Source organism: Rattus rattus, chromosome 2 (assembly GCF_011064425.1).
Source record: "Rattus rattus isolate New Zealand chromosome 2, Rrattus_CSIRO_v1, whole genome shotgun sequence".
In the NCBI taxonomy this organism is placed as follows: Eukaryota; Metazoa; Chordata; class Mammalia; order Rodentia; family Muridae; genus Rattus; species Rattus rattus.
This window is the reverse complement of record NC_046155.1, coordinates 140,042,228-140,114,316: the sequence shown is the minus strand read 5'-3', so window position 1 is coordinate 140,114,316 and position 72,089 is coordinate 140,042,228. Positions and strand designations below refer to the sequence as shown.

The 72,089-nt window shown below is 36.7% G+C and overlaps 1 long non-coding RNA gene and 2 other non-coding genes across 3 annotated transcripts; all 3 read right to left on the bottom strand.

Moving 5' to 3' along the window:
* Window positions 1-45,618: 45,618 nt before the first annotated feature.
* Window positions 45,619-52,728, bottom strand: LOC116892033. Its single transcript, XR_004386905.1, has 3 exons — window positions 52,369-52,728; window positions 50,195-50,311; window positions 45,619-47,278 (listed from the first exon to the last, which is right to left on the bottom strand). It is a non-coding gene; the product is annotated as an uncharacterized LOC116892033 (long non-coding RNA).
* Window positions 52,729-55,143: 2,415 nt separating this feature from the next.
* LOC116894941 lies at window positions 55,144-55,237 on the bottom strand. Its single transcript, XR_004387139.1, has one exon. It is a non-coding gene; the product is annotated as a small nucleolar RNA SNORD116 (small nucleolar RNA).
* A 2,474-nt stretch (window positions 55,238-57,711) lies between these two features.
* On the bottom strand, window positions 57,712-57,805 carry LOC116894943. The gene has a single exon (XR_004387140.1). It is a non-coding gene; the product is annotated as a small nucleolar RNA SNORD116 (small nucleolar RNA).
* Window positions 57,806-72,089: the final 14,284 nt, after the last annotated feature.

Below are 72,089 nucleotides of genomic sequence, written 5' to 3'. Positions count from 1 at the left end.
TCTGTTCAGGAAATTTTCCCCTGTGCCTATGTGTTCAAGACTCTTCCTTGCTTTCTCTTCTATTCGTTTCAGCATATCTGGTTTTATGTGGAGGTCTTTGATCCACTTGGACCTGTCCTTTTTACAAGGAAATATGAATGGCTCAGTTTGCACTCTTATACATGCTGGCCAGCACCACTTTTTGAAAATACCCTCATTTTTCCATTGGATAGCTTTAGCTCCTTTGTCAAAGATTAAGTGGATATGTGTGTGGGTTCATTTCTATGTCTTCAATGCTATTCCACTGATCTTCCTGCCTGTCTTTGTCCTATGCAGCTTTTGTCACAATTGCTCCATAATATAGCTTGAGGATAGGAATTGTGATTCCCTCAGAAGTTCTTTTATTTTTGAAAATAGTTTTCTCTATCCTGGGTTTTTTGTTATTGCACATGATTCTGAAAATTACTCCTTCTAACTCCATGAAGATTTGCTTTGGAATTTTGATGGGGATTGCATTGAGTTTGTAGATTGCTTTTCCCAAGATGACCATTTTTATAATATTAATCTTGCTAATAAATTATCATGGGAGATCTTTCCATCTTATGAGGTCTTGTTTAATTTCTTTCTTCAAAAACTTGAAGTTCTTTTTATACAGATCATTACTTGCATTGTTAGAGTCACACCAAGATATTTTATATTATTTGTGGCTATTTGGAAGCGTCATTTTCTAATTTGTTTCTCATCCTGTTTATTCTTTGTATAGAGGAAGGCTGATTTGTTTGAGTTAATTTTTTATCCAGCCACTTTGCTGAAGTCGTTTATCAAGTTAAGTGTTTTGGGGGTCACTTAAGTATATGATCATATCATCTGCAAATAGTGGTATTTTGACTTCTTCCTTTCCAATTTGTATCCCTTTAACCTCTATTTATTGTGTAATTGCTCTGGCTAGGACTTCTAGTATTATATTGAATATGTAGAGAGAGAGTAGGCAGCCTATCTAGTCCCTTGTTTTAGTGGGATTACTTCAAGTTTCTCTCCATTTTGTTTTATGTTGGCTACTAGTTTGCAGTATATTGCTTTTACTGTGCTTCAGTATGTGCCTTTAATTCCTGATCTTTTCAAGACTTCTGTCATGAAAGTGCGTTGTAGCTGAGTAGTATTCCATTTTGTAAGTGAATCACACCTTCTGTTTCTATTCTTCTATGGTGGGCCATTTGCATTATTTCCAACTTCTGGCTAATACAAATACTGCTGTTGCTATGAACATAGTGGAGAACAAGTCCTTGTGGCCTGGTCACACATCCTTTTGTGTATATGCCCTGGACTGGTATAACTGAGTTTTTAGGTAGATCTATTTCCAATTTTTGGAGTAAACATCCGATTGATGTCCAAAGTGTTTGTACCAGCTTGCAGTCATAACGGAGGTAGAAGACTATTTCTCTTTCTCCACATCTTCAGTGTCATCTCTTGAGTTTTTGTCTTAGCCACTATGATTGGTACAAGGTGGAATCTCTGGGTCATTTTGATTTGCATTTCGCAGATGACTGAGGATGACAAACATTTTTTTTTTTACAAGTTGCTCGGCCATTAAATATTCCTTTTTAGAGGATTCTGTTTTGTACTATACTACATTTGATAATTGGGTTATATACTTTTGTGCAGTATAACTTCTGTGTTTTTATGTCTTTTGGTTATAAACCTTCTATCAGATGTAGGATTAGTAAAAATCTTTTCCAAATCTGTAGGTTGCCATTTTGAGCTATTGACAGCATCTTTTGCTGTTCACTTTCATGGAGTCCCATTTGTCAATTGTTGATCTTAATAACTTAGCCATTAATGTTCTGTTCAGGAAATCTTCCCCAATGCCTATGCGTTTGATGCTATTTTCATTCTATTAAATTCAACGTGTCTGGTTTTATATTAAAGTCCTTGATCCACTTGGAGTAGAACTTTTGCAAGGTAATAAGTACAGATCAATTTTCATTCTTCTACAAGCAGATCACCAGTTAGACCACCACCATTTGTTGAAGATGTTTTCTTCTATCCACTCTATAGTTACGGCTACTTCAACAAAGATGAAGTGTCCATAGGTGTGTGGCTTTATTTCTTTGTCTTCAATTCTATTACATTGTTCAGCCTGTTTGTTTCTGTACCAGTAACATGGCAAATTTTTATCAGCATTGCTCTGTAGTCACTTGAGGTCAGAAATGGTGCTTTTACCAGATGATTTGTTTTTATTGTTGAGAATTGTTTTTGTTATCCTTGGATTTGTTTTTCCATTTGAAATTGGAAATTACTTTTTCTATGTCTGTGAGTAATTGTGTTGGAATATTGATGGGGTTTACACTGAATCTGTAGAATGCTTTTGGTAGGATGGCCATTATTACTATGTTTATCCTAGTTATCACAAATATGGGAAATGTTTTGAACTTCTGATGTCTTTATTGATTTCTTTCTGCAGGGATATAAAGATGTTTTCATATAGATTTTTCTCTTTCATGGTTAAAGTTTCACAAAGATATATTATTGTGGCTATTGTAAAGGGTATTGTTTCCCTAATTTCTTTCTCTGTTTATTATTTGAATAAAGGAAGGCTACTGACTCTTTGAGTTAATTTTATATCCAGCTACTTTAGTTAGGGCACAGAGACAGTATACAAAGTAAGAAAAGTGAAAATAAAAAAATTAAAACAAAAGAAACTGAAGAGATTTAAAAAATCATCACATTTTCTTACAAAAGTCTATTCTCAAAAAAAAAAACATGAAAAGTCTAAATGAAATGTATGATTTTGGAGACAGAGACCTAGTACCAAATTTAAATAAATATCAGATAAACTTTCTAAAAACCTTCATAAACCCTAAGGAAATAGAAGCAGTATTTTAAACACAACCAAACAAACAGATAGACAAACAAAAAACAAAACCCAGAAACAGATGGTTTTAATGCAGAGTAATACTACAACTTCAATGAACAACTAATATCAATACTCTTCAAATCATTCCATCAAATAGAGTCAAAAGTAACCCTACCTAATTCATTCTATGAAGCCACAGTTACTATGATATCAAAATAACACACACAAAGGTCCAACAAAGAAAGAGAACTTCAGTCCCACTTCTCTTATGAATATCACTGCAAAACTAGTCAATAAATTTCTCATAAAACAAATCCAAAACTACATAAAAAACATCATTCACCAAGATGATGATCAATTAGGGCTTGTCATAAGGCTACAGAAATATTCAATATATGAAAATCCATGAACATAATCTACTGTATAAACAAACTCAAAGAAAAAAAACTACAGGATCATCTCATTAGACTGTTAAATGATTATTCTTCATTTTGAAATGAAGAACAAGTTGATTTGTTTGGCCTCAGGTTTACATTTAATATTCCAATTATATTACTTTTATCTTTTTTATATCAGACTGATACTTTCATATAAGGATAGTCCCTTATCTATATTTTTATCATTTAGAATTTTTTCTGAGCTAATTTTTCAGGATATACTTCATGATTATGATATTTATTAGCTTTCTACAACATATTTTTATCCCAACAACTACTCCTGTGCCTTGTATATTAAACATGAAAGATGCAGCCATAAACTTTCAAAAATATGACTGCTTAAATGGCCTGTACGATGGCAACACAATTTGGCATGACAATGTGTATGGAGATGATCTCACAGACTTCATCTATAGCTTAAAATCTAGATGCAATTAATGTTAAGTAGAGAAGAATCAATCTTTTTCAGAGATTATTCCATGAGTGGCTACCCAATCCTTACCAAAATTATTGGTAACTGCACGTTCAATTTTATCAGTTCTTCTGTATCTCTTTTTTACAAAGCTGAACACTCAGCATACAGTGACAAGAAGAGTTGAAAATGTATTACTCAAAACCAGATTCGTTATATGACCAAATATCCTGAATATTCTGAGAATTTAAATAATGAAATTCTCTTTAGATATATCTAGTTCTAGATAATTTTAACCAGTGTTGAAATATTCAAGACCTTATGCTAATGTTTATCATAGATTGGACAGATTTAGTACTGCTACTTTAAATAATGGTCACATATCTCTCTTACGTCAACCCTAGTGTTTTATTTATTTGTAATATTTATTTAAGAATATGCAGAATTTGGAGAGTATTTTAAAGAGAACACTGCATTTCATGGATGACATCTTTAAAATATGAGTTAAATATCAGGTTTCTAATCACATTTATGGACAAAGAAGTTTATGGATATCACTCTTGTGAGTACAAGCACCAGTAGACACTTAATCAGTAACCATCAGTTACACACATCATAACATCTTGCAAATTTGAAGTATTATTACAGTATTGAAATTGGCTACATGTATGTATATTTGTATTGTATATACATACGATTATGCATTAGATATTTTTCTGAACCTTAGGTCATATACAACTCAGGTTAAAGTAGACTATTTTGGCTGGTGAGATGCGTCAGTTACGCAAGGCACTTGCTACCAAGCCTCACAAACTGGGTTGTATAGCAAAGAACCACACGGTAAAATAATACATTGAGCTACGGAAAATTATCCTGAGACCTCCATAAGCAATCCCCCTTGACTTACATACACACACAAACTTATACAATTGTATAACAAAAACTAAAATGAAAATCTACTAAAAGGATATATATTGTTGGTATTAATGCTTAGTGATATTCATATTTTCAAAAAGGATGAATTCAAATATATCAAAATTAAATCTTCACTGAAAAGAAAATGCAATTTAAATCTTCCAGTTACCAGCCTCACAATTTATTCATGCAGTAGTCCACATCAACAAGCATTATACACTACAGCCCTCCAAGGTTACTAGAAAGAATTGAGGAATATTTTAGGAAATTATGAGAATGCATCATCAAATGTGTCTTGCAAGGGTAGAATTAAACCAAAAAATATACTACAGGAGGTTTATGAGCTTAAGTTCATAAGTGGTTTATGTTATAAAGTGAAACTCATGTGTGAATTTACATTATGCCATACCATAAAACAATGTCAGTTAATCACATGTGTCCTAAGTTTTAATGAAACCAAGCTCAGAAATAAAACTATATTTATTAGGGCATAGTAATTGGTGCTTTTAGTCCTACTCAAAGTAGGTTCATATACAGCGATGATTTGAGGTCAGGAAACTATAATCATTCAAAATCAATAATGGGCTCAAATAATAAAAATAACTAAAATAAAATGAACTCTGCTTTCTGTATATATTACTCACAAAGGATAACTATCTCTAATAATATTGATGTTTTTGAATGGATGCCTATATCTTAGGATTTACTTTACTCTTAACTCCCTATGTTCCTTAATTTTCCAAATTTTGATGTAAGAAATTATGCCAGTATGAATATTTATTTGGCAACAAAAATATAGATCTGTGCATAAGAATGTAATGTATCTATTCAATTTTAGCAACTAGTAGGAATATCTGCCTATTTAGCTAAAAATTGGATTTTAACTTTAGGTTTCCTTTGCTTCGCTGTTTCCAGTGAAACTTTCTCTGCAGTAAGTGGCCATTTCATATGCTGACTGGTCATTTTAATATCTTCCTTTGTGGCATAGGTGTTGGAATGTTTTATTTTTCACTCCACCCTATATAGTTTATTGTCTCTCTTATAGAATGTACTTCTTCTGAGAAGCATCTTATAAAATGTTATAATTTTGCTGCAAATTACTTCATCAATGATTACTTTCTTGGCAAGTGCTATTGGTACTTAACTATAACTTCTCAACTTCCCTATAAAAGTTGTGATTCCACTTTTATATTTAAGATGATTTTGTTTGTTAATTTGTTTGTTTGTTTACAGATGAGCATTCCAAGTCCTTCTGAGAAAGGAGAACAAATACTCACGGGGGAAATACTATGACAAAATGTAGAGCAGTGACCAAAGGAAAGGCCATTTGGAAACTTTTCCTCCTGGGTTTCCATCCCATATATAGTCACCAAACCCAGACAATATTATGGTTTCAAAATGTGCATACTGACACGAACCTGATACAGCTGTCTCCTGAGAGGCTTTGCCAGAGCCTGACAAATGAGGTGGGTACTTTCAGCCAACCATTGGACTGAGAAAAAGGATACCTAATGAAGAAGGTAGAGAAAAGACTGAACGAACTGAAGTGGTTTGCAACCTCATAGGAAAAACAACTATATCAACCAATAAGACCCCCATCCTAGAGTTTTCGGAGTCTAAACTATCAAGCAAAGAATACATATGGAGTGACCCATGGCTCCAGCTGCATATGTAGCAGAGAATGGTATTGTTAGGCATCAATGGGAGGATAGGCTGTGGTCCTGTGAAGGTCCAATGCTCCAGTGTAAGGCGAATGTCAGAGCATGGAGGCGGGAGGGAGTGTGTGTGTGTGTGTGTGGGGGGGGTACCCTCATAGAAGCAGGGAGAAGGAGGATAGGATAGCGGGCTTCATGAGGGGAAACTGGAAGAGGGGATTACATTTGAAACAAAGATAATATCCAATATAATAAAGTAAATAACTAACACAAAACAAATCAAAGCAAAATAGAAAGCAAGTGAAATAATATATATATGCATAATATTTTTATATGTACATTTATTTAGAATACATAAAAGACAAACAATTCAAGACGGGGATATCTAATTTCTTTACAAATTTATAGGATTCAAACTTGTGATGAGAATATAATTAATTCAAAATCACAATTCACGATCCATACACACAGGAAAAGTTGTAATAAATCAATATTAGAAGGATTTTAAGTAATTCATTAATTATAATTTCATTAATATTTTAGACAATACTTTTAAATTAAACCACCAACAAATAATTAAACATTTCATGAATACTTACTCTTTTATTTTTTAAAAAGAAATGACTTCTGTGTATGTCTGGCAAATACTAAGATTTTTCACCATGAAGTCCAATAGACCTGGCAGGAACTTCTAAATTGATAAGGCTTTATTAACTGCCACAAAGTGATAATTGTGTAGTAAGTCCCATAATCTTTTTTTTTCTATTTTTTTCGGAGCTGGGGATCGAACCCAGGGCCTTGTGCTTGCTAGGCAAGCGCTCTACCACTGAGCCAAATCCCCAACCCCAAGTCCCATAATCTTAACAGTGTTTCATCTGTACTGGAATTTACATTGTGAAGTTAAGTACATAACTTCATTTGTCATTTGTCAGTACAATGTAATTTTGGTTGTTTCAGATGATGATGACAAAGGGTTAAGCAGTGTAGAGTAAAATAGACTTGAACCTGCAATCCTCCTACCTCTTTACCCTGACTGTTAGAAATATGCTTCATCCCAGGGATGCAGGTTTGGTTCAATATATGGAAGTCCATCAACATAATCCACTATATAAATAAACTCGAAGGAAAAAGGGCACATGATCATCTCATTAGATGCTGAGAAAGCATTTGACAAAATCTAATACCCACTCATGTTAAAAGACTTGGAAAGATCGGGAATTCAAGGCCCATACCTAAATATAATATAAGCAATATACCAGCAAACCAGTAGCTAACATCAAACTAAGTGGAGAGAAACTTGAAGCAATCCCACTAAAATCAGGGAGTAGACAAGGCTACCCATTCTCTCCCTACTTATTCAATATAGTTCTCAAAGGCCTAGCCAGAGCTATCATACAAGAAAAGGAGGTCAAATGGATACCAATTGGAAAGGAAGAGGTCAAAATATCACTATTTGCAGATGATATAATAGTATATTTAAGTGATCCCCATATGTTCCACCAGAGAACTACTAAGCCTGATTTAAAAAAAAACTTCAGCAAAATGGCTGGATATAAAATTAACTCAAACAAATCATTTCCCTTCCTCCACCCAAAGTATAAACAGGTTGAGAAAGAAATTAGGAGAATGACACCTTTCACAATAGTCAAAAGTAACAGAAAATACCTCAGTGTGTCTCTAAACAAGTAAGTGAAAGAACGTATAACAAGAACTTCAAGTCTCTGAACAAAATAATTGAAGAACATCTCAGAAGATGGAAGGATGCCCCATGCTCATGTATTGGCATCTTGCCAAAAGCCATCTACAGATTTAATTCTGTGCAATCACCATTAAATATCCAACTCAATTTTTCATAAAATTAAAAGAATAATTTGCAAATCAATTTTGGAATAGCAAAAATCCCAGGATAGCAAAACCTATCCTCAACCATAAAAGAACATCTGGGTGAATTGCCATCCCTGACCTCAAGCTGTATTACAATTGTGATTAAAAACTGTATGATATTGGTACAGAGACAGGCATGTATATCAAAGGAATAGAATTGAAGACCCAGAAATGAATCCACACACCTATGGTCACTTGAACTTTGACCGAGGAGCTAAAACCATACCGTGCAAAAAGGGTAGCATTTTCAACAAATGGTGGTGATTCAACTGGATGTCAGCATGTAGATGAATGCAAACAGATCCATTGTTAGTGCCTGTACAAAGCTCAAGTCCAAGTGGATCAAGGACCACTACCTTAAACATATACACTTGAACAAATAGAAGAAAAAGTGGGGAGGTGCTTCAGGCATATGGGCACTTGGGAAATTTTTCTGAACAGAACACCACTGGCTTTGATCTAAGTTTAAAAATGTACAAATAGGACTTCATATAATTGTATATAAAAAATTTTAAAACTTCTGTAAGGCAAAGACACTGTCATTAGGACAAAACCATGACCAACAGATCGGGAAACAATTTTAACCAATCCTCCATCCAATAGAGGGCTAATATCCAATACTTATTTAAGATTTTAGATTCCAGAGAATTAAATATCCCTATTGAAAATAGGGTACAGATCTAAACAAAGAATTGTCAGCTTAGGAATATTTAATAGCTGAGAAGTACCTAGAGAAATTTTCAACAACCCTAGTCACCAGGAGCTGGAAAGTACCCAGATGCCCTTCAACAGAGGAATGAATAGAGTAAATATGGTACATCTACACATTGGAGTACTACTCAGCTATTAAAAATGATGACTTCATGAAATTCATAGGCAAATGAATGGAACTAGAAAATATCTTCCTGAGTGAGGTAAACCAATCACAAAATAAACCATACATGGTATGAATTGACTCATAACTGGATATTAGTCCCAGACTTCAGATTACCCAAAATACAATCCACAGATTACATGAAGCTCAAGAAGAAGAATGAAAATGTGTGCATACTTCAGTCCTTCTTAAAAGGGGGAACAAAAATATTCGTAGGAGGAGATTTGGAGACAAAATTTGAAGAGGCTTAAGGCATGCCATTTCAGAGACTTCCCCACCTAGGGATCTAGCCCATATACATACAGCCACCAAATCCAGACAATATAGCTGATGCCAAGAAGTACATCCTAACAAGAGCCTGATATATCTGTCTTCTGAGAGACTCTGCCAGACCATGACAAATACAGAGGCATACGCTCACAGCCAACCATTGAACTGAAAATGGGGTCCCCATTGGTGCAGTTAGAGAAAGGATTGAAGTAGCTGAAAGGGTTTTCAACCACATTAGAACAACAATGCCAACCAACCAGAGCTCCCATGGTTTAAACAATCCAAAGACTGCACATGAACAGACCCATGGCTCTGACTGCATATGTAGCAAAGGTTAGCCTTGTTGATCATCAATGGGAGGAGAAATCCTTGGTCCTCCCTAGGCTGGACTCCCCCAGTGTAGGTAAACGTCAAACCAGGGAGGCAAGAAGGGTTTGCTGGTTGGGTGGCGGAATACCCTCACTGAATAAGGGTGTGGGATAGGGGGTTTATGTTTGGGAAACCAGGAAAGGGGTCACATTTGAAATATATATTAAACACATCAAATAAAAAGGAACTATATTGGTGCACCATTATAAATGCAATTTTATTCCATAATTTTAAAGTAAAACAGTAGAATTAGTCATACAACTCTTGTAATCCCTGTCCTCTGATTCAAGAAATGCTCACTTATTTTGTATTTTCTTTCTCTTTTCCCTTTGCTTTCTTTCTTCTATCTTTTCTGTGATGATGCATGATACCAGAGTGTATTAGAAATCCATACTATCACTGAGATAGCCAAAATCCTCCTGCCATTTTTATCTATATACCGTATAAGCTCTTGAAATAAGATAGATAGCTTTGAAAATAAAATTGAGTCAGATTTTCATTTGCAACACTCTTCAACTGAATACTTAAGTGAACTTAAGGGACACCAAATATATATGCATAAGTAAATCTCAAAATTTGAATATAATATTACATTTGGGAGATACTATTCCTATCCTTTCTCTACTGCTTGGTAATACTTCTGTGAAGATCTTTTCCTGGAATTGACATTATGATTCTCCTAATAATGATATCATTTGATATCTTTCTATAACATTATATATTTGTTTCACAAAGAAAGATACAATTTTAGTATCCAGTATTGTTTAGCCAAAAAATTTATCTTAAATTTATTATTACTGCTCATGATCAAACCACTTTTTTGTGAATAATAATATTTACGTACTTTAGTTGTTATTTCTCATTATATAACCTATTGATCTCATTGCCAGTCTCTCAGTATATAGTGATTAATAAAAGTCATATCAAAACCACATTCGTGTTACTGAAGAAATTATTTCTGTCTTTATTATTAGTATTTTATACCTTAAATAAATAATTGCATTTATGTTTCAACTCTAATAAAAGGCAAACAAAAATCAATTTGTATTATTTTTAATTTTCATGTATCTATTAGATTTTATTGCAGCACTTTTATGACATTGTTTCTCTGTGCATCCCTGACTATCTTAATATTCAGGGTATAGGCTAGGCTGGCCTCATGTGTACCATGTCCTGGCTCACTGTGACATTGCTGATTCTTCTTCCCACTTTTTAATTGGATATTTTAAAATATACATTTCAAATGATATTCTCCTTCCCAGCTTTCTGTCAATAAGTCACCTATTCCCTCCCCCTCCCGTTCTTCTATAAAGGTGTTCTCCTCGCCATCTAATCCCTTCTGCCTCCCTCCTGACATTTCTCTACACAGGGGGTTGAACCTTGGAAGGACCAAGGGCTTCTCCTTTCTTTGTTGCCCAACAAGTCCATCCTCTGCTATATATGTAGCTGGAGCCATGTATAGTCTTTTTGTAGTAGTTTAGTCCCTGGGAGCTCTGGTTGGTTGGCATTGTTGTTCTTATGGGGCTAGAAGCCCCTTCAGCTCTTTAAATTCTTTCTCGAATTCATCCAATGAGGACCCCATTCCCAGTTCAATGGTTTGCTGCTAACATTTGCCTCTGTATTTGACATGCTGCTCTGGCTGTATCTCTCAGGAGTCATCTATATCTAGTTCGTATCAGCATGTACTTCTTAGCTTCATCAATCTTATCTAGTTTGGTGGCTGTATATATATGGGCCACATGTGGGGCAGGTTCTGAATGGCCATTCCTTCAGTCTCTGCTCCACACTTTGCCTTCATATTCCCTCCTATGAATATTTTGTTCCCCCTTCTTCCTTTCCCTAGTCTTCCCTATCTATCTCAGCAGAATTTCTTAAGTTTTTATGTCACAAGTGTCACAGATATTATTACCTTGTAACCTAGTCAGGAAAAAACACACAGTATGTTCTCAGTGATAAGTGGATATTAGGCCAAAAGCTTGGAATAACTAAGGAAACATTCACAGATCTTATGAAATTCAACAAGAATGAGGATGAAAATTTGGATGTTTCATTCCTTCTTAGAAAGAAGAACAAAATACTCATAGGAGGAAATACAGGGACAATGAATTGAGCAGAGACTGAGGAAAAGGTACACCAGAGACTGCTCCACCTTGGGTTCCATCCTATATGCAGCAACCAAACCCAGTAACTATTGTTGATACCAAAAAGTGCTTGCTGACAGGAGCCAGATATGAGTGCCCTGTGAGATCCTCTGCCAGAGCCCTACTGAGGCAGATAAGGATGCTTGCAGTTAACCATTGGACTGAAGAAGGGGACTTCAATGGAGGAGTTAGAGAAAAGACTGAATGAGCAGAAGGGGTTTGCTATGCCATAGGAAGAACCACAGTATCAACTAACCAGTGCTCCCAGGGTCTAAAACACCTACCAATGAGGAGAAACCCATGTCTCCAGACTCATATGCAGCAGAGGATGGCATTGTCCAGCAGCAATAGAAGGAAAAGCCCTTGCTCCTTTGGAGGCTTGTTTCCACAATGTAGGGAATTGCCAGGTCATTTAGTTGGGAGTGGTTTGGTTGGAGTGGGAATGTCCTCATAGAAGCCAGGGCAGCAGGACAGCATATGGGAGAAGGGGGGAAGGTGATGGCATTTGAAATGTAAATACATAAAATATCAAAGAAAAAATAAAATTCAAAAGAGAAATTGTTTTGTATTTTACTCAAATTGGAGATGGGCACTATTGTGATTTTTTCCATGTTCTGCATTTGAACTACATTGAATGATTTTCTTTGTTTTATAATATATTATATTTACTTCAAAATGTAAAGATCTTAGAATCCATACATGTTTAAATTAATTTTTTCTGATATTAGTCTATAATTATGATACATTTGTCAATTGGTTAATACTTTTAAATCATTAGAATGTATGTTTCTTTGAGATCTTTATAATCTTAACAAAATGCCTTCTTTCTGCTCTGTTATATCATATACATTTATTTCTATATTTCTAATTTCCTGGGATGTGATACTTTTTCAAATATTTCATTTTGATCACTTTGATAATTTTGAGGCAAAGTATTCAGATATTTTGAAAAGTGTCTCCCAGAAGATGATTCTCTGATAAATATTGAATGATGTTTCAGGTCCTTATGCTTAGGAAAGAATATTATGAGACAAGTGTAGTCTCCATCATGTCATATCAAAGATATATTTCCAATATTTTCATCACTGTTGATAATGCTTCTGGTCACCATGCTGAGATAGTGTTTTTGAAACTTTCACACTGCTGTGGTTATTTTAATATTTTCTGCATATTCCCATAAGGAGTGGTACTATTAGAAGGTGTGACTTTTTTGAGTAAAGGTAGTCTTGTCACTGGGTGTGAGCTGTAAAGGTTCAGAAGCTCAAGATAAGACAATTATCACTCACCTTTCCTGTCCACTCCTGATCTGGGTGTTGAACTATCATCTATTTCTTGATCACCAAGTGTGCCTGCATGTATTCATATTTCCCACCATAATAATAATTGAAGAAACCTGTGAACTGTAAGTAAGCCCCAGTTAAATTTGTCTTATATAGAGGTGCCATGATTATGTTTTCTCTTCAAATGACAGAAACCCTAACCATAGCAACCACTGAAAGAGTGCCCTTCATCGGATTCACAATTTTATATTTCTTATTTTGGAAATAGATCACTATGCATAGTCTCCACCAGAGAAATTAGCCTCTTTCTCATACCTCTCTAAAGATTAAAAAATCAACAAAAATTAGGATTCTCATACGTAAAAATATCTTTCTTTTCCATAATTTTGGTTTTTATCATTCACTTACCTATTTTAATGTAGGGTCACAAATGTTCCTTTAAAATTAGGAGTTATTACTCAGTATATTTTAATGTTACTTTGATTTTGTGTAGCTTTGTGAGCATACAGGTATTCAAGGTATTTTCTAAGTTCTGCTAATTCAATTCCATGCATATATTCCACTATGTACATTTCTTATCCATTTGTATACTGAGCCATTAAACTTGTGCGGTCAATTTGATTTCCTAAAGTATGGTATTGAGTACAAACATTTATTTTTGCTGTTGTTATATTAGTCACTAGTGTATTCCATGATTTCACAGTTGACAGAGTAATAAGACTGTGTGTGTAATGTATATATACACATCTTATATACACATCTATACTCAGTTGTTACTTCTTTATTTATAATGATTTCCCAACACCAATACATTACAATGTGTAGTAAAAATATTAGAAAATTGTTGTGTGGGGATTATTCCTGACTTAGATCATTTATGTTTTTTTAATGAAAAAACACACAGAGGTCTTCAGGTTTGCACCTGTGCCTGGAGCAGAGCAACTGTGATGGATCAAATCCCACCCCCCTACACATACACCACACTCTACACCACAAACCCAATACCCCACACCTCAGTCGCAGTTCTGCTCTCCAGATATTCTAACACATCCAGGATCAGAGGTGAGACAACAAACCCAGCCTGAATACCCAATGAAACTAGGACTCCTGGGACACCAGGACATAGATACCCTACCCAGCCAGAGACAAGCATACCTTCCAATTTGCACCTGTGCCTGAAGCAGAGACTCTACTCTGGATCTCAGCCCACTTATCCCACAACCCAGCTGCACCCAACCTCCTAGGAGTTAAGACACATCCAGGATCACAGTATCACTGCTTCACAGGTTCAGATGAGGGCCAGGCTGTAGTCAGAGACAGCAAGACCAACTAACACCATAGAAAAGCAGATGGCAAGCACAGCAACCTAATCAACAGAAAAAAAAACACTACTATGCAGCATCAAATCTCAGTTCTCCCACCACAGCAAGCCCTGGTTACCCCTACACACATATAAAGAAGGATTCAGATCTAAGTCTCATTTCATAAAGATGATAAAGGACTTTAAGGATATATGTAACTCCTTGAAAGAAATACAGGAGAACACAAGTAGACATGTAGAAGCTCTTAAAAAGAAAACACATAGATCTCTTAAAGAAATACATGGGAACTCAATTAAACAGGTGAAGGAATTGAACAAAACTGTCCAGGATCTAAAAATAAAAATAGTAACATTCAAAATAAAAAAAGCAAAACAAAAACAAAACACAAAGCGAGACAGCATTTAAGATGAAAAATCTTGAAAAGAGAGCAGGAATGACAGATGCAAACATCACCAACATAATTCCAGAAATAGAAAAGAGAATCTCAGATGTAGAAGATAACATAGAAGACATTGACACAACAGTCAAGGGAAATAGAAAAAGCAAAATGTTTCTAACTCAAAGCATTCAGGAAACCAAGGACACAATGAAAAGGCTGAACCTAAGAATAATAGGTGTAGAAGAGAGTGAAGATTTCCAACTCAAATGACCAGCAAATTTCTCCAATAAAATTGTAGAAGAAAACTAACCTAACCTAAACAAAGAGATGCCCATGAACATATAAGAAACCTACAGAATACCAAACAGATGAGGCCAGAAAAGAAATTCCTTCCAGCACATACTAATTAAAATACTAAATATACAGTAAAAAAGAAAGATTATTGAAAATGGTAAGAGAAAAAGGTCAATAATATAAAATCATACCTATCATAATTACACACAACTTCTCAACAGAGATTTTAAAAGCCAGAAGATCTTGGGCAAATGTTACAGAAACACACAAAGAGAACAAAAATATCAAACCAGGGTAATATCCACAGAATAACTCTCAATTACTCTAGATGGAGAAACCAAAATATTTAAAGACAAAACCAAATTTCCAACAATATCTTTCCACCAATCCAGCACTACAGATTATAATAGAAGGAAAAGTCCAACACAAGGAGAGAAGCTACAAGGAAAGCAAGAAATTAACCTTTTCACAACAAACACAAAAGAAGAGAAACATACAAATATAATTCCACCTCTAAGAACAAAAACAGGAGGAAGCAGAAATCATTGGTCCCTAATATTTCTCAACATCAATGGACTCAATTCCCCAATTAAAAATAAACATAGGCTAATAGACTGGATACATAAACAGCACCCAGTATTCTGCTGCATACAGGAAAAACATCTCAGGGACAAATACAGATACTATCTAAGAGTAAAAGATAGAAAAATATTTCCAAGCAAATGGTCAACCTGATGTAGACACTCTACTATCCAATAAAATAGGCTTTCAAACAAAAGTTATCAACAAAGTGGGTAAGAATACTGCATACTCAGCAAAAGAAAATTCCACCAAAATGAACTCTCAATTCTGAACATTGTAATGTGGTACAAGACAAGGTTGACCCTCCCCTCTACCTCTTCAATATAATATTCAACGTTCTAGCCAGAGCAATTAGATAACAAAATATGATCTAAGGCATATGTATAAAAAGGAGGATTTCAAGGTATCACTATTTGTAGATAAGATAGTACACATGAACAACTCCAAAAATTCTACTAGAGAGGTCCTACAGCTGATAATCATCTTCAGCAAACTGGCTGAATATAAAATTAACTCTAACAAATCACTAACCTCCATCTACTCAAAGGACAAATGGTCTGAGAAAGAAATGGGCTGAGAAAGAAAATAGGGAAACAACACCCTGCACAATATTCACAGATATTATAAAACACCTTGGTGTGACTCTAACCAAACAAGTGAAAGAACTGTATGACGAGAACCTCAAATCCTTGAAGAAAGTAATCGAAGAAGACTGAGAAGATGGAAAGATCCCCCATGTTCATGGATTGGCTGGGAAAAGGGGGCATTTTACCAAAAGCAATCTAGAGATTCAGTGCAATCCCCATCAAAATTACAATTCAATTCTTCATAAAGCTAGAAAGAGTAATTTTTAAGTTCATTTGGTATAACAAAAAACCCAGGATTGCAAAAAAAAATTCTGAACAATAAAAGAACTTCTGGAGGAATTACCAACCCTGACCACAAGCTGTATTACAGAGCAATAGTGATAAAAAGTCAGGTATTGATAAATAGAAACAAGCAGATAGATCAATGGAGTAGAAGTAAAGCCACATAAATGAATACACACCCCCACCTATGGTCACTTGATCTTTAACAAGGGTGCTAAAACAGCTCAATGGAAAAGACAGTTCTTCAACAAATTGTACTGGTTCAATTGGCCTTCTGAATGTAGAAGAATGCAAATCAATCCATTCTTATTTCCTTGTACAAAGCTGAAGTCCAAGAGATTCAAGGACAAAAAACCAGATATGCTGAATTTAACAGAAGGGAAAGTGTTAAAAAGGCTCGAAGACCGTAGCAAAGAGGTAATCTTCCTGAACAGAACCCCAATGGATTATGATTTAATATGAATGATCAACAAATAGGACCCCATAAAATTGAACAGCTTCTATAGGCAAAGGACACTGTCAATAGGACAAAATGGCAACCCACAAATTGGGAAATATCTTTATCAACTATATATCCAATAGATGACTATTATCCAAAATCTACAAAGAACCCAAGAAGATAGACTCCAGAGAACCAACTAGCCCTAATAAAAATTGGAATACAATTCTCTACAACTTTATGTTGCTGTTCCTCAGAATGTCCTTCCATCAACTGAGCAATGCAAATGTGGAGCCAACCATCAGCCTGAGCTCATGAACTCTAGTGGTGGAGATGGCAAAAGGACTGGAGGAGTGGAGGGGGATTGCAACCTTATAGGAAGAACAACAGTGGCTGGCCAGACCACACAGTGCTCCCAGAGACTAGACTACCAAATAAGAAGTATACAGGGAGAGTTCTATGGCTCGACATACATATGTAGCAGAGGATTGCCTTGCCTGACAGCAATGGGAGGGGAGACCTTTGGTCCTGGGGAAGTTTGATGTTGCAATGTAGAGTGATGCTATATCCATGGGGCAGGAGTGAGCTGGAGAGTGGGAGAGCACCCTCATAGAGGCAAATGGGAGGGGTAATAGGGCAAATGTGGTGTTGGGGGCTTGTGAAGTAACCTGGAAATGGCATATCAGTTGAGATGTAAATTAATGAATGATCAATCAATCAATAAACAAAATAAAATGAAAATAAAACTTAATGCTACCAAATGGGAAAAAAACACATACTAAGTCATTATTTTTTAAATATGCCTTACCCAGCACAGTAGCTGGCCAACTGTGTATTGTAATGTTATATCTGGACCTCCAGACACCAGGAGTCTGAATTTATCTCCTGGGATATTGCCCCCAAGTAAATTCTGATTGCACAATAAGAATGCCAATAGTCAATAGCTGGTAAGAAGAGACAGAGGTGGGGTTTAGTTTCTTGGGTTTGAGACAATATGGAGAGGAGAGAGTGGAGAAAGTGCCATGAGATAGAAGAAGAATGTGAAGGAGAGGAGAAAGGAGAACCAGCATAGGTTAGGTGAACCACAAAATCCTGGCAATGTGGGCTGGCCAATTGGGCCAAGGTGAAGCACATTAATAACATGTATTATGTATAGGAAGGTAGATGTTAACAGCATGGAGGGTATATAGTTGCTCATTTGTGCTGCTTAGTCATATTTAAAAATATAAAGTTGTGTGTTTCTCTCATCTAGGGACATAAATAGTTTAAGGCAGGAAAAATAAACTTATACTGGAAAATATTAATATTTTTTACTACAACAATGTAGTGCATTCTAGTATTTTCTTTGCTTTTCCAAAACATCTTTAATTCTGTTTTACATTGGATACATTTATTTACATTTCATATGTTATCCCCTTTCCTGGTTTCCCATCCACAGACCTCCTATGCCACTCCTCCTTCCCCTTCTTCTATGATGGCATTCCACCTTCCAAATACCCACCACTTCCACTTTCCCACATTCCTGCCTCCCTGTGCTGACATTCCTCTATACTGAGGAGTTCAACCTTGGCAGGACCAAGGGCTTCTCCTCCCACTTGTGCCCAACAAGGCCATCCACTGATAAATATGCAGCTGGAACCATGGGTCTGTCCATGTGTACCCAATGGATGGTGATTTAGTCCCTGGAAGCTCTAGTTGGTTGATATTGTTGTACTTATTGGGTTGCAAACCCCTTCATCTCCTTCAATACTTTCTCTAAACTCCTCCAATAGGGACCCCATTCTGAGACCTATGGTTGACTGTGAGCCTTCACCTCTGTATTTGTCATGCTCTGAGAGAGCCTCTCTGGAGACAGCTATATCAGTTTCCCGTCAGTATGCACTTCTTGAAATCATCAGCATTGTCTGGGTTTTGTGGCTGTATGTATATGGGTTGAATCCCCATGTGGGGAAGTCTCTGAATGGCCAACCCTTTAGTCTGTGCTCCAAACTTTGTCTCTATATCTCCTCCTATGAATACTTTTGTTTTACTCTAACAAAAAAGGTGTGACTGTGAAACTCCCTGATAATAGAAAATGTTGGGTATTTTTACATATGATAGTCATTAGTATTAATTTGGCAAGGTGTCTGCTCAATTCCAGGCTGTTTTTTATTGTAAATGTGACTACTTATTGCTGAGTTGAAGTAGATATTTATTGATTTAGAATGGTAGAAAAATTTTGAGAAGATACTATCTCCTGGTCTATGACTTGACATTTCATTAATTTATTAATGGTTTTGGCTGCAGGCCTCAGGACACCAAAAACCAGGAGCAGTCTACGACAAGGCCCTGAAGGTTTCCTCCTGTGCCTGGAGCTGTACTTGTCTCACAGCTCTCTGTACCCAGAACAGAGAAAGAAAGAAAACAGTTCTACAGGAGTGTTGACACACAGGCTTACAGAAGGATAAAGCCACTGTCAGAGATAGCAAGACAAGCTTGCACCAGAGGCAACCTGATGGCAAGAGGCAAACACAGGAACCTAAGCAACAGAAACCAAGACTACTTGGCAACATCAGATTCCCAGTCTCCCATCAAAGCAAATATTGGTTATCAGAACACACTGGAAAGGCAAGATTCGGATTTAAAAATCACATCTCATGATGATGATAGGAGACTTTAAGTAGGAAATAAATAACTCCCTTAAAGAAATACAGGGCAACACAAGTAAACAAGTAGACACTCTTAAAGAGAAAACACAAAAATCCCTTAAAGAATTACAGAAAAACACAACAAAATAAGAGAAAGAATTGAACATCCAGGATTTAAAAATGGAAATAGAAACAATAAAGAAATCACAAAGGTAAACAACTCTGGACATAGAAAACATAGAAAAGAGATCAGGATACATAAATTCAAGCATCACAAGAAGAATATAAGAAATTGAAGAGAGAATCTCAGGAGCAGGAAATACCATAGAAAACATGGACATAACCATCAAAGAACATGAAAAACACATAAGGCTCTTAACCCAAATTGTCCAGGAAATCCAGGACACAGTGAGGTCAAATCTAAACTATAGAAGGGTGAGAAGACTACCAACCTAAAGGGCCAGTTCAACAAAATTATAGAAGAAAACTTCCCACATTTAAAGAAAGAAATGCCCGTAGTCATACAAGAAGTGTACAGTACTCCAAATAGTTTGGACCAGAAAAGAAATTCCTCCCATCACATAATAGTCAAAACACAAAACACAGAAAACAAAGAAAGAATAATAAAATAAGTAAGGGAAAAACATCAAGTAACATATAAAGGCAGAACTATCAGAATTACACTAGATTCCTCAGCAGAGACTCTGATAGCCAGAAGAATCTGGGCATGTGTCATACAGACGCTAGGAGAACACAAATGCCAGCCCAGGCTACTATATCCAGCAAAACTCTCAATTAACATAGATGGAGAAACCAAGATATTTCATGACTCCACAAAATTTACACAATATCTTCCCACAAATCCAGCCCTATTAAGAACTATAGATGAAAAACTCCAACACAAGGAAGAAATTACACCCTAGAAAAAGCAAGAAAATAATATTCTTGCAACAAATTCAAAAGCAGATAGCCACACAAATTTAATTCCATCTCTAACAACAAAAATAACAGGAAAAATAATCACTATTACTTAATATCTCTTAACATCAACGGACTCAATTCCCCCATAAAGAGACATAGACTTACAGACTGGATATGTAAAGAGGACTCATCAATTTTCTGCATACAGATAAGAAACCTCAGTGAGAAAGACAGATACTACCTAATAGTAAAAATCTAGAAAACAGTTTTACAAGCAAATGGTCCCAAGAAACATGCAGGATTAGCCTTTCTAATATAGACTTTCAACTAAAAGTTATCAAAAAAGTTAAGGAAAGACACTTCCTATTCATCAATGGAAAAATCCACCAAGATTAACACTCAATCCTGAATAAATATGCTCCAGATGAAAGGGCACCTACATTCATTAAAAAAAAAAAAAAGAACACTTACGAAAGCTCAAAGCACACATTGCGCCTCACAAATAATAGAGGGAGATTTCAACACCCCACTCCAAACAATGGACAGATCATGGAAACAGAAACTAAACCAAATGGATTTAACCATTATCTGTAGAACATTTTATCCTAAAACAAAATAATATACTTTCTCCTCATCACCTCATAGTACCTTTTCCAAAATTTACCACATAATTGGTCACAAAAGAGGCTGTAAAGAATGCAAATTAAGAAATTATCCCATGCATCCTATCAGATCACCACGGAATAAGGACAGTCTTCAATAACAACAAAAAAGACAGATTGTACATACAAATGGAAGTTGAATAACACTCTACACAGTGATAACTTGGAAAAGGAAGAAATAAATAAAGAAATAAAGGACTGTTTACAATTTAATGACAATGAAGACACAATATACCAAACCTATGTGACACAATGAAATCAGCACTAAGAAGTTAATTCATAGCTCTCAGTGCCTCCAAAAAGAAACTGGAGATAGCATACATTAGCAGCTTGACAGTACACCTAAGAGTTCTAGAACAAAAAGAAGATAATACACCCAAGAGGAGAAGATGGCAGGAAATAATCAAACTCAGAGTTGAAATCAACCGGGTAGAAACAAAAGGAACTATACAAAGAATTAACAAAACCATGTTCCGGTTCTTTGAGAAAATCAAACCAGGGGGCACAGAGTATGTATACAAATTAACAAAACCTGAAATGAAATCAAAGTCATAACAATAGAATCTTAGGAAATTTTAAAAAAATCATCAGATCCTACTGCAACAGCCTCTATTCAACAAAAGCAGAAAATCTGGGAGAAATGGACAATTTTCCAGGCTGGTACCGGGTACCAAAGTTAAATCAACATCAGATAAACTATCTAAAAACAGTCCCAGAACCCCTAAAAAATAAAAGCAGTTATTAAAATCTTCCAACAAAAAAGCCCAGGACCAGATGGGTATTGCAGAATTCTATCAGACCTTCATAGAAGACATAATACCAATACTGTCCAAACTATTCCACAAAATAGAAACAGAAAGAACCCTACCCAATTCCTTCTATGAAGCTACAATTATGTTTATATATAAACCATAAAAAGACTGAAAAAAGAAAGTAAACCTCATATCCCTCATACCATTGAATATCAATGCAAAAATACTAAATAAAATTCTCACAAACCAAATCCAAGAACACATCAAAACAACCTCAATTATGATCAAGAAGGCTTCATCTCAGGGATACAGGAATGGTTAAATTTATGGAAATTCATAAACATAATCCCCTATGTAACCAAACAGAAAGAAGAAAAGCCAAATGATCATCTCATTAGATGCTGAGAAAGCATTTGATAAAATTCAACACCTCTCCATGTTAAAAGTCTTGGAAAGATCAGGAATTCAAGACCCATAACTAATTATATTAAAAGCAATATACAGCAAACCAGTAGTCAACATTCAACTAAATAGAGAGAAACTTTAAGCAATCCCATTAAAATCATGAACTGGACAAGGCTCCCCCCTTTCTCCGTACTTATTCAATATAGTATTCGAAGTCCTAGCCAGAGCATTCAGAAAACAGAGGTCAAAGGGATACAAATTGTAAAGGAAGAATATCACTATTTGCAGATGATATTAGAGTATACTTAAGTAACCCCAAAAGATCTACCAGAGAACTGCTATGGTTGATAATCTACTTTAGCAAAGTTGCTGGATATGAAATTAACTCAAACAGATCAGTAGCCTTCCTCTACTCAAAGAATGAACACACTGAGAAAGAAATTAGAGAAATGACAACCTTGACAAGTAAGTGAAAGATGCCTAGGACAAGAATTTCAAGTCTCTGAAGAAAGAAATTGAAGAAAAACTCAGAAGATGGAAGATCTTCCATACTCATGAATATTCAGGATTAATATAGTAAAATGGCCATTTTAACAAAAGCAATCTACAGATTCAGTACAATCCCCATCAAAATTCTAACTAAATTCTTCTTAGAGATAGAAAGAACAATATATATATATATATATATATATATATATATATATATTAAACCTAGACAAAAATGATGAAGCCAAGAAGTGCACGCTCATGTGAGCCTGAATTACCTGTCTCCTGAGAAGTTCAGCCAGGTTGTGACAAATACAGTGGCGAATGCTAGCAGCAAACCATTGAACTGAGAAAGGGGTCCTCATTTGAGGAATTATAGAAAGGTTTGAAGGAGCTGAAGTGGCTTGTAACCCCATAAGTTCACCAATACCAACCACTAGATCCCCCAGGTACTAGACCACTACCCAAAGTGTATACTCATGGACAGACCCATGGCTCCACTTGCATATGTAGCAGAGGATGGCCTTGTTTGGCACCAGTGGGATAAGAAGTCCTTGGTCCTGTCAAGGCTTGATTTCCCAGTGTAGAGGAATGTCAGGGAGGGAAATGGGGGTTGGTTGGCTAGTGGGAACACCTTCATAGAAGAAGGGAAAGGGGATGGGATACAGGGCTTATGGACAGGAAACCAGTAATGGGGATACTATTTTAAATGTAAATAAAATATCCAGTTAAAAAAGGAAAAATATGTTTGAATGATTTGCTATAAAGTGTCCAAGTTTTCTTTTTTTCTTTATTAGTTCTTTTTAAGCTCAAGAAGAAGGAAGACCAAAATTCAAATACTTCATTCCTTCTTAGGTGGGAGAGCAAAATACTCACTGGAGGAAATAAAGAAACAAAGAATGAAGCAAGAACTGAAGAAAAGGTCATCAAGAGACTGCCCCACCTGGGGATCTATCCCATATGCTGCCACCAAACCCAGTCACTATTGATGATGCCAAGAAGAGCTTGATGGCAGGATCCAGGTAAGGGTGTCTCCCAAGAGGCTTTGCCAGAGCCCTAGTGATACATATGAAGATGCTTGTAGCTAACCCTTGGACTAGACAAGAGAACTCCAATGGTAGTGTTAGAGAAAAAACTGAAGGTGCTGAAGAGGTTTGCAACACCATAGGAAGAACCTCAGTATCAAGCAACCAAACCGCAGCAGAGTTCCCAGGGTCTAAACCACCAACCAATGAGTACACACAGAGGGACCCATGACTCTAGCCATATTTGTCACAGATGATAGCATTGTCTAGCATCAATAGGAGGAAATCCCTTGGTCCTGTGAAGGCTTGTTTCCCCAGTGTAGGGTAATTTCAGTGTCTTGAAGTTGGACTAGTTGGTGGAAATGGGAGCATCCTCACAGAATCAGTGGAAGGAGGGAGGGAGCATGGAAGAGGGGGGAAAGGGAATAACATTTAAAATGTCAATACATAAAATATCCAAGAAATATAAAATTATTAAAAAAGAAAAAATTATGGACTCCAAAATTACATCAGTTTTTGAGGTGCAGAATATTTTGATTTCATACTCAGTTCTTCAATAAACTTAGTACACTCATCATATATGAAGTTTGAATCTAGGATCACTTGTTTTCATATGTACACCACTGTGCTCTAGAAACTTTTTAATATTAAGTATTTTCTCAGGTATATTCTTATATATCCCAGGCTAGTCTTAGACTTTTTATGTGACCAAGTATAACGTCGGGCTGCTCATCTTTCTACATTTTCCTCTTAAGTTACTGAATAACATTTGCATTACCATGCCAGACTATATCACAATCTCCTGAAAACATATTATTTAGGCACTGGATATGCACTTTCTACTTCTGGGCCCTTGTATTCTGGATTATACTTTATTATTTTCCAGTGAGAAATTACTTTGATTTCTATATTCTTCCATTAAAGGTTAAAATAAACTCTTATAAATCATTTACTCACTTTCAATCTATTTCAGCACTTTTTTGACTATGGTAGATCTCTTTTCTTTTCCTATAAACTTTAGAATTCATCCGTTAATCTTGGAATTTTGTTTTAAATAGCGTTGCATTGAGTCTGTAGATGAAGTAAAGAAGATTATATTGAGACTTTAAATCTACAACTACTGACCTATCTAATTAGCCCTTTGATCCCTTAAACAAAAGTATTATATTTTTTATGTATAGAGAAAAATGGATCCTGTACCTCAGTACTTATATTTTATTGTAAAGTTTTTTTTCTAGTTTAAATATTTTCCATTTTACTTGTCTATAACATGTATGCAAGGAGCCAGCTGGTATATGTATTTTAATCTTATTTTAACATTTGAGTCTGAGATACTCTTGAATTTTTCAATTTAGTTTCCTGTTTGGCAGATAAAAGACTTTTGACAAGTGAATAAATCTTGGGAACTATTTAATCAATGAAATATCTCCTAAATAACATATCAATAATTATATGATAGTATTATTAGGAGGTGAGACTAGTCTGAAAAGTTTGGTTCTGGTTCTGGGAACATGACCTGGTCGCTTCTTGTCTTTCTCTATTTTCTAGCCAGCATGAAACAAGATTGTATAATCTACCAGACCCTTTATAGTATGTTGTTTTACCTCCCAGCACATACACAGCAAGAGATGGTTAAATACTGGCTGAAGTCTTAAAGACAAGAAAAAATATTTTACAATTTAAATTTATTTTCTTTTTGATCCAATAAAATGGCTCAGCAGGTAAAGACACTTTGCCAAGCCTCATGGCATTAGTTTGATCTTCAGATTCCACATGTTACAAGGGAAAATGCACTTAAAGTCTTCCTCTGCATCTCTGTTGTGGCAGAAACACCACACACCCATGAATATTTACACACAAACACATGTTACAAAAAGAAAATAATTACATTGTTTCTTTCAGTGTTGTCACAGTAATGCTCATATACTTAATTCTTGATCCAGGTACTAGCTATACATGTTTTTTCTTTTATAAATTCATTTCAGGTCTTTAATTAAAGGCTGTCATACCACCCATTGAAAGGCAATTTTATTTCTTTCATTATAATCTGTAATCCCTAGTTCCTTTTCTCAACTTCATGAACTACATGAGACTTCCAAAGACATGTTGTAAAGGAATACTGTCAGAAATACTAATCTGGCCTTATTTGTTAAATTACTGCAGTGTGTTAAGCTTTATGTTTGAAGTGAGCTGAGTGTTGTCTTTGTAGATATTTTATCAGTGGACAACATTGCCTTGAAATATTCGTTTGCTAAAGTTTATATTTCTAATAAATATTTGATTTCACTACATAGCGTTTTTAATTGTTAAATAAGGTTTATTGTTATCTTTATTGCCTATAATCTAGACGATGTCATTTTCTTGTGCATAATATTTTTAACCTCACAATATTATTGTTTATTTTCCCCACCATGGGTTTTTGTAATATAAATGGTGATGAGGATTTGTATATCTAATATATGATACAGTTTTCAGTTAGGTATTTTGTACATATTAGTGAATTCATTTTGGTAAAATTTTGTTAATTTTTTTCTAAACTTCAGAATTTATTAAATAACAATAAAAACTCAGAGATCACTAATTATAGTGATGGAAATTTGTTATATAAATATATTGAACTTGTTTACTTTTCAATAGCAAATGTTTTTTCTTTTAGTCTAATATTTTATGATTTTTGTCTTTTCTATATCTGACTGTTTCATACACACATATAATTATATTTGAACATATCCACACCCAGTTCTACTCTTTTAAGTTGTACTTCCAATTTTTTCCAATCTCCACATGTTCTTTTATTTCCAATGTACTCTGTCTACTTAGTGCTGCTGATAAATTCACAGAGTTAGAAACCACTCCTACATGGGTAGCCTTTCAGGACTACATCTCTGAAAAGAAGGAACTCTCTCTCTCTCTCTTCCAGCATCTATATTTGTCAATTTATGTTTAAGTATGGGTGATACTCTGTATATGTTCATGCTGGGATTTGGGTACCTTAATTTTTGAGAAAAAAATATAGGTATTTATTGTCTACATAGATGTGTCAGCTCGATTTGCTATCTAATGACAGAATTTTGTTTGCATTACTGAGGGAAAAATTAGTAAATAATTTTACACAGCTGTGAACCCCGAGAGCTAAAATAGTTACTGACCCAGTATGATATTCCTACTGGTGCAATAGTAGCAAAAATGTTAAGGACATAACTATTCTACTGTTATTCCATTCTTAACTACTAATATTAACTCTCATATGAAAAAGCACACATTAAATATATCAATATGAAGACATATGGATCCTATCATTCTTAAACATTTAATGCTGACAATCAGGACATACATATCTATTGTTTCCATTTATGGTTGTTTGTTCCATTTATGGTTGCTTTTTCCTTTTATGGTTGCAGTGATAAGATTTCCTCTAATGTGCAGAAAGAGGAACACTCCTCCATTGTTGGTGGGATTGCAGACTGGTATAACCACTCTGGAAATCAGTCTGGAGGTTCCTCAGAACATTGGACACTCCACTACCTGAGGACCCAGCTATACCTCTCCTGGGCATATACCCAAAAGATACTCCAACATACAACAAAGACACATATCCCACTATGTTCATAGCAGCCTTTTTTATAATAGCCAGAAGCTGGAAAGAACTCAGATGCCCTTCAACAGAGGAATAGATTCAAAATATGTGGTACATCTACACAATAGATTACTATTCAGCTATCAAAAACAATGACTTCCTGAAATTCATAGGCGAATGGAATGAACTAGAAAATATCATCCTGAGTGAGGTAACCCAATCACAGAAAGACACACTTGGCATGCATTCATTAATAAGTGGATATTAGCCCAAGAGCTTGAATTAACCAAAATGAAATCCATAGACCACAGGAAGCTCAAGAAGAAGTAAAACCTAATGCAGATGCTTCTAATCCTTCTTAAAAGGGAGAACAAAAACATTTATAGGAGATGATATGGAGGCAAAGTTTAGAGCAGACACTGAAGGAACAGCCATTCAGAGCCTGCCCCACATGTGACATATATATATATATATATATATATATATATATATATATATATATATATGTGTGTGTGTGTGTGTGTGTGTGTGTGTGTGTGTGTGTGTGTGTGTGTGTGTGTGTGTGAAGCCTGCAAGTTGGACCACCCAGTCCAGGGAAATGTCAGGGGGACAGTAAGGGGGTGTAGATGGGGGGCACCCTTATGGGGAAGGGGGAGTGGAGAGGGTGCTAATGGACAGAAAACCAGGGAAGGAATAACATTTGAAATGTAAATTAAGAAATATGTTTGTTTAAAAAAGTTTCCTCTACACACACATTCTAGAAATAAATTATGATTAGGACTTTTGTTTGAACTTATCCAAAATAAATTCAATTTTCTCTAATGCCTAGTTTAAGTAGCTATTTTGAAGAGTTGTAATATTTAATTTCCTGATAATGATTACTAAGCTATCTTTTTATTCATTTTAAATTATTTTTTGAGAACTGCTGCATTTTATACTCTTTTTGCATCTAATAATGTGTATTTAATGACACATAACATGAGCAATATATACAATGAATATTTCATGTTTGGATTAGGATAATTTGTTGTATCTTCTTGTTGGATGTGTACACTATCTCTCTTAGACAGCTCACTGTTTAGTGCTAGTTCAGTGATCTCTATCATTATAATGATATGGATACTTTATTGATGGTTACAAAAAGGATGTTGACACTTCTAAATTAAATTTGGCTATTTTTGTGTTTCTTCTTTTTAGTGCTATTAAAAATTACCCGAAGTAATTTGCCATTTTTGCTCCTATATATAAACTGTTAATAACTATTGTCTCTTGCTGAATGATGTGTTATCATTATGTAATATCACCTTCATGCCTCATTTCTTTCTGGATTTGAAAACATTTTCTGAAATCAATATATTTACTTTTTTCTTGTGAACTTTTCTTATGTCTTTATTTTTGTTCTGCTTAAATTCTTAAAGTAGTTTTTTTTTTTATAAATACTAGGAGATCATAGAGTCAATTCATTCTCACAATCTCTGTATTTTAAATTACCTATCATTTAAAAATTGATCATTTAAACATTAAAATGTTTTTTATACAATTGTACGGTATATTGTATGTGTTTTCTAGTCATGACATCACTATTTCATTTTCTTATCTAATTTTACATTATCTACATCTACTTAATTACTTTATATGACTATATTCCATTCCTTTTAGAATATCAATTATTTATACTGATCTTGTTACAATTTATAATAGTGGCATATGCATCTTACAGTAACTTGATCCAATATTAAAAGTATCTTATCCAATTTCACCATAGTACAGAAACATTACAGTAGAATATATTTTTCAGCTTATTATATTATTCTTAAAAATTCTTTCTAAGCATATTCCTAAGCAATAATTACCACATCATTGTTGTATTTCTTTAATGAAGCTTTTAAATTATTTAAGAACAATGGGCCAAGGGCAGATAACAAAAAACAAAATCAAAAACAAAAAACCATTCATTGGCATCTTTGTAAAAATTCTATCATATTAATGTTTGGCATTGTTTTGTCTTTTTGTTCTTTTGCTTGTATCATTTGGTTTCATATTAAATTTCTATATGTATGTCTGTGTGTATGTATGCATGTCTCCATATGTGTTTACTTCTACTCATACATGTCTGCACAACTCTTGTTTTTAAAGAAAGAGAAACAAAAGAATTGGAATTCGGTGGGTAAGCAGGTGAGAAAAAAGCAAAATGACATGGAGAGAGGAAGAATTTGATTGTATAATGTTTTCAATAACTTTAAAAAAAGAACAATAGAAATAATAGCATTTATTTTGCTTCATTTAATTCTTCTAAGGTAGACTTGTTTATTGCTGTAACCTTTTGGATTAGAAGCATTTTTCTTGGCAGGACCAAGGGCTTCCCCTTCCACTGGTGCTCTTACTAGGCTATTCGTTGTTACCTATGAGGTTGGAGCCAAGGGTCAGTCCAGCCAAGACTGAACCCCCAGTGAACGTGACTGTTGGGGGGGAGGGTGGTAATGGGGGGAGGATGGGGAGGGGAACACGCATACAGAAGTGGAGGGGGAGGGGTTAGGGGGATGTTGGCCCGGAAATCTGGAAATCGAAATGTAAATAAGAAATACTCAAGTTAATTAAGATGGAAAAAAATGAAAAAAAAAATAAATAAAAAAGAAGTATATTTCTGGCCTGCAGCAGCTCTCTGCTCCCAGAACCCGTGGGAGAGAGACCTCACCGCCTGGTCAGGTGGACACTCCTGAGGCTGCAGAGCAGAAGAGACCACCAACACTACCCACCCCTGCCCACATCCCTGGCCCAAGAGGAAACTGTATAAGGCTTCTGGGCTCCCGTGGGAGAGGACCCCTGCCTGAGACACCGCCGGAACCTGAAGGAAACAGACCGGATAAACAGTTCTCTGCACCCAAATCCCGTGGGAGGGAGAGCTAAACCTTCAGAGAGGCAGACACGCCTGCGAAACCAGAAGAGACTGCTCTCTGCACACATTACAGATTCCAGAGGAAAACACCAAAATACATCTGGAACCCTGGTGCACGGAGGCTCCTGGAAGGGGCGGCGAGATCTTCCTGGTTGCTGCCACTGCAGAGAGCCCAGGCAGCACCTCATGAGCCGAACTTGAGCCTCGGGACCACAGGTAAGACCAACTTTTCTCTGCAAGTGACCTGCCTGGTGAACCCAAGACACAGGCCCACAGGAACAGCTGAAGACCTGTAGAGGGGAAAAACTACACGCACGAAAGCAGAACACTCTGTCCCCATAACTGGCTGAAAGAAAACAGTAAAACAGGTCTACAGCACTCCTGACACACAGGCTTATAGGACAGTCTAGCCACTGTCAGAAATAGCAGAACAAAGTAACACTAGAGATAATCTGATGGCGAGAGGCAAGCGCAGGAACCCAAGCAACAGAAACCAAGACTACATGACATCATCGGAGCCCAATTCTCCCACCAAAACAAACATGGAATATCCAAACACACCAGAAAACCAAGATCTAGTTTCAAAATCATATTTGATCATGATGCTGGAGGACTTCAAGAAAGACGTGAAGAACTCCCTTAGAGAAACACAGGAAAACATTAATAAACAAGTAGAAGCCTACAGAGAGGAATTGCAAAAATCCCTGAAAGAATTCCAGGAAAACATAAATAAACAAGTGGAAGCCCATAGAGAGGAGACACAAAATCCCTGAAAGAATTCCAGGAAAACACAATCAAACAGTTGAAGGAATTAAAAATGGAAATAGAAGCAATCAAGAAAGAACACATGGAAACAACCTGATATAGAAACCAAAAGAAGAGACAAGGAGCTGTAGATACAAGCTTCACCAACAGAATACAAGAGATGGAAGAGAGAATCTCAGGAGCAGAAGATTCCATAGAAATCATTGACTCAACTGTCAAAGATAATGTAAAGCGGAAAAAGCTACTGGTCCAAAACATACAGGAAATCCAGGACTCAATGAGAAGATCAAATCTAAGGATAATAGGTATAGAAGAGACTGAAGACTCCCAGCTCAAAGGACCAGTAAATATCTTCAACAAAATCATAGAAGAAAACTTCCCTAACCTAAAAAAAGAGATACCCATAGGCATACAAGAAGCCTACAGAACTCCAAATAGATTGGACCAGAAAAGAAACACCTCCTGTCACATAATAGTCAAAACACCAAACGCACAAAATAAAGAAAGAATATTAAAAGCAGTAAGGGGAAAAGGTCAAGTAACATATAAAGGCAGACCTATCAGAATCACACCAGACTTTTTCGCCAGAAACTATGAAGGCCAGAAGATCCTGGACTGATGTCATACAGACCTAAGAGAACACAAATGCCAGCCCAGGCTACTGTATCCTGCAAAACTCTCAATTAACATAGATGGAGAAACCAAGATATTCCATGAGAAACCAAATTTACACAATATCTTTCTACAAATCCAGCACTACAAAGGATAATAAATGGTAAAGCCCAAAATAAGGAGGCAAGCTATACCCTAGAAGAGGCAAGAAACTAATCGTCTTGGCAACAAAACAAAGAGAAGAAAAGCACACAAACATAACCTCACATCCAAATATGAATATAACAGGAAGCAATAATCACTATTCCTTAATATCTCTCAACATCAATGGCCTCAACTCACCAATAAAAAGACATAGATTAACAAACTGGATACGCAATGAGGACCCTGCATTCTGCTGCCTACAGGAAACACACCACAGAGACAAAGACAGACACTACCTCGGAGTGAAAGGCTGGGAAACAACTTTCCAAACAAATGGTCAGAAGAAGCAAGCTGGAGTAGCCATTCTAATATCAAATAAAATCAATTTTCAACTAAAAGTCATCAAAAAAGATAAGGAAGGACACTTTATATTCATCAAAGGAAAAATCCACCAAGATGAACTCTCAATCCTAAATATTTATGCCCCAAATACAAGGGCACCTACATACGTAAAGGTTTCACACAATAATAGTAGGAGATTTCAACACCCCACTCTCATCAATGGACAGATCATGGAAACAGAAATTAAACAGAGATGTAGACAGACTAAGAGAAGTCATGAGCCAAATGGACTTAACGGATATTTATAGAACGTTCTACCCTAAAGCAAAAGGATATACCTTCTTCTCAGCTCCTCATGGTACTTTCTCCAAAATTGACCATATAATTGGTCAAAAAACGGGCCTCAACAGGTATAGAAAGATAGAAATAATCCCATGCATGCTATCGGACCACCATGGCCTAAAGCTGGTCTTCAATAACAATAAGGGAAGAATGCCCACATATACGTGGAAATTGAACAATGCTCTACTCAATGATAACCTGGTCAAGGAAGAAATAAAGAAAGAAATTAAAAACTTTTTAGAATTTAATGAAAATGAAGGTACAACATACCCAAACTTATGGGACACAATGAAAGCTGTGCTAAGAGGAAAACTCATAGTGCTGAGTGCCTGCAGAAAGAAACAGGAAAGAGCATATGTCAGCAGCTTGACAGCACACCTAAAAGCTCTAGAACAAAAAGAAGCAAATACACCCAGGAGGAGTAGAAGACAGGAAATAATCAAACTCAGAGCCGAAATCAACCAAGTAGAAACAAAAAGGACCATAGAAAGAATCAACAGAACCAAAAGTTGGTTCTTTGAGAAAATCAACAAGATAGATAAACCCTTAGCCAGATTAACGAGAGGACACAGAGAGTGTGTCCAAATTAACAAAATCAGAAATGAAAAGGGAGACATAACTACAGATTCAGAGGAAATTCAAAAATCATCAGACCTTACTATAAAAGCCTACATTCAACAAAACTTGAAAATCTGCAGGAAATGGACAATTTCCTAAACAGATACCAGGTACCGAAGTTAGATCAGGAACAGATAAACCAGTTAAACAACCCCATAACTCATAAGGAAATAGAAGCAGTCATTAAAGGTCTCCCAACCAAAAAGAGCCCAGGTCCAGACGGGTTTAGTGCAGAATTCTATCAGACCTTCATAGAAGACCTCGTACCAATATTATCCAAACTATTCCACAAAATTGAAACAGATGGAGCACTACCGAATTCCTTCTATGAAGCCACAATTACTCTTATACCTAAACCACACAAAGACCCAACAAAGAAAAGAGAACTTCAGACCGATTTCCCTTATGAACATGGACACAAAAATACTCAATAAAATTCTGGCAAACCGAATCCAAGAGCACATCAAAACAATCATCCACCATGATCAAGTAGGCTTCATCCCAGGCATGCAGGGATGGTTTAATATACGGAAAACCATCAACCTGATCCATTATATAAACAAACTGAAAGAACAAAACCACATGATCATTTAATTAGATGCTGAGAAAGCATTTGACAAAATTCAACACCCCTTCATGATAAAAGTCCTGGAAAGAATAGGAATTCAAGGCCCATACCTAAACATAGTAAAAGCCATATACAGCTAACCAGTGGCTAACATTAAACTAAATGGAGAGAAACATGAAGCAATCCCACTAAAATCAGGGACTAGACAAGTCTGCCCACTCTCTCCCTACTTATTCAATATAGTTCCTGAAGTTCTAGCCAGAGCAATCAGACAAGAAAAGGAGGTCAAGGGGATACAGATCAGAAAAGAAGAAGTCAAAATATCACTATTTGCAGATGATATGATAGCATATTTAAGTGATCCCAAAAGTTCCACCAGAGAACTACTAAAGCTGATAAACAACTTCAGCAAAGTGGCTGGGTATAATATTAACTCAAATAAATCAGTATCCTTCCTCTACACAAAAGAGAAAAAAGCCGAGAAAGAAATTAGGGAAACGACACCCATCATAATAGACCCAAATAATATAAAGTACTTAGGTGTGACTTTAACCAAGCAAGTAAAAGATCTGTACAATAAGAACTTCAAGACACTGAAGAAAGAAATTGAAGAAGACCTCAGAAGGTGTAAAGATCTCCCAAGCTCATGGATTGGCAGGAATAATATAGTAAAAATGGCCATTTTACCAAAATCTATCTACAGATTCAATGCAATCCGCATCAAAATACCAATCCAATTCTTCAAAGAGTTAGACAGAAAAATTTGCAAATTCATCTGGAATAACAAAAAACCCAGGATAGCTAAAACTATCCTCAACAATAAAAGGACTTCAGGGGGAATCACTATCGCTGAACTCAAGCAGTATTACAGAGTAATAGTGATAAAAACTGCATGATATTGGTACAGAGACAGACAGATAGACCAATGGAACAGAATTGAGGACCCAGAAATGAACCCACACACCTATGGTCACTTGATTTTTGACAAAGGAGCCAAATCCATCCAATGGAAAAAGATAGCATTTTCAGCAAATGGTGCTGGTTCAACTGGAGGTCAACATGTAGAAGAATGCAGATCGATCCATGCTTATCACCCTGTACAAAGCTTAAGTCCAAGTGGATCAAGGACCTCCACATCAAACCAGACACACTCAAACTAATAGAAGAAAAACTAGGGAAGCATCTGGAACACATGGGCACTGGAAAAATTTCCTGAACAAAACACCAATGGCTTATGCTCTAAGATCAAGAATCGACAAATGGGATCTCATAAAAACTGCAAAGCTTCTGTAAGGCAAAGGACACTGTGGTTAGGACAAAACGGCAAACAACAGATTTGTAAAAGATTTTTACCAATCCTACAACAGATAGAGGCCTTATATCCAAAATATACAAATAACTCAAAAAGCTAGACCGCAGGGAGACAAATAACCCTATTAAAAAATGGGGTTCAGAGCTAAACAAAGAATTCACAGCTGAGGAATGCCGAATGGGTGAGAAACACGTAAAGAAATGTTCAACATCTTTAGTCATCAGGGAAATTTATAGGTCCTAGAGGAAAATCTACTGTTGCTTTAATAAATGGCTTGGTAATAAAACTGCCACTTAAATATTTAGTCTTTATCCATGGAGTTTTGTTAATTTATGTTATAAAACTCTTAACAGTAGGTAATGCTTAATGAAAAAAATACATAATTCATCAAAGTATCAAAGTATCTGCAAGTGTTCACAAATAGATACATCCTCTATATAAGCTTTCCCATCACACAAAAGCTTTATAAGAAAGATTTGAAATGCTGTCAAAAGTTAAATGCTGATATGGTAACCCAATCACAAAAGAACACACATGACATGTACTCACTGATAAGTAGATATTAACCCAAAAGCTTGCGATATTCATGATAAAAAACACGGATCATATGATGCTTAACAAGAAGAAAGACAAAAGTATGCATACTATAGTCTTACTTAAAAGGGGGAAAATAATCATGGGAGTATATAGAGAGAGGGATCTGGGAAAGAGAGGATAAAGAGAGTAAACAGGGGGCAGGGAGGGGCAGGATCATATATTAGAAGACACAGAAATTCAGAAGGTCAGAAAAATGAATATAAATACGTAGCAGTTACAGAAGTGGGGAACTGGGAGAGATACTAAAAAGTCTCAAATGCCAGAGATGCAAGAGGTTCCCAGAATCCAACAGGGAAGACTTTATCCTAAATACCCAACAAAGTGGATATTTTTAAAATTTTTATCCCATAATTGTTTCTGTACAAAGGAAATGTAGGGACAAACAATGGAACAGACTGAAGGAAAAGCTCTGCAAAGACCTACCCATTTAGGGATCTATCCCATCTGCAGGTAACAAACCCATAAACTATTGCTGATGCCAAGAAGTACTTGATGACATGAGCCTGGTACAGCTATGCCTTAAGAGGCTTTGCCAGCACCTGAATAATACAGATGCAGATACTCACAGCCAACCATCAGACTGAGACCAGAGACTTCAAAGGAACAGTTAGGGAAAGTAAGGAAGGAACTGAGGGGAATTGCAACCCCGTAGGAAGAAAAATAATGTCAACTAACTGAACTCCTTAGAGAACCAGGGGCTAAACCACCAACCAAAGGGTATACATAGAAGAATGTATGACTCCAGTTACATACCCTCCAGCAGAGGATTACCTTATTAGGCATCAATGGAATGAGAGGCTTGAGGACCCAGTGGATGCTAGAGTGGTAAGGGAAGAATGGATGGGTAGGTGCAGGAATACCCTCACAGAGACAAAGGGGAAGGATATGGGATGGGAGGTTGCAGAGAAGAGACCCAGAAGAGGGATATCATAAGAAATATAAATAAATAAAATGACCAACAAATAGTTTCATATAGCATTGATGGTGGAGAACAATTTTAGGAGATTATTTGGCAATATCTTATAAGGTTAAGCCAAATTCTATCTTATAATGAAGAAATTACACTTTTAAATAATTATTTAATTACAATAATAATTATTAATGTAATTAAATAATTACATTACAAAATAATCCTGAGTAACCAAAACTACAAAATGTATAATTTCAGATGAAAAGTAGAACCAAGAAGTGTAGTGGAGCGAAGTCATACAGCCAAGGCTTATGAGACTTTAATCAAGCCTCCAATTAAATACAAAGAATTGACTTGGTCATGATGTCTCTTATTATGGCAATAGAAAAGAAAGAAATAGATGAAAAATTTTAGGAAAATAAAAGAGTTGAGAATTAAGTCCTGCTACATGTGATGGAACCCAATGCTGACATTGTTCCAGTATTCAAGTACCTAGGATTTAAGGGGACAGAGCCATAGTAGAACATGCTAATGGAGTATAGAAATAAGAAGCCTCCAATCAATAAATTGCAATATTCACAAATCAGTATCTTGCCCAGAAGCTTTTCTAGTCAGAGGGAAATTAATAGAGACTGTCATTAGGTTCTGTGCAGAGAAGAGGAGCCTTGGAATACTCTGTCCTAAAGGGGATTTTTTCTCATCAATAGGCAAAGACCCTTTCTTCTCCAGCAGAAGAATAAGCAGGGAGATTCTAAGAGACAGAGAAGTATTGGAGCACCAAAGAAAACAAGACCATTTAGAGATATTAAGACTGAGACACATACAGCATCAGAGAGACTTGTCAGCATACATAAGGTCTAGGACTGATGGTACACACAAACCCATACCCTAATCTGGAAGCTATCTCCAACTGATAACCATTCACAAATAAAAACTTAATTTTCTCTAATGAAGACTTACTGTGTATATAAACTACTATCAATGGCAAGCACCATGAACAGTAGCAGACAGCCAACATATCTACACATACACGCATGCACACACACATACACACACACACACACACACACACACACACACAAAACACACACACACATATACCAAATCATTGATATTTTTGGAGATCTTTTTGTCTCTTAATGGTTTGTCTGGTTTCTTTGTTTGTTTTTTTTTGTCTGTTTGTTTTTCATTAACTTACCTTACAATTATATGCTCATATAGTATCATTGTATAATTAGTGGTTGAGAGAAACTTTTGTGAATGGATATTTTTGTTCCCTGTACTTTTCTTTGTATTTTTGTTTTCTGCTAATTTTTTTGGTGATTCAGATTTGTTTGTATTTATTTTACATCCTTTTCTACTTTTTCTTTTTCCTTATGTCTTATGGATCCCCTTTAGTTTCTAATTGGAAAGAAGAATGAGAAAGGAGGTGGATTTGGAAGGATTTCGATTTGCATAGGTGTAGAGGATATGGGAGGAGTTGGGGAGGGAGGATATTAATCAGCATGTACTGTGTGAAAAAAGACTACATTCAATGGAAAAATACCAAATGATAACAAGAAGTCAGTAGATACTACTATTTTATTCATATTAATTTTAAAACCCACAAAACTATCTAAACTCACAGAAACAACAATATTACTCCCCACAGGTATTAGATTCCCTGGAATGAGACACTTGGACATCTTCTAAAGCATATATATATATATATATATATATATATATATATATATATATGTATATTCTTCCATAGTACAGAATAGTTATTTTTAAGAAAATAAAAACAGACAATCCCAGTCACTGAGAGCCATCAGCAATCACCAGGTGAGACCCCTTATTTCAATTCCCTGCCTGCTGGACTCTATAGGCAAACCCTTCAGTGTCAAGCTCCATCCTCTGCACTCTGTACTCCACTTCTCTGTCCACGGTTCTGCCTGAATCCCTGGAGGTCTGTTGCTTCACAGGACAAAATTACTGAATCCATTAAGTGCTACCAGTTTTATCTGTATTCCTGGATACCTGCCACAACACATAACAAGCAGCAGCATTAAGCCGTAGCTCTACACGCATCTTTCAAAGCTTGTTGCTACCAGGGACAATCAGCTGTACCTGCAACCTTAGATGCCTGCAGACATCATGGACTACCATATATAACTGGAACCCCAGAGACCTGCCCTTATCGGGGATTATCAGTCGTGACAATACTAGGGATGAACAGATGTATAAAGTCCAGTGTATGAACATAATCCTGAAGGTTCTAAGGAGTTATATTCATTTTTGTTTGGGTGTAATGATGTATAGATTTCTGTTAGGTCCGTTCTTATCCATAAAATCTGTTACTCTCATTGTTTATCTGTTCAGAATGTATCTGTATCAATAAATTGAGGAGAGAGGGATGGATGGTTCAATGTCCCATTTAAGCTTAAGCCATGTTTCATGTAAAAATGTATGTGCCCTTGTTGAATTGAGATATCTTAGTAGTAGAGTATTCATTTGATAAGTATGAAATGTCCTTCCCTGCCTTATGTATAAAAGAAAGTTACATATCAGAAGAAATATATTTATGAATATTTACATACATATACCTTGGAAAATTGAGAGTGTCTGGGAGAATAGGAGAGAAAGAGACAAAGAGGATGATGATGCAGGACCCCCAAATTACCCTAAAATGGGCTCCAGTTATAATCCTACATAGTACCACTAGTTGTCTGTGGAAAAGAAAGAACTGCATGCATGGCCAGAGATGCTATAATTAAGAATTATATTCGGGGTTGGGGATTTAGCTCAGTGGTAGAGCGCTTGCCTAGGAAGCACAAGGCCTTGGGTTCGGTCCCCAGCTCCGGAAAAAAAAAAAGAATTATATTCATTTGAAATCATTTTGTAAACTATGATTTTATAATACACAGTCACTTAAAATGCATTTAAAAATAGTCAACAATATCCTCAGCAAGCCTCACGACTTGCAATCAATCCCTAGAACCTTAATACTAGATGAAGTAAATAAAGGATGTCCTCTGATCAGTTCATGTGCACTATGGCAAGTATGTGTGCTCCCTCCAACATTAATGAAAAAAATGGATGATTACTGAAGATATTTGATAATATCTGTGGTAGAAACTGTTAAGCTAAACCTCACTAATTTAAAAAAAAATATTTTGTGTGTGCATGTTTGAATTCCTAGGCATATGCTAAGGTGCGTAGTAGTGTTTTGTGGCAGCGAATAGGGCTGGGATGAAGCCAAAACAACAACTGTAGGTGTTATTCTTAAGCATAATTTGCTTTACCATGTTTATAGTTGTTGTTTGTTTGCTTTTAAGGCAGAATTTCTCATGTTTCTGGAGGTCACTGATTAAGATTGGCTGGCTGACAGTGAACTAGAGCAATCAACCTGTCTCTGATTACTTGAAACTGGAGTATAAACGTGTATAATAATGTAACAACACATTCAATTTTTTAGTTATTGCCTCTAGGATGTGAACACAAGTCATCCAAACCTAAAGCACTTCAACAACTACTCATTTAAAATAGTTTTTCAGGAGATAGGTGGACCCTCAGAAGTGCAGACACTCCAGGGAATGCAGAGAAAGCAACTATTTTTTGCCGACATTCCCGATCCAAGGGGAAATCACCTAGTGATTCCTATCCTCCCTGGGCACAGGGACCTAGGGGAAATCTGGGGCAGGACCTGATGGGTTTCCACCTGCCCATAGAGCTGAAAGCCATTCGCCAGGAGTACCTATACACTTGAGAGCAGAGGTAAGACCAACATTTTCGCTTCAAGCGACCTGCCTAGTAGATTCAGGACACACCAAGGCAGAAGTCCTCTGGAACAGGACACTTCTGGTTTCTGGCTATGCTCTGAACTGAACTAAACAAGTCCCACAGCTGCCTGCAATCAAAACCCATTGGAGAGAGACAGAGCTCAACTCCAAGAAAAGCAAACAATCCTGAGACTGCAGGACAGACCACCATGCATGCCCATTTCTGCCCACATCCCTGACCCAAGAGGAAACTGCATAGTGCCTCTGGAAACAGCAATATAGGAGCACTCAAAGGCAGGAACCTGCTGGATTCTGCCTGCTCCCGGATCTGAACTGAACCGGTCACACAGCTTCCTGTACCCAAATCCAGTGGGGGAGAGATCTATAACCTGAGAAGCAGGGACACTACTGAGAATTCAGAAGAGACATCTAATTTCTGCCCACATTACGGACCAAAAAGGAAATCACCTAGTGTCATCTCTGTCCCCTGGGCAACGAACCTAGGAGAAGTTAGGAGCAGGAACATTGGGGTTTTTGCCGTGCAGAGCTAAAAGCCAGTTGTCAGGAGTGCTTACAAACATGAGAGCAGAGCTTTCTGTTCCAAGATTTGGTTGAAAGAAAACAGGTCAATAGGAGTGCTGACACACAGGCCTACAGAAGGGTCAAGTCACTGTCAGAGACAGCAAGGCAAGGTAATACCAGAGATAACCTGATTGTAAGAGGCAAGCTCAGCACCTAAGCAACAGATACCAAAAATACTTGGTATCATCAGAGCTTAGTTCTCCCACCAAAGCAAATACTGGATATCCAAACACACTGGAATTAAAATCACATATTATGATGATGATGGAGGACTTTAAGAAGGACATAAATAACTCCCTTAAAAATACAGGACAACACAAGTGAACAAGTAAAAGTCCTTAAAGAGGAAACACAAAAATGCCTTAAAGAACTATAGAAAAACAAAACCAAACAGATGAAGGAATTGAACAAAACCACTCAGGATTTAAAAATGGAAATAGAAACAATAAAAATTGCACAAAAGGAGAAAAAACTTAGAGATAGAAAACCTAGGGAAGATCAGGAGTCATAGATGCAAGCATCACCAACAGACTACAAGAGATAGAAGAGAGAATCTCTGGGGCAGAGAATACCATAGAAAACATTGACACAACCATCATAGATAATGTAGAACTAAAAAACTCCCAGCCCAAAAGACATAGTAAATCCTAGACACAATGAGAAGATCAAACTGGAAAAGAAATTCCTCCTGTCATGTAATAGTCAAAACACCAAATGCACAAAACAAAGAAAGAATATTAAAAGAAGTAAGGGAAAAAGGTCAAGTAACATATAAAGACAGACCTATAAGAATGACCCAAGACTTTTCAGCAGAGTCTATGAAACCCAAAAGATCCTGGGAAGATGTCATATAGATGCTAAGAGAACACAATGCTAGCCAAGGCTACTATATCCAGCACAATTTAATTAACATAGATGGAAAAACCAAGATAGTCCATGGCAAAACCAAAGTTACACAACATCTTTCTACAATTCCAGCCCTCAAAAGATGTCAAACTCCAACAGAAGGAGGTAAACTATACATTAGAAAAAACAAGAAAGTAATCTCCTTTTGACAAAACTGAAAGAAAAGACACAGAAACATAATTCCACCTCTAATGACAAAAATGACAGGAAGCAACAATCACTATTTCTTAATATCTCCTAACATCAATGGATTTAATTCCACAATAAAAAGACAGGGACTAACAGAATGGAAACATAAAGAGGACCCAGCATTTTGCCGCATATAGGAAACACACCTCAGAGACAAAAATAGACACTACCTCAGACTGAAAGGCTGGAAAACAACTTTCCAAGCAAATGGTTAGCAGAAGCAAGCTGGAGTAGCCATTCTAATATCAAATAAAATCAATTTCCAACCAAAAGTCATCAAAAAAGATAAGGAAGGACACTTCATATTTATCAAAGGAAAAATCCACCAAGATGAACTCTCAAACGTAAATATCTATGCTACAAATGCAAGGGTATCTATATTCATAAAAGTAACCTTACTAAAGCTCAAATACCATATTGCATCTCACACAATAATAGGATATTTCAACACACCACTCTCATCAATGAACAGATCATGGAAATAGAAATTAAACAGAGATATAAAGAAACTAACAGAAGTTATGAAACAAATGGATTTAACAGATATTTATAGAACATTCCATCCTAAAACAAAAGGATATACCTTTTTCTCATCACCTCATGGTACCTTCTCCAAAACTGACTGTATATTCGGTCACAAAATAGGCCTCAACCAATAAAGAAGACAGAAATGATCCCATGCATCCTATCAGATCACCAAGGACCAAAGCTGGTTTTCAATAACAACAAAACAACAGGAAGTCCACATATTAATGGAAGGTGAACAACGCTCTACTCAATGTTATCTTGCTGAAGGAAGGAAGAAGAAAGAAATTAAAGACTTTTTAGAATTTAATGGCAATGAAGGCAGAATATCCACAGACTTGTGGGACACAATGAAAGCAGTGCTAAGAGGAAACCTCATAGCTCTGAGTGCCTCCAAAAATACAACAGGGAGAACATGCATTAGCAGTTTGATAACAGCAAAAGCACTAGAACAAAAAGAAACAAATACAAAAGAGGAGTAGAAGGCATGAAATAATCAAAGTCAGGGCTGAAATCAACCAAGAAAAAGCAAAAAGGACTATACCAAGAATCAACTAAGGCAAAGGCTGATTCCTTGAGAAAATCAACAAGATAGAAAAACCCTTAACCAGACTAAGCAGAGGGCACAAAGACAGTATCCAAATTAAAAGAATCAAAAAATAAGAGAAAGACATAACAACAAATTCTGAGGAAATTCAAACATTCATCACATCATACCACGAAAGACCAAACTGGAAATTCTGGAAGAAATGGACAATTTTTCAGGCCAAATACCAAGTGCCAATGATTTCATGAAATTCATAGGCAAATGTATTGAACTAGAAAATATGCCCCTGGGTTAGATAACACAATCACAGTAAATACATATGGTATGCACTCACTGATAAGTGGATATTAGCCTAAATGCCCAAGTTATCCAAGATACAATCTACAGACAACATGAAGCTCAAGAAGAAGGATAAGCAAAGTGTGGAAAGCTTCACTCCTTTTAAGCGGGGGAAACAAAATAGTCACAGGATGTGATATGGATGAAAAGTTTGGAGCAGAGACTGAAGGAACAGCCATTAAGATCCTGTATATATATATATATATATATATATATATATATATATATATATATATATATGTGTGTGTGTATGTGTGTGTGTCTATATCTATATCTATATCTATATCTATATCTATCTATATACATATATATGTATATGTATATATATATATATATATATATATATCCACCAAAACTAGATAAGATTGATGAAGCAAAGAAGTACATGCTGACAGGCAGCAAATATAGATTATCTCCTGAGAGACACAGCCAGAACATGTCAAATACAGAGGCGAATGCTAGCAGCAAATCATTTAACTGAGAATGGGACCCAGGTTGGAAGAATTCGAGAAAGGATTGAAAGAGCTGAAGGGGCTTGCAACTCCTTAAGAGCAACCATCCCAACCAACCAGAGCTCCCAGGGACTAAATCACTACCCAAAGACTATACATGGGCTAGCCCATGGCTCCAGATGCATATGTAGCAGAGGATGGCCTTGGTGGGTACCAATGGAAGGAGAAGCCCTTGGCCCTGCCAAGGTTGGATCCCCAGTATAGGGAAATGTTGGGGAGGGGAGGAGGTTGGAGAATGGTGAGGGGTTAAACCCTTATAGAAGAAGGGGAGGGGATTAAAAGGGGGGCTTATGTCCAGAAAACTGGGAAAGGGAATAACATTTGAAATGTAAATAAAAATATCTAATGAAAATATCCAATAAAGGAAATGATTTTTAAAAATAAATATAATATTCCATTAAAAAATGCAGTGTATAAATAGTGTGATTAGATAAATCTTTGTGCATTGTAATCCTCTGTACAAAAAAGAATAAACTCAGTGCATCCAATATGAAACGAACAATAGTAATATGAACAAGCTCAGAGAATCTATTAACCACCAATATCCTAAAGATATCAGTGATGTACTCAAGTAACCCATTGGTGAGAACACAGAAAAGAAATCTGCTATATAACTTAAACATAACTAGAAATTCTAACACCAAAGCATAAGAGAAATAGGTAAAAATATTAATGGAAAGGTAATTTTTAATCATATAATCTCAAAAAATTACAAATCAAATTTAAATGCCTATAGCTCTGCAGTTAATAAAAAGAGTTAAAAAAGTAGCATATGCCTAAGTATGAATAAAAGGTTACTAATGACTAAAATTAAATATTTTGCAGCAGTAAACAACTAAACATAAAGTACAAGTAGTTGAGTAAAGCATAGCAATTACATTTTCTATCTGGTTTTCATTTTTTTAATAAATATGAAAATGGAAGACCTTGCTAACATAATATATCAAATATCTCAAAGATAAAGTTATGATATTACATTTACACTTACAACCAGTCATATGAAAAATATAACTTACCTTTTGGGAATAAGACCTGTTAATACACATACTACAGTCCTGCTCAGCAAGACAAAACTATTAATTGATAAATGCTATTTCCACGCATAGGCAGATATCTCTTCTTCTCTTCTGTCACTAATATTTTACTGAGGCCAACAACTCTCTTAGATAATCATTTAATTATCAATAAGCACGTTAGAAATGCATTGTACCACATCCATCTTAAAGTATTGCATGCTGAGTTCTGCCATTTCACTGTTCTGTGTGTGTGTGCCTTAAGCCACAGAAACCCAGGTAGAATGGCCATTATTTTGCTTTTCAACCCATACTAAACCCTTTTTTGGTGGTGTTTTCCCTTGCTGCAGTAAGTATAGTTAACTCAACTTTGCTTGATCATCGCTCTTTAAGGTGGTCTTTTTGGAAACAGACAAGTAGCGATGTGCTACTCATACTCACAAAGCATTTTTGGTGAATGCCACTTAAATCAAGGATGAATAATGCTTCCACAATAGCTAATGTGTGCTGAGAAGACCAGTTTTTGGATTTTTATCAACATAACCAAAGACATTATCAATTGGATGAGGAGAAAAATCAGTATTTGTAAAATTGTACATTCCGTAATCAATGAAAAGAAATAAGATAGCCACTTAACCCATATCCCAAAACAAAATCTAAAAAAAAAAAAAACAATCCCGTCAAATGCAAAAATAAAAAAGAAGCAAAAAAGAGAGAGAAGACCAAGGTTATAGTGAAAATATCAATAATAATTAAATATTTAATAAAAGAGACATACTTTGGCCAGATTTACAAAGACAATATCATTTAAAACAAGTTTTTCCCAGATTGATTTATTAAGGTTGATGAAATTACAGTCTAAACTGTAATTTCTTCCAACAATAAGACACATGAGACATAAGGCAGAAGAGACACACATATCCACACAACAAAAATGGAGCCATTCATGGATGAGAATACAGCACATATGCATGATGGCATTACAGATAAATGGGCAATTACTAGCAAATAATTATAAATAATGTCAAATAACTTGGCAATTCTAAGATTTCAAAATAAAATTCTTTTCATGATGCAAGAATTTCAATTTAAAAAACAAAAAAAATAATTACGATTAACATAGGTGAAAGGATTTATGGGCTCAGTATATTTTTTTCAAAAAAAATGACATGAAACTTAGGAGTCATAAAAGCAAACATGGTTATACTTAGACATGTAACAGTAATATACATTCTGATAACAAAACAAAGTTTAAAAGTGTGACAAACATGTAATGTTTGACAATCCAAAATCTTATCTTTTGTCAACAGTAAAAGAACTTTAGACTAAATCTTCACCATACTCCCAGGCTTTGACATAAATAAGAAATTAAAATAATACAGATGGCTTATAAACATGAAAATGATCAAACTCAAAAATAAAATAAATACAATTCATAACAACAATTCGGGCTAACACACTGGAAAGGACCTGAATCACTCGTAAAATCCACCATAATGGTATTTTGAAGAATTTGGCAATATAACTCATTGGCTCTAAGGGGAAATCTCTTCAAGTACATTGTGAAAGAAATAATAATTTTAAAACTTGAAGCATTAATATACTTAATTTCAATAATTTAAGTTCTAGGTAAATTTACTCTGATAGAGGAGACAAATGCAGAAATGTTATGTATGGAAGTGTATTGCACAGAGAATTGGTACCTATATAACTGCCAATGTATAAGCAATGTTTAAAATATTTCATTCTATTTCATGTAAAAACAGTCATATAGTCACTCAACAAATGACATAGATATGAATATGAATACTGAAATAGCAAAACCTCATAAAAAGACTCAAACAAAACTAGAATTTGCATAACAATATGGCCTTACTACTAGATGTCCCCCACCAGACAGTATGTGTCTGTCGTGTATATTTTTTGCTTAAAAGCATGTATACCTTCCCTTAACAGAGAGAAACCATGGGGATAATTTTCAAAAGAGAAGGTACATGATTTATGTATTAATCATATAAGTATGCATTCAGGTTTTTTTAGTCAGGCATTTTCTTTTTAATATATCATATTTTAAATCATTAATCTATATTTATAGGAGCACTAATTACTTCCACATTTTGAGCTCCTTGTACAATACTATTTCATCTATTAAGCTTCTGGGATTGAGTCAAGTGGCAGCAAGGGAAACAGTCACCATGCCCAAATTATAGTTTCACCGATGATATCCCAAAATGAGCATTTCTCACTTAAGCATTTCTTATCTGAAGGTGGTGTCTGCTGCTACACAGGAAAGAGGCATCATCATGTATAATGAAGATTGTTTTGGTGATATAGCTGGTTGAAGAAGTGGCACCATCTATGACTCCAACTCATCACTGTAGATATCATCTGCCAGGACACAGAGGAAATAATGGCAGACTTTAGGAACACATCTTCTAAAGAGGAAGAGGGTTGGAAAATACTGTACATTTACCTGTGTTAGAATATATCTTGTAATACTACATAGAGAAAGTCACTTTGACAGAAGCATGGATTCATACAATCGCCAGAAAAAAGAATGAATATGACTTCCTACCATAATCAGGTTTTTACTTTCCTGTGTTTCTGTCTTTCTTCCTTCCTTCTTTCATCCCTTCCTTTCTATCTTCCTGCCTCCCTTCCTTCCTTCCTTCCTTTCTTTCATTTTTCTTCTGTTCTTCCTTCTCCTCCTCCTCCTCCTTTTGTCTTGTCTGCTTCTTCCTATTTCTCCTGCTTCTGTTTCTTTCTCTTTTTCTCCTCCTCTTCTTATTTCTTTTCTTTCGTTTCTTCCTCTTCCCTTTCTCCTTTTTCTCTTTATTTCTTCTTTCTTTCTTTCCTTTTTTTCCATACCTTTTTGCAAGTTAAAAGGTAACCACTTGCATCCAGAAACAATAGATTCTATGCTTTGTTGTTGCATTCATTATTTTATGGCTTAAATTTTAGGCCAATATTTTTTCAGATAAAATTACTTGTCAGATTTCTATTTTCTACTTTATTGGACTAAAATAAATTTGCATGAATAAGCAAATATTTATTTACTTATTTATTGCATAAATAATTTTCTAGACATATAATATAAACAATGATCCAGAGAAGTTTAGTCTACTAGAAACATACAATGAAATATTTCATAGTGACAAAATAGAAACTGATAAGTAGAACACTTAGAAAGATGTTTTTTTTTTAAGTATAACAATAGCCTGTTATAACGTTTGGCTAATAAAATCATCTAGAATATAACAGAACATTACTGATTTCAGTAAATTAAAATTACATTTTGTATGCAAATAAAAATTCAATAACAATGATTTGAAGTACAAGACTACATTTATTAAAAACCTTACTATGGTGGTTTGAATTATAATACCCCCATAGGCTCATTTGTTTGAATAGTTAGCTTTTAATAATAAACTTTTTAATACTTATATCATTATCAGCGTTCTTTCTGTTTTTTGCTTGTACATCAAGATATAAGATCACAGATGCTCTTGCTGCCATACATAATTCTGTCATCATAGACTCTAGTCCTCTAGAACAATAGGCCCAATTAATGTCTTCTTTCCTAAGCTTCCCTAGTCATGGTGCTTTATTACAGCAAAATAATTAAGTAATACAGAACTAGTAAAGGTAGTGTTGTATTTCTGTGAAGAACCAACTAGTAATTTTGTGGGACTCTAGAAAAATTTAAAACTTTGAACTTGAAAATTGGTGGAATGCTATAAGAATAGTTTAATATGCAAGTAGGAGATTACAGCAGAGTAGTGTTAATGGAACTGTGTACTATAGAGACCTGCCTCAAGAAATTTTATATGGAAACAATATTAGCATTTCTGATATAGACAATCTTGTGATATTTTTGACATAAAAATGGCTGCCTTCTGCATTTTCCCTAAGAAATGGGCATAATCGAACATAATGGACTACTTTCCTGGAAGGTTTTGTAGAAAAATCAATATTGATAATCTCATGTGGCTGTTATTGATCACTTTAATGCAAGTATAAAATAGAAAAAAAAATTGGCAAAAAATCTAGAAATTTTTGAAAAAAGTTGAAAGAGACAAGAGCTCTGGGAAATTTAATATTAGAACCAAGACTTGTGCTGAAACTGATAAAATAAAATCAGGAGAAACATGATTCAAAATGGACTGAAAAGAAATGATGCCCTTAGGGCATAACATCAATCAGCTGTGCTTCCGACTTGTGAAAATGAATGTGCTCATACTAAAAAACAACAACAAAGGAAAGTGGTTGCAAATGTAATCCTTTCTAAGTGCACATTCAAAATTTGAAATTTCACCTGTTTGGTAATGGCTTTACAGCTATGACAGATGGTCAATAAGAGGTTGTAGAATTTTCCTGTGGTTAAGAGAGCTTGTGAGTTCAGGCAAAATGTGGTAGGGAAGGTTCTACATGAAGGATACAAGAGGAAAATAAGCCCTGTGAAACAAGTGCAGAAAGCTGTAAAAATGAAGCCTGAATTGTGTTGGAGACCCATGGTATTATACATGCCACATGTTTTGGATATCTGTCAAGTAGAACTGAAGACATGAAAGGTAACCAGCAGGAGAAACACATGTTCTTATTAGGAAATATGGAAAGTTAGAGACATCTAAGACTTCTAATATCAGACACGGGTTATAGGATACTGAATTTGCCCTGCTGGGTTTTCGTTTTGCTTTGTTCCATTATTTCTTCATTTTGCTATGATCTGTTCCTTTTGGAATGACAATGTATAATCAATGACAGTGTGAATTTCAAGTATGTAACGTGCTTTTTTATTTTATAGTGGGTTGTAAATAAAAAAAAATTCTTATGACTAAGAAGAGACTTTAGCCTTTTAAATGGTGCCAAGAATAAAATATGGGAAACCTTGAAATTGAACTGAATGCATTTTTGTGTCATGATATGGCTGTGTACCTATATAAATGCCAGAGAACATATTGAGTGCTTTTAAAAAGAATGGATCTCATAGTCTTCTGTGTCAAAACTTGTTCCCAAGATAGTAAAACTATTAGGAAAGTACTAGATGTGGATTATTGTAAGATGTGTGATACTCTCAGTACCTTTTGAAGTTTCAAAAGATTCATGCTATTTTCAGTGTGCTCTCTTTTTCTTGATTGTGGATTAAGATGTGAGTTCTTATATGTTCCTGCTGCTATGCTCTTCCTCTGCCACAATAAAATGTATCTCTCCAGAAGGATATACCTTAATAAATACTTTCATGTATTAATAAATTTTCTCGGTAATGTTTTATCCTAGTAATAGGAAAGTTACTAATGTTCATACCTTCAGAATATGCTTTAGAATAATATATGGTGATGAGATATTAGTCTGAAGAGTCTTCTTTCAGGTATTTCCTACTAGTAGTTATTACCTGAAGAGATTCCTATAGTAGGTCATTTGCTGAATAGAAAATTTAAAAAGAAACACCATTTCCAATGTCACAGAGAAACATAAATGAAATCTGTAAACTTGATTCTATTTCTTTAATTTTGATTTTGTTTGCAAGTTGCTCCATACTTCCACAACACTGAAGACATAAATATCTCTATATATTCTTGTATATATATTAAAGTTCTTCATCTCATAAACCTTTCCAAAGATCAGTGGATCACCTGAGTATCACTAAAAATTATGTTTCTAACTTTCTTAAAAAGCATTTATCTTTCACTCTTTGGTAGAATAATTTATCCAGCAAGTAACTCAATAACTTTCTTACACATTTAACTATAAGTTAAGTGTTTAAAGTTTACTATATAATGAGAAATGTATATGGAGCTGATGTCACAAACAGTAACCTTATATATGTTAGTAAATTTGTGGTAAAATTAATTAAAAGTTTATTCAGTAACTCAAAAAGACAATGAACTCAGAACTGTCTCACTAATATAGAAAATTTGAATCTAGTTAGAACTTCCCAAATTGGGTATACCCATTATGACAACAAACCAAAAATTCTCTATAGCTAACCACATCTACGTGAAGCTTGGTTAGTGTTTTATGCTGTCTGTATACAACCAAATATTTAAGTACAGGACTATCACCTCATATACATCCCCAGCCTTTTTCCGTAAACATGTTGGTTATTGCCCACATAGCTACTACACCTACCAGAAGTACAACAGACTATTGATGCCTTGCATAGATTTAAAATACAATATCTGCTGAATCATCTGTGGATCTAGAAAATGCACAGAGATTGCCTAAATACTTCATCTACATATTACCAAAGACAAATAACCAAGTTCTATACTTCATGGTCAGCTTAATAGCTGCCTTCCACAGGCAGCATCTATAATTAAAGGAGTACTGAGGTATTGTGAAACAAAATCAGTATTTTCAGACAGATTGCTTACTTTGTGGTGATTCTCATTGAGCCTTAAAGATTGAGGCTATCTATCCTTAGAAGGTTCTCTTCTACTTCTCAGTTTTTAGTGTTGATCCTATCATAAAGAATTGATTTCATAATATCAATTATAGCCAACACTGGTGTGTGTGTGTGTGTGTGTGTGTGTGTTTTTCTTTTGATTTGGTTTTGGTTTTGGTGTTTTTGTTTATTTGTTTTCAAAGGACCTGAAAAATGCTAGCACCTAATCACTCAAGAACATATTGATTTAGAACCCATTAAACAAGCACAATTGGGCAAGGAGATCATTCTCAAACATCAGTGATCTAAATTTTTGGTTGGCTAGCATAGACAGTTTCTTTGTGATTATTTTGTAATACTTATAAGGATAATAAAATTTTAACTACTTAAAGATACAATTTTATCAACTTAAGAATTCCCATCAGTCCCTGTTGATATATATCAAGAAATATGCCAGATATTTGATGCAATATCACATCTTCTGCTGAGAAAAAAATTCATAAATGTAAGTGCTTTGTCCTTGCTGATCTATGGCAACAGAATAAATATATAAATTGATAAGACAAATAGAAGCATGTATTTTAGTTTGCTACCTGCAGAATGGAAAAGTTCATATGTGCCTCCATGTTAACTCATCTTCCAATATGTTCTTCCACAATTAGTACATTTGTCTATATAGTTCACCACATCAAATGTTTTCTAAAATGTGTCAGATAAATTAAATCATCAATGGAATGGTTAGGATTCCATTGATAACAAGAAATACCAGTATTCATAAGGACAAAATCAAGTTGCCTTAAAATTTAAGAATTAACTTATTCATTAATTTGTTGTTATATTAAGATATAAAAATCTTAAAGAGCTATTATAGTACAATAAATGAAAGCTACCTAATATTGATCACAATATTGAAGTTTCATTAGCTTGACAAGCTGACAATTTTTAGACACTACAAAAGGCTATGCTACATGACATTCTGTTCAAAGTGCTCACAGCATTTAGGCAAAGTATGAACACACAATAAAATATGGATATGCAATTAGCAGATTGGGTTGGGGAACAGTGCACAAGGAAAGACACTGATCCCTCTTACCATGACTCAACTCTTTATTATAAAGATGTTGTCTAGCCATCCTTCTGAGGCCTAAGAATTGTTCAGGCAACCAACATCTCAGAATAGCCCAGCTTCTCCATGCAAAGTTATCATAGAAGGCATCTTCAGGAAGAATAAAATGTCCTAAAATTACAAAAGAGAATAAAGTTGCACCTTTGTAGAATTTACCATAACAGTAAAAGCTACAGTATTTGAATCAGCAAAGTATAAACAGTAGCAAGCACATCCTTGAATATTGAATGCAATACTAGAATTAATATGAGGTAAATATTACAAAGAGTGAGAGTTACCTCTAGAGTTTATCATTGTGATTTTTCAGATCATAGGAGCTAGCTCTAATGAGAAAAGTCAGCAACTATTTTATGAAGTTAAGAAAAAATGTTTAAATTAAATTGTGACATAATAGTTATCTTCAAATTCCAAGGAGATTTATTTTGTCAGTACACATTGTTAATAATCACATTTATAAATTTGATCTTGATTATAAGTTATCTGAAGACAAATAGCCAAGTTATATACTTCATGGTCAGCCTAATAGCTGCCTTCCACAGGCAGCATCTATAATTAAAGGAGTACTGAGGTATTCTGAAACAATCAGTATTTTCAGACAGGTTACGTTGTGGTGATTCTCATTGAGCCTTAAAGATTGAGGCTATCTATCCTTAGTAGGTTCTCTGCTACTTCTCAGTTTTTAGTGATAACTTTCTGTAGAGCTTAAGAACAGAAAAGAAGTATGAGGAAAGATGTGTAACACTTATATTTATTGTTCATATTGCATAGAACTCTCAATATTTTTGGCATTATCTGGAGCATATCCTCATATATTACATGAAGCAATATTCTAGGTTACATAGTTGTGGTTCTCTTTATTTCTCTGTGTTTGACTTTCTCTTCTATTGAGAGGGACCAGGCATTCAAGCCATCAATAAGTATTTGGTATCTCACATAGTGCCATAGGAATACAAGATGAATGAACTAAACACACAGCACTGATAAAACTTCTGATCATTAGACTAAAACTAAAAACACATTCTATGAATGTCTGTTATAAATCTTTAAGCATGTTAGACCTCAATAGTGTATATGATTATATTTTTTAAACTTCTGTTGTTGTGATAAAATATCATGACCAAAATCAACTATTGCAATAAGGAGTTTATTTTGGCTTGTGATTCAGATGGAGACAATATCTGTAGGCAAGACATGCTAACATGCACTTGGAGCAAGAATATGAGAGATCATATCCTCAAATCTAAATATAATTTAAAGAAAGCACATTGAGTGTATGGAGAGTTTGAAAATTCTCAAATCCCACCTCCAGTAAAAATCTACAAACAGCACCACCTAGGTGAGGACTAAGTATTCACATATATGCCTCCATCACTGGATACTTCTTTAAATATTCATTATGACTATTTTTTCAAATTTATGGTTTCTGAATTCCCTGATACAACATATTAACAAGGAAAATATACTATCCACCAAATAATCATAAGTCCAAGACAAATCAAGGTTAGAAATAGCCCAAGAGAATTCATAAATAGTATAAGAACACATTCAATTGGTGACAACCTTCTTCATATTAATTACTGTAAATTATTAGATAAGTATTTTTAAAGTCCTATTAATATAAGTTATTATTGTTTTCTTTTGATACAAATGAAACAGTCAAAAATTACAACTGTGCATGAGATGTTACATAATGAACCATTGTAAATAATAGAAGCAAATAATCATAACAAAAATAAAAGCCAAGAGAATAGGATTATTACTTTTTAAATTTGATAATTATTCTGTTTATGGACACTTAGATTGACTCTGTATTAGAGCTGTGAATGAGGCTGGTGTTAACATGAGACTTTAGGAAGTCTCCCACTTCCTAATTTCATTGGCTGTAAAATTTTTATAAAATCTAGACTTCAGACATCTGACCTCAGAAAGATTTTAGCAGCAATCATGGTCACCTTCGTGGAGCTCAGAACAAAGCCAAGATGCCTATTATGGGCCTGGCCATGTGGAATTCTAGACCAAACCAATTCAAAAAAAGCTATGACACATATCATCTGCAAACTTCACGTTATGGACCTGTTTTAGAAACTGAAGTGTTGGCAAATCCCATTTCTCTGTTTGAGTCCTTGAAAGCACCATGTATCCTGGGACATATTTAAGATTGCAAATCAGGTGGAGATTTTCAATAGAAGTCTCTCACATAACCTCCCATTTGTGGGTCATGCTCTCTTTTCTAGCCAGTTGCCCCAGAATATTTCAGGTGGACAGGAACTCAGACTCTTCAAATTCCAAAAGTCATACACTCCCTGCAAATTGCAACTGCATTAGACCACTTGAAACCAGCAACTTGCACTTGAGTGTCTTCCTTTACAGCAAAACATCAGGAAGCAATTCATATCAAGGCTTCTGAGAAGCCTGATCCTTCTTCCAGGCATTTCAATTTGCAGAGACACACTTTGATGCCACTGCTACTCCCTATGTCTTCCTCAATCTGCTCCTTTTATTTGGATGCAGGGCGCTGCGTGCAAAAAGAGGAGCACCTACTAATGTCCCTGCCAAGTGTCTCATCAACCACAGAGAACTAATCCAAATACAACAAAAGGGGGATTCTTGACCTAGGCCAAAGTTTCTCATACAGTAAACAAAGCCAAGGCCTGACTGTAGGACACCGACGATGGCAAGGGCATTGGAATTGTTCACAAGCCTCTTTCTGACCTCCATGAGACCTGGCTGACACAAGGTGCCAGACCTCATTTCCGATGACAGTTGCGGTGCTGAGTTTTCACTCATTTTGTTCAGCTTTTCCAAGGAATGTTTGACTGAGAATCATCATCGATCCAGTCAGACCTAACTGCCTTGCACAAAGAGGAACAGGTATTCTGTCCTGCCCATGTTTTGGGAAGTACAGAGTACTGCATGATATTCCCCATTCATTATCGGGGAGCAATGGGCCCTAGCTCCAGATGTGGGAGCTTGGATACACCAAATATATGCTCCAGGTACCTAAGGCACAGGATGTCTGTGTGTCTGCTCCAGCGACATCCAACAACACCTGAGCAACTTGAGTTCTTCGGGCAAATAATCATTTCCTTACCTATGCTGTCTAGAGCCTTCGAGCAAGTCAGTATCCACAAAATCTTCACTGGAAGATCTGTTGTGTGCAGTCAGTCATCCTTCAATGCTGTTGGTCCAATTTGTCTGGATGTCAACCCTGGCCCGTTCTGGGTGAGGAATGTGACCCTGGGAATACAAAATAGAAGACACACCTTAATTAGAGTAGGACATGAGGAAACAAGGATAGATGTTGGGCTTAGTGTCTATTTTGGCATGCTCAGACCAGTTAGGCGCCCTCATCATTCCTGCACTTGCCAATGCCACATTCTTGCCCTTTCCAACCAGGACAGTTTTGCTTTCAGGGCTTGCCTCAGGAAAGAACATGCTCCTTTCTATCAAGTACTAACTGGCTCCTTGCCTATCTCAAGGTACATTGAGGATCATAACTCATCTACTCTTGAAACACACAACACATACCAGGAGGTCTAACCTAACAACATCCTCCACCAGAGCCCAATACAATCTTCACAAGAAACACAGGGCCCTTCTCAAAAGACCAATCGAGACCAAGGTACTAACAAGGACCATCAGTGGTCCATATGTATGTCCCAAAAATAATGAAGAAAGGTCTGGCCAGGTTGAAAGGTAATGTCTTACCTCCTTCAATATCTAGGACTATATTTGAATATCAACAAAATGGCTGCTACGTTATCATTTCAAAAATCTAGCTTCATACCATGAGCATCAAGAAAACTACACTAAAACTTAGGCTGATAACATGAGTATTACAATGGGCCTCGAAACATCACACTCATCTCCATGACAAATCTCTCTCTCTCTCTCTCTCTCTCTCTCTGTCTCTCTCTGTCTCTCTCTCTCTCTCTTTCTCTCTCTCTCTCTCTCTCTCTCTCTCTCTCTCTCTCATCAATCCATATTTCTATCACTCCTGACTCTCCCTCTGTTCCCCTATTTCCTCATTATTTTCTTGGACATTGTGTTGCTACTTCCTCTAACATTCTTCTATTTATTTTTTGCCGGTTGGGAACATTTGCTCTATTTGAAATATGCTTGTGGGTCAAGCATCAATGTCTCAACACTCCTAGAAATGGGTCAATCAAATACACCAAGCTGACAACATTCGGGCATAAGACTAGGTCAGAAATTCTTCCAAGCTATTATTCACCTTCAAAAATTCAACTAACTGCTAAAAATGCAGCCTTCATCCCAAATCCTATGGTCCCATGGAAAATGACCAGGAGTATGAAACTCAAGCTTGATTTGCAAGACACCAGGTTCCCTTTGAGGACACATTTCTTTGCACAGCTTGACAGTAATTTAACCTCATATAGAAAAGGGAAACCCCTAAAATCTCAGAAAGCAAGAGTTCTAGAATAACTGTGTCTTCAGTTTTCATGGACACCCTAAATGTCAGTTTGTTTTAAACCTGGATATGCAAACAACCCAGTGCCCTTCACAATTTGATATTTGCTTGCTAGGAGGCCCAGAAAAATGCACAAACCTTCCAAAGGATATCCCTACCAAAACATTCTAAACTACTCCATCTTCAGAAGCAGGCATTCCTTAAAACTAACCACACACCTGCTTCAGACACAGGTTGGCAAATCCCATGTCTCTATTTGAGTCCTTCAAAGCACCATGTATCCTGGGACACATTTAAGATTGCAAATCATATGGAGATTTTCAAATGATGTCTCTCACATAACCTCCCATTTCTGGGTCACGCTCTCTTTCCTAGCCAGTCCCCCCAGAATATTTCAGGTGGACAGGAACTCAGACTCTTCAAATTCCAAAAGTCAGACTCTCCCTGCAAATTGCAACTGCATTAGGCCACTTGAAACCAGCAACTTGCACTTGAGTGTCTTCCATTACAGCAATTCATATCAAGGGTTCTCAGAAGGCTTATCCTTCTATCGTGCATTTCAATGTGCAGAGACACACTTTGATGCGACTGCTACTCCTACATCTGCCTCACACTGCACCTTATATTGGGATGCAGGGCACTGCCTACAGAAACAGGAGTACCTACTAATGTCCCTGCCAAGTGTCTCATCAACCACAGAGAACTAATCCAAATACAACAAAAGGGGGATTCTTGACCTAGGCCAAAGTTTCTCATACAGTAAACAAAGCCAAGGCCTGACTGCAGGAGTCTGGCTAGACACCAAGGATGGCAAGGGCAATAGAATTGTTGGCTAGCCTGTTTCTGAAATGCATGAGACCTGGATGACACAAGGTGCCAGACCTCATTTCTGATGACAGTTGCAGTGCTGAGTTTTCACTCATTTTGTTCAGCTTTTCCAAGGAATGTTTCACTAGGAATCATCATTGATCCAGGCACACTGAACTGCCTTGCACAAAGAGGAACAGATACTCTGTACTACCCTTGCTTTGGGAAGTGCAAGGCACTGCACGATATTCCCCATCCATTAGCAGGGATCAATGGACCCTAGCTCCAGATGTGGGAGCTTGGATACACCAAATATATGCTCCAGGTACCTAAGGCACAGGATGTCTGTATGACAGCTCCAGCCACATCCAACAATACCTGAGCAACTTGAGTTCTTCGGGCAAATAATCATTTCCTTACCTATGCTGTCTAGAGCCTTCGAGCAAGTCAGTATCCACAAAATCTTCACTGGAAGATCTGTTGTGTGCAGTCAGCCATCCTTCAATGCTGTTGGTCCAATTTGTCTGGATGTCAACCCTGGCCCGTTCTGGGTGAGGAATGTGACCCTGGGAATACAAAATAGAACACACGCCTTAATTAGAGTAGGACATGAGGAAACAAGGATAGATGTTGGGCTTAGTGTCTATTTTGGCATGCTCAGACCAGTTAGGCGCCCTCATCATTCCTGCACTTGCCAATGCCACATTCTTGCCCTTTCCAACCAGGACAGTTTTGCTTTCAGGACTTGCCTCAGGAAAGAACACGCTCTTTTCTATCAAGTACTAACTGGCTCCTTGCTTATCTAAAGGTACATTGAGGATCATAACTCATTTTCCCTTGAGACACACAACACATACCAGGAGGTCTAACCTAACAACATCCTCCACCAGAGCCCAATACAAACTTCACAAGATACTCGGGGCACTTCTCAAAAGAGCAATCATGAACAAGGCACTAACAAGGACCATCAGTGGTCCATATGGGGGTCCCAAAAATAATGCAGAAAGGTCTTGCCAGGTTGAGGGGTATGTCTTACCTCCATCAATATCTAGGATTATATTTGAACATCAACAAAATGGCTGCTACGTTTATCATTTCAATAATCTTGCTTCATGCCATGAGGTTAAAGAAAATTACTCTAAAACTTAGGCTGATGACCGCAAGTATTGCAATGGGCCTTGAATCATCACACTCATCTCCAAGACAACACTCTCTCTCTCTCTCTCTCTCTCTCTCTCTCTCTCTCTCTCTCTCTCTCTTTCTCTCTCTCTCTCTCTCTCTTTCTCTCCCAATCAACCTATATTCCTATCACTCCTGACTCTCCCTTTATTTCCCTATCTCCCCACTATTTGTTTGGACTTTGTGTTGCTTATTCCTCATTCATTCTCCTATTTATTTTTGCTGTTTGGGAACATTTGCTCTATTTGGAAATATGTTTATAGAACAACAATGTCTCTACACTCCAAGAAACAGGTCAATCAACTACACCAAGCTGCCAACACACAGGCATAAGATTAAGGCAGACATTCTTTCAAGTTATTATGTACCTTGCACAATTCATCTAATGGTGACAAATGCAGCTCTGGTTCAAAACCTATTTTCCCAAGGGTAATGACCAGGTGTATGGATCTCAAGCTTGATTTGCAAGACACCATGTGTACCATTGACACATTTCTTTGCACACCCAGACTGTACTTTAACCTCATTTCGGAAAGAGAATCACCCAAAATCTCAGAGTTCTAAGATAACTGTTTCTTCAGTATTCATGGACACTCCTGAAATGTCAGTATGCTAGAACCTTGGATATTAGAACAACCCTCGGCCGTTCACAATTTGACATTCTCTTTCTAGGAGGCCCAGAAAAATGCACAAGCCTTCCAAAGTATATTGCTACCAAAACATTCTAAACTACTGCATCCACACAAGCAGACATTCCTCCAAACTACCCACACACCTGCTTAAGACAGAGGCACCACCATAGCTCAGAGCAGAGCACCTATTCTCAGGGAAGGCTGAAGAAAAACAGGGAAATAGTTATACCAGAGTACTGACACAGAGGCCTTCAGTGGGGCCAGGAAACTCCCAGAAACAGCAAGACAAGAAAACACCAGAGACAACCCAATGCCTAGAGGCAAGCACAGGAACCAAATCAACAGAAACTAAGACTACCGGCCATCATGAGAGCCCAGTTCTCCCACCAAAGAAAATACTGAATAACCAAACACACCAGAAAAGTAAAATTTAAAATCACAAATTTTGATAATTATGGAGGACTTTAAGAAAAACATAAAGAACTCTCTTAGAGAAATGCTGGAAATCACAAGTAGACAAGTAGAAGCCCTTAGAGAGGATACACAAAAATCACTGAATGAATTACTGGAAAATACAAGCAAACAAGTGAAGGAATTGAAAATGGAAATAGAAACAATAAAGAAAGCACAAAGGAGACAACCCTGGATATAGAAAAACAAAGGAAGAGACAAGGAGTCAAAGACACAAGCATAACCAACAGAAGACAAGAGATAGAAGAGAGAATCTCAGGGCAGAAGATACCAAAGAAAACATCGACACAACTGTCAAAGATAATTTAAAGGCAAAAAGCTCCTATCCCAAAACATAAAGGAAATCCAGGACACAATGAGAAGATCAAACCTAAAGATAATAGGTATAGAAGAAAGTGAAGACTCCCAACTTAAGGTGCCAGGAATATACTCAACAAAATTATAGAAGAAAACTTCCCTAACCTAAGGAAAGTGATGCCAATAAACATATAAGAAGCCTACAGAACTCTACATAGATTGGACCAGAAAAGAAACTCCTCCAGTCACATAATAGTTAAAGCAGCAAATGCACAAAACAAAGAAAGAATATTAAAAGCAGTAAGGGAAAAAGGTCAAGTGACATATAAAGGCAGACCTATAAGAATTGCACTAGACTTCTCACCAGAGACTATGAAAGCCAGAAGACCCTGGACAGATGTCATACATACCCTAAGAGAACACAAACGCCAGCCCACTTTACTGAAAACATTCAATTAACATAGATGGAGAAACCAAGGTATTCCATGACGAGACCAAATTTACACAATATTTTTTTACAAACCCAGCCCTACAAAGGATAATAGATGGAAAACTCCAACACAAGGAGAAAAACTACACTGTACAGAAAGAAAGAATATAATTTCCTAACAATGAAACCAAAAGAGAGACAAACAAACATGATTCCACCTCTAACAACAAAAATAATAGGAAGCAATAGTCACTATTCCTTAATATCTCTCAATATCAAGGAACTCAATTCCCCAATAAAAAGACATAGACTAACAGACTGGATATGTAAAGAGGACCCAGCATTTTGCTGCATGCACCTCAGAGACAAAGACAGAAACTACTTCAGAGTAAATGGCTAGAAAACAATTTTCTGAGCAAATGGCCCAAAGAAACAAGGTGGAGTTGCCATTCTAATAAAATTGACTTTCAACCAAGAGTCATTAAAAAAGGTAAAGAAGGACACTTCACATTCATAAAAGGAAAAATCCACCAAGATGAACTCTCAATCCTAAATATATATGCTCCAAATACAAGGGCACCTATGTTCATAAAAGAAACCTTTCTAAAGCTCAAAGTACACATTGCAAATCACACAATAATAGTAGAAGATTTCAATACCCCACTCTCATCACTGGACAGATTATGGAAACAGTAATCAAACAGAGATGTAGAGAAACTAACAGAAGTTATGAACCAATTGGATTTAACAGATATTTATAGAACATTCCATCCTAAAACAAAAGGATATTCCTTCTTCTCAGCACCTCATGGAATCTTCTCCAAAATTGACCACATAATCAGTCATAAAACGGGCCTCAACAGATACAGGAAGATAGAAATAATCCCATGCATTCTATCAGATCACCACAAACTAAGACTGGTCTTCAATAACAACAATAATGACAGAAAACCCACATATACATGGAAGTTGAACAATGCTCTACAATGCTCTACTCAATGATAACCTGATCAAGGAAGAAATAAAGAAAGAAATTAAAAACTGCTTAGAATTTAATGAAAATAAAGATATAACATTCCCAAACTTATGGGACACAATGAAAGCGGTACTAATAGGAAAACTCATAGCTCTGAGTGCCTGCAAAAAGAGACAGAAAAGAGGCTATGTAAGCAACTTGAAAGCACACGTTAAAGTTCTAGAGCAAAAAGAAACAAATAAATCCAAGAGGAGTAGAAGGCAGGAACTAATCAAACTCAGAGCTGAAATTAACCAAGTAGAAATGAAAAGTACTATACAAAGAATCAACAAAAGCAGGATCTGGTCTTTTGAGAAAATCAACAAGATAGATTAACCATTAGCCAGACTAACAAGAGGTCACAAAGAGTGTATCCAAATTAAGAAAATCAGAAATGAAAAGGGAGAGATAGCAACAAGATCTGAAGAAATTTAAAAAAAAAATCATCAGATCCTACTACAAAAAGCCTATATTCAACAAAACTGGAAAATCTGGAGGAAATGGACAATTTTCTAGACAGATACCAGGCACCAAAGTTAAATCAGGAAGAAATAAATCATCTAAGCAAGCCCATAACTCCTAAAGAAACAGAAGCAGTTATTAAAAGTCTCCCAACCAAAAAGAGCCCAAGTACAGATGGGTTCGGTGCAGAATTCAGACTTTCATAGAAGACCTCATACCAATACTGTCCAAACTATTCCACAAAATTGAAACAGACAGAGCACTACCAAATTCCTTCTATGAAGCCACAATTACTCTTATGCCAAAACCACGCAAAGACACAACAAAGAAAGAGAACTTCAAAACAATTTACCTTATGAATATTGATGCAAAAATACTCAACAAAATTCTTGCAAACTGAATCCAAGAACACATCAAAATTATCATCAATCATGATCAAGTAGGCTTCATCCCAGGAATGCAGAGATATTTTAATATATGAAAATCCATCAATGTAATACACTATATAAACAAACTCAAAGATAAGAACCACATGGTCATTTCATTAGAGGTTGAGAACGCATTTGAAAAAATTCAACATCCCTTCATGATAAAACTGTGGAAAGATCAGGAATTCAAGGCCCATATCTAAACATAGTAAAAGCAATATACAGCAAACCAGTAGCTAATATCAAACTAAATGGAGAGAAACTTGAAACAATCCTACTAAAATCAGGGATGAAACAAGGCTGCCCACTCTCTCCCTACTTATTCAGTATAGTACTTGAAGTCCTAGCCAGAGCAATCAGACAGAGAAAGGAGGTCAAAGGGATACAAATTGGAAGGGAAGAAATCAAAATATCACTATTTACAGAAGATATGATAGTGTACTTAAGCGACACCAAAAGTTCCACCAGAGAACTACTTAACCTGATAAACAATTTCAGCAAAGTGGCTGGGTATAAAATTAACTCAAATAAATCAGTAGCCTTCCTCTACACAAAAGAGAAACAAGACGAGAAAGAAATTAAGGAAATGACATCCTTCACAATAGTCCCAAATAAAATAAAATATCTTGGTGTGACTTTAACGAAGCAAGTGAAAGATCTTTATGAAAAGAACTTCAAATGTCTGAAAAAAGAAATTGAGGAAGATCTCAGAAGATGAAAATATCTTCCATGCTCATGGATTGGCAGGATTAATATAGTAAACATGGCAATTTTGCCAAATGCAATCTAGAGATACAATGCAATACCTATCAAAATTCCTACTCAATTCTATATAGAGACAGAAAGAGCAATTTGCAAATTCATTTGGAATAACAAAATGGATAGTGAAAACTATACTAAACAATAAAAGAACTTCTGGGGGAATCACCATCCCTGACTTCAACCAATATTACAGACCAACAGTGATAAAAACTGTATGGTATTGGTACAGAGACAGGCAGGTAGATCAGCGGAACAGAATTGAAGACCCAGAAATGAACCCACACACCTATAGCCACTTAATCTTTGACAAAGGAGCTAAAACCATGCAATGGAAGAAAGATAGCATTTTCAACAAATGGTGCTGGTTCATTTGGATGTCAGCATGTAGAAGAATGCAAATTGATTCATTCTGATCACCTTGTACAAAACTTAAGTCCAAGTGGATCAAGCACCTCCACATCCAACCAAATACAGTCAAACTAATAGAAGAAAAAGTGAGGAAGAGTCTCGAACACATGGGCACTGGGGAAAATTTCCTGAACAAAACACCAATGGCTTATGCTCTAAGATCAAGAATCAACAAATGGGACATCATAAAACTGCAAAGTTTTGTAAAGCAAAAAACATTGTCATAAGGACAAAACGGCAACCATCTGATTGGGAAAAGATCTTTACCAATCCTATTTCTGATAGAGGGCTAATATCAAAAATATTCAAAGAACTCAAGAAGTTGGACTCCAGAGAGCCAAATCACCTTATTAAAAATGGGGTACAGAGCTAAAGAAAACATTCTCAGGTGAGAATTATCGAACAGCCAAAAAGCTCCTAAAGAAATGTTCAACATCCTTAGTCATCATGGAAATGCAAATCAAATCAACCCGGAGATTCCACCTCACACCAGTCAGAATGGCTAAAATAAAAAACTCAGGTGACAGCAGATGCTGGCAAGAATGTGAAGAAAGAGGAACACTCCTCCATTGTTGGTGGGATTGCAGACTGGTACAACCATTCTAGAAATCAGTCTGGAGGTTCATCAGAAAATTGGACATTACACTACCTGAGGAACCACCTATACCACTCTTGTGCATGTACCCAAAAAATGACCCAATGTATAACAAAGACACATGCTCCACTCTGTTTATAGCAGCCTTATTTATAATAGCCAGAAGCTGGAAAGAACCCAGATGCCCTTCAACAGAGGAATGGATTCAAAAAATGTGGTACATCTACATAATGGAGTACTACTCAGCTATCAAAAAAATGACTTCATGAAATTCATAGGCAAATTGAAGGAACTAGAAAATATCATCCTGAGTGAGGTTACTCAATCACAAAAAAACACACTTGATATGCACTCATTGATAAGTGGATATTAGCTAAATAGCTCAAATTACCCAAGATGCAATGTACAGACCAAAGGAAGTTCAAGAAGAAGGACGACCAAGATGCAGAGGCCCCCACTCCTTCTTAAAAGTGGGAAAATATTCATAGGAGGGGATATGGAAACAAAGTTTAGAGAAGCAACTCAAGGAATGGCGATTCAGAGCCTGACACACATGTGGCCCATATATATATATATATATATATATATATATATATATATATATATATATATATATATATATATGCAGCCACCAAAACTAGTTAAGACTGATGAAGCTGAAAAGGGACTGGATATAGATTTCTCCTGAGAGACACATCCAGAGCATGTCCAATACAGAAGTCAATGCTAGCAGCCAATCACTGAACTGAGAATAGGACGCCCTTGGGAGGAATTAGAGGAATTATTGAAAGAGTTGAAGGAGCTTGCAACCCCATAAAAACAACCCTGTCAACCAACCAGAGCTTCCAGGGACTAAACCACTAACAAAAGACTATACATGGACTAACCCAGGGCTTCAACTGTATGTGTAGCAGAGAATAGCCTTGTTAGGGCACCAGTGGAAGGGAAAGCCCTTGGTCTTGCCAACTTTGAACCCCCAGTGCAGGGGAATATGGGGGATGTATAAGGGGAATACACATATGGGGGTGGGGAAGGGAAGGGAATGGTGGCTTATGTACAGGAAAACGGGAAGGGGAATAACCTTGGAAATGTAAGTAAAGAAATGTATAATAAAAATGTAAAAAAATAAGCAAGACAAAGGTATCTATGCTTGAGTCTTAATTAGATGGGGAACAAAATAATAATGGGAAATAGAGGGAGGGACAGAGGGAGGGAGGGGGAGGGAGAGGGGGAAGGATTGAGGGAAGAAAAGAGGGAGAAAGGAAAGATGGGATCTATGTGGAGTGTCAAGGGGAGAGAAATGGAGTGCAGGATCAGAATCTGATGTGGGAGGAGACCAAGGGCGAAGTACTAAGTGTCAAGAAATTGAATGGCGGTATAGATAAATTGAGGATAAGGAACTGAGTGAAGGTAGTCACTAGCAAGTCCCAGATGCCAGGAAAGCAGGATGTTCTCTGGACCCAATTGGAATGACAGTAGCTGAAATACCCAACAAAGGAGAGATAGATTTTCTAGAGACTGTGTCCAGTAGATAGGCATGACTCCTGTTTGAGTCCCACCCACCCTTCTCAAGAATTTAATACAGAATTGTTCCTATCTAAGGGAAATACAGGGACAAAGAGTGGAGCACAATGTGAAGAAAAGGCCATCCAGACACCACCCTACCTAGGGATCCATCTTATCTATAGACATCAAACCCAGACACTGTTGTTGATGCCAAAAGTGCTTGCTGGCAGGAGCCTGGTATAGCTATCCCCTAAGAGGCTGTACCATAACCTGACCAACACAGATGCAGATTATCACAGCTAACCAATGTATTGAGCATGGGGACCCCAATAGAAGAGTTAGAGGAAGGACTGAAGGAGCTTAAGAGGATTGCAAGTCCATAGGAAGAACAAAATATCAACCAACCACCTCCCCTCCCCGCAGAGTTCCCAGGGACTATCCCACCCACCAAAGAGGACCCATGTTTCCAGCTGAATATTTAGCAGAGGTTTGCCTTATCTGGCATCAATGAGAAGGCCTTTGGTCTTGTGGAGGCTCGATGACCCAATATATGGAGATGCTAGGGCATTGAGGCCGGACTGGGAGGGTGGGTGTAGGAGTATCCTCATAGAGGCAGAGAGAGAGGAATGGGATAGGGATTTTGTGGAGAGAAAACTGGGAATGGGGGCAACATTTGAAATGTAAATAAATAAAATAACCAATAAAAAAATCTAAAAATAAATGAGGACATCATGACATTTGCAGACAAATGGATAGAACTAGGAAATATCCTGTGTGACATAACCCAGACCCAAAGGACATGTGTGGTATATACTCAGTGATAAGTGAATATTAGCCAACAAGTACAAAATACCAATCATACAATCTATAGATCATACGAATTTAAACAATAAATATAAGACTCAAGTAAGGATATTTCATTCCCATTTAAAATGGGAACAAAATAATCTTGAAAGGCAGAGAGAACAAGGAACCTGGGTGGAAGAATGTTACTAGAAGGTCAAAATGGATATGATCAGGTATAGGGGAGACAAGAGAGAAGCCTACAGGGTCAGGAGACTGAATAAAAACATGCAGCTGTGGAGGGAGGGATATGAGAGAAATCTATAAAAAACACCCCAGAAATTTGGAATACGAGATGCTCCCTGGATTAATGGGGATGACCTTAATTGAAATGTCTAATGGTGGAGAGAGGAAACCTCAAGAGACTACCTCCAATAGAAAGATAGGGCCCTGGTGGAAGATTGGGGTCACCAACCTACCTTCAACATTTTTGACAAAATATTGTTCCTGTCTAAAAAAAATGCAGGGGCAAAGTTGGAGCAGAGAATGAAGGAAAGTACATCCAGTGACTGGCCCAACTTAGGATCCACCCATGGGCCCCCACCAAACCCTTTTACTGATACCATTTTTGGGCTTGCAGACAGGAGCCTACCATGGCAGTCCTCTGAGAGGCCCTCCCAGCAGCTGACTGAGATAGAAGCAGATACTTACAGCCAACAATTGGACTGAGGGAGGGGAGTGCTGTGGAAAAGTTAAGGAAAGAACTGAAGGAGCTAAAGCAGATGATAACCCCATAGAAAGACCAACAGTATCAACAACCCACACCCCTGGAATATCTCAGAGACTGAATTATCAACCAAAGAGCATACATGGGCTGGTCCATGACCCCTGGCACATATGTTGCAGAGGGCTGCCTTATCTGGGAAAGGATGGGCCTAATCCTGCAGGGATCTGTAGCACCAAGAGAGGGGAATGGGACAGGGGTTGATGTGTGGGGTAAGTTGGGGGTTGATAATGAAGGCTGGGAAGAGCATCCTCTCAGAGGTCACAGGGAGGGGAATGAAGTGGATATCTTTGGGAAGGGGGACAGTAAATATATAAAATAATTTTTAAAATTTTAATAGAAAAAGAAAAACAACCTAAATTTCTGAAAGAAATAAAAATAAATAATAAAATACAATAAAATGCCTTTATTTTTTGTAACTATGAGATGGACATGAACCAGGAGAGGTACTTTGGTACTGTGGATATGAGAATGTTTCCAAGATGTTCACACCTTTTCCATTCACCATGAGGCCTGGATTAATGTCCAGCTTTTCTCAGGGACATCTTCCCACACAAACAGATCCATACAAGTGTAGATATTTTCAGAAGTGTCATACACTTATTTTATACAGAGTTCAACTGGGCCCATGTTTCTACCTGGGTCCTCAAACTGCCATAAGATCTATTGAACAAGATTGGACATCTCATACCCTAAAGTTTAGAAAAATCAAGAAAAAAAAGAAAAGCAATGTGAACAAAAAACATAATAAAATAAACAAGAACTAATAATTATCCAAATAAACAAAAACAAACAAACCAACAAACCAAAAACCAACCGGCCTGTTCATTTTAGATTTGATAATCACTTGAACCAAGTAAATTCCCAATGAGTAAATGTGTGGGATTTTCACATTCTTTTCTACATACACTGAACCGATTAGAAGAGAATGTAGAGGGGGTAATCTTGAATTAATAAGTATAGAAAATATCTTCATGAAGAAAATACCTATATCGTAGGTTCTATGATCAACCTAGAAAAAAATCATACTGGTTAGTGTAACTTAAATCCAGAAATACAAACAGTATGTACTCCCTCAGAAGTGAATATGTTTGGTAAAATAAAAGACAATACTGCTATAGTCCATAGACCTTGAGAGCCTAGGTAATATTAAGGTACTGAGGGGTCAATGCAAGAATCTTCATGGAAAGGTGAAATAGAATTGATTTGCAGATGTTTCACTCCTTCTTTAAAAGGGGAATCAGAATACCCTTGGCAGGGAATAGTGAGGCAAATATTAAAACAGAGGCAGAAGGAACACCCATTCAGAGCCTGCCCCACATGTGGCCCATACATACACAGCCACCGAATTAGACAAGATGGATGAAGCAAAGAAGTGAAGGCCGACAGGACTGGATGTAGGTCTCTCCTGAGAGACACAACCAGAATACAGCAAATACAGAGGCGAATGCCAGCAGCAAACCACTGAACTGAGAACAGGACACCCATTGAAGGAATCAGAGAAAGGACTGGAAGAGCTTAAAGGGGCTCAAGACCCTATATGAACAACAGTGCCAACCAACCAGAGCTTCCAGGGACTAAGCCACTACCCAAAGACTATACATGGACTGACCCTGGACTCTGACCACATAGGTAGCAATGAATAGCCTAGTAAGAGCACCAGTGGAAGGGGAAGCCCTTGGTCCTGCTTAGGTTGAACCCCCAGTGAACGTGAGTGTTGGGGGAGGGCGGTAATGGGGGGGGGATGGGGAGGGGAACACACAAAAAGAAGGGGGGGGGGAGGGATTAAGGGGATGTTGGCCCAGAAACTGGGAAAGGAAATAACATTCGAAATGTAAATAAGAAATACTCAAGTTAATAATAATAATAAAAAAAAGAATTGATTTCCAGGTGGATTCAGGGTGGGTGGAATTGGTAAGAGGAGGAATCAAGGTAAGGATGAGGGTATGAGAAAATTCTAGATGAAACAGCTTGAATTGGGGGCATTTCAAGGACAAGTTGGAAATGTAGTGCAATGGAAATGTCATGAAATCTATGAGCATAACATTAGCAAAAATATCTAGTAATGAGAGACACAGGGCCTGAACTGGCCATCTTCTGCACAAAATTAAGGCTTGAAGTTTAGTGATTGGGTAACCAACATGGTCACAACATTTTGAGCCTATAATTTACCCTGCCTCAAGAGTATGCTAAGACCAGTTACTAGCAGAAACAGGATCAAAGAGACCAGAGAGATTTCATGCAGCAACTTATAGGAGCAGATCTAGGGTATCACAATGAAACATTAGTTGGATCTTGAGGAGTCCTCCAGATAAAAAATGAAGGAAGCAGGAGGATCAGAGGACACACTAAGAGAATACACCCCATAGAATCAATTGACCAGGACTCATGGGACCTTGAGAGCTATCTCACCTAGGTTCTCTACTGTGTATCATGGCTCAGTAGATTTATAATCTTGTGGAAATCCTAAAAATGATAGCAGGAGCTATCCCTGACTCTTTTGCCTTCTTCTAAGACCTTTCCCCTTTACTGGGTTACCTTCCCAGCCTTGGTATGTGCCTGGCCTTAGTCAACCTTCTTATGCCATGTTTGGTTGATATCCTAAGGAAGCCTGTTATTTTTGTGGAAGGCAGAGGAGAATTTTTTGGAGAAGGGTTGAAGGAGGGGAATTCAGGGAATGAAGTGGAGAGGAAACTGGGTCAGGACAGAATATATAATAGAAAAATAAACAAGATCAAGTCCCTCAGGAAACACTGGTCGCTTAGTATTCTATTAAGAGAGATCTCATCTTAATTTCTACTTGTCAGGAGATAGAAATCAACACTGGCCATGTTCACTAATGAAACCATACCTTCATGAACATCTCTTCACACTACTTGGGCTTCTGGCATCTCATTTGCCATCATTGTATTCTAAATTATCTCCTATTTAAAGGGCAATGGTCAACCTGCTCAACAGCTTACTTTTACTTTCCCAACAGTAAGTAGCAGATTTTCTAGGTTACTTTGTCAACAACAACCTGCTCTTTCTGTCCCTGTTCTACTGCTTTGTATCTGTCCCCAACTCTTTCTCTCTCTCTGTCTGTATGTGTGTGTCTTGGTGTCTCTGTCTCTGTCTGTCTCTGTCTCTGTCTCTCTCTAATACTCTTACTGACATTGGAAAAGAATTGGTCAAGCATGCTTTAAACTACCAAAGGCCAAGAAACTTCCAGAAGATGCTGAAACACTCAACATTTTTATTACCACAAATGCCACGTTCAACCTCAAGGTCTTCTTAAAGATGCCAATAACATGTGGTAATGTCCAAGCCTATTCTTGAACCTATGGCAGCCTCTTTGCCATAGGGCTCATCTTTTAATGAACTCCTACAGAGTTCAGACATACCTTATAAACACACTCGCTCTCTTCCTAAGCAGGGCACATGGAAAACATCCTGATGGTCAACAGCACAGTCTGCCTATTCAGCGATAAGAGAAGTTACCTGTATCTAAAGAGACAACACTCACTCAGGCTTTAAGAATTCATGCAACATTGAAGGAGCTCGAGACCCCATATGTACAACAATGCCAAGCAACCAGAGCTTCCAGGGACTAAGCCACTACCTAAAGACTATACATGGACTGACCCTGGACTCTGACCTCATAGGTAGCAATGAATATCCTAGTAAGAGCACCAGTGGAAGGGGAAGTCCTGGTTCCTGCAAGACTGAACCCCAGTGAACTAGACTGTTGGGGGAGGAAGGGCAATGGGGGAGGGTGGGGAGGGGAACACCCATAACGAAGGGGAGGGGGAGGGGTTAGGGGGATGTTGGCCCAGAAACCGGGAAAGGGAATAACATTCGAAATGTAAATAAGAAATACTCAAGTTAATAAAAAAAAAAGAATTCATGCATCAGAGCAGACCTTAGGCACTAGTTCTGCATCCATTCCCACAACACCCAGAAGAAACCTATCACCTAGGTACTCTAACATGCTCAGGATCACAGGTGAGGGTGGCACAACAGCTGCTCCAACACCCAGCAAAATAGGGTCCCCCAAGATCCAGGAACACAAGAACCCTACCCAGCTAGCTGCAGAGTTCCCTTCTGGTCTAAACTTGTGCCCTGAGCAGGCCTAGGATGATGGTCCTGAAACAATTCCTACAACACCCAGAGGAAGCCTGTCACCCAGCTTCTCTAACATGCCTAAGATCACAGATGAGGAGCACACAACATCTGTCCCAACAACCAGAGTAACTGGGTTGCCTGAGATCCAGAGATGAAGGAAAGCTTACGCAGATAGTGGCACAGGTCCCTTCTGGTCTGAACTTCTACCCTGAGCAGACCTTCGAGACTGATTTTTTCATCCATTCCCACAAGCACCCCACCACTGAGAAAACCCATCACCCAGGTGCTCTAATACACCCAGGCTCAGAGGAACACAGGAAGACAGGGTCACAGGAGCACAGGTACACTTAAAAGCCAAGGATCACAGGAGCACAGGATCACAGAGAATGCTTAAATCCCAGCAGATCAGATACACACAGGAGCACTGGAGCTCTGACACATTTAACATAACAGTCGAGGCCACAACATCTTGCCCAAGATCCAGCATAACTAGAACCCACATAGAAACCAGGGAAACACAAGCCCCTGCCTACACAGAGGTATGGGTTCCTTCCAGCTTCTGTCTCTGCCCATAGCAAACTCAGGGCTCTGGT